Source organism: Adelges cooleyi, unplaced genomic scaffold, assembly GCF_023614345.1.
Source record: "Adelges cooleyi isolate 19-005CV unplaced genomic scaffold, UGA_ACOO_1.1 ACOO_flye_CR_arks_rails_tigmint_CR_PRNA_51, whole genome shotgun sequence".
Classification (NCBI taxonomy): domain Eukaryota; kingdom Metazoa; phylum Arthropoda; class Insecta; order Hemiptera; family Adelgidae; genus Adelges; species Adelges cooleyi.
The window spans coordinates 381743-443803 of NW_026096199.1; the positions used below are offsets into that span (position 1 = coordinate 381743).

The 62061-nt window shown below is 29.2% G+C and overlaps 3 protein-coding genes across 3 annotated transcripts; all 3 read right to left on the bottom strand.

The window, feature by feature from the left end:
* Window positions 1-11520: 11520 nt before the first annotated feature.
* LOC126842326 (uncharacterized) lies at window positions 11521-20780 on the bottom strand. The gene is made up of 7 exons (XM_050579254.1): window positions 20669-20780; window positions 20337-20608; window positions 20156-20272; window positions 19460-19800; window positions 18469-18787; window positions 18053-18239; window positions 11521-11753 (listed from the first exon to the last, which is right to left on the bottom strand). Exons 1-7 carry the CDS (start codon window positions 20778-20780, stop codon window positions 11521-11523), a joined length of 1581 nt encoding a protein of 526 aa, XP_050435211.1.
* A 7340-nt stretch (window positions 20781-28120) lies between these two features.
* LOC126842327 (uncharacterized) lies at window positions 28121-38381 on the bottom strand. Its single transcript, XM_050579255.1, has 9 exons — window positions 38283-38381; window positions 37884-38064; window positions 37756-37820; window positions 36901-37051; window positions 36778-36842; window positions 36109-36142; window positions 35945-36045; window positions 35714-35869; window positions 28121-28342 (listed from the first exon to the last, which is right to left on the bottom strand). The coding sequence occupies exons 1-9, from the start codon at window positions 38352-38354 to the stop codon at window positions 28121-28123; spliced, it is 1047 nt and encodes a 348-aa protein (XP_050435212.1). The 5' UTR covers window positions 38355-38381.
* Window positions 38382-41860: 3479 nt separating this feature from the next.
* LOC126842328 (uncharacterized) lies at window positions 41861-60327 on the bottom strand. The gene is made up of 19 exons (XM_050579256.1): window positions 60320-60327; window positions 49876-50056; window positions 49748-49812; window positions 47507-47651; window positions 47380-47444; window positions 46958-46991; window positions 46802-46902; window positions 46528-46726; window positions 46399-46463; window positions 45617-45749; window positions 45490-45554; window positions 44331-44367; window positions 44167-44267; window positions 43907-44090; window positions 43599-43843; window positions 42887-43034; window positions 42760-42824; window positions 42039-42087; window positions 41861-41976 (listed from the first exon to the last, which is right to left on the bottom strand). Exons 3-19 carry the CDS (start codon window positions 49775-49777, stop codon window positions 41861-41863), a joined length of 1782 nt encoding a protein of 593 aa, XP_050435213.1. The 5' UTR covers window positions 49778-49812; window positions 49876-50056; window positions 60320-60327.
* Window positions 60328-62061: the final 1734 nt, after the last annotated feature.

Sequence of the window (62061 nt, forward strand, 5' to 3'; positions counted from 1 at the left end):
TAGGAACTCTTCTAAACAACTTAATAGTTGATTCCGGCTTTCTTGACAAACGTAGACTGAGTTCTTCACGTAATTTTTTCATGGAATCCTTTTGGAGTTGAGTAAAGTTCAAACTGATACTGATTTGAGATGAAGATAGTTTAAATTTGCATTTGATAACATCAAGCAAATTTGGAGAAAGATTTCCCAGGTCGGAATCCAGCTTATTTTTAATTAGGTTTTCTTCTATAACTGAGGCTATTCTGTTCAAGATTAATATTTCGTATAACTTATACATATGACACAGTAGCGATATTGGTATAAAATTGTTTGGTTAATTTGGTGATTTCCCTGGTTTTAGTAATGCTATCACTTTTGTCTTTAGCTATTATTTTGGGATTTTCGCTGTTCTACGACACTCGTTAAAAAACTTCATCATCCATTCCTGTGTGTTAAGTGTGTCCAAAATGTTTTATTATATTACCATAATGTTTACTTTTCAATATAGAAACTAATATAGTAATAATAACAAAAATTAATAATTTTGTTTTAAATGTCAATAAATTGTATACATCTAACATATACTATGATATAAAAAACTACAAAATCACAAATAGTACTTATAAATCAATGTATTGTGTTCGATTTCTGCAAATCAATTTATCTCAAATCGTAATTCAATAAGTCAATGCCTTGGTTAAAAGGGATGGTCTTTGTTGAAATAATAATTAATATTTTATATACTAGGAAGTACGTTGCAATATAAAAATGTTGTTTATCTTTATCATAAAATACTTAGTAAACAGGAAAATATTATTGAAAAACAAGATTGTTTTGTAAACACTCGTGCAGTTGTGTGCACGTGTACAACTTTGTAGTTTTTACTTAAATAGCATTTGGTTTAATGATTCGGGGCTCATTCAATCTGTAACCTTTTATGCATTAACAAAGATCTACATTTTATATCTGAAAGTACACAACAAATTGCCAAGTGGGATCATTTAGTAATTCTGTACCAAGCAGACAGTAATATTGTCAGGAAAAATGCAAATGAGGCCCAATGATAGAGACCCTATAAAAAAACTACTACAGTGGAATCGGGATATTGTGGGGACGGGGAGGTAATAGGTTTATAGGAATTTTTAAATCTGAAAGTGATAAAATCACTTTCAATAAACGCTTCGATGCAAATCAGTATAGTATTTTCAAGACAGTACAGACCAAACCAAGCAAAGTGTAAGCCAGCAAAGTTAGAAAGTATTAAATTAAGGTGCTGTATTTACAAATAAGCATCAAAACGTTTATTTAAAAGTGATTTTATTCAATTTTATCACTTTTATTTATAATACTTCCTGTAGACCTGTGACCTATCCGTCCCCTCGTTGCTTTGATTCCATTATGCCTATACTCTACTAAAGTAGTCATCTCGTATAAAATTGTGTACCTTAAATCATAAACTATAACAAACTCGGATATATTACTACTACTCGTCGACTATGCAAAAATGATCAAAACTATTAATTTTGGATCATCTGCTATACTTATACATTCTGAATTAAATTACTTTTGTATAATATGGTGCATTTATGATGGAATTGTACTTAATATTATTAAATGTGCTACAATTACATTTACATATAAAAAATATAATTCGCTTCTCAGTTATACTTCATTTAATTATTGGGTGTTTGATATAAACGATTTAAGCATTTATTTTTACCTAAAATATCGCATTGATTACCCGTATTTAAAAAGGCTACTATAAATTAGAAGGATAAGCCGCGCCGTAGCGAAAAAAGTGAAAAAATGTTCTTTAGTTTTAAAATATATAGGATTATATTATAATTATATTTATGTAGAATAATGATATAATATTATAGACATTTCTAAGAGTTACGCTAATGGACTTATAAACTTGATGGGAAAATGTATTGTAAATGGCCTGTTAAATACAGAGCTACTGATTTGATGCTTAAGCAAAAGAATAAAATATAAAATAAAAACCTAAATCATTTATCTCTTAGAAAAGTCCAGTATGTTTAATATACATAAATAGTATTTTGAGAAATTTGAATTACTATCAATACTTACTAAAAGTGTTAACAACTGTCAAGAGATAAGATAACCAATTTGGTTCGGGTTCTATTGCTTTCATTAGCATCAAATCAGTAGCTCTGTATTTAACAGGCCATTTACAATACATTTTCCCATCAAGTTTATAAGTCCATTTACTGGGCACGACAGAATACATATTTTCTTCTTCAAAAAGCCCAACTAGCCACTTAAACAATCAATAAATTAATATGAATGCATGAGTTGCATAAAAATGAATGTATAACTTATATATTTATTTTGTTTTAAACTTATAATATTTACAACGGATCAAAGTTATTATTACCTACTTATTATATTTTGTAGAAAAATATTAGATCATTATAATCACCAACCATGTCTCTCTAATCACTCTTTTTAACATTATGAATAAGATCTCTAATTAGATTGACTAACTTAAGTTTTATAATTAATATTATTATTATTATTATTATTATTGTAGTATTATTGTACTGAAGATGACAACATCGTTGTCGTAACACGTGTACGCAAGAAGTGTATAATTTTTATGGTTTAGGGTTTAAGTAGATTTTATATCTTTACCAATATGTTAATGTTTTATTATTTGTACTTATACGACTTGTATTTATATTTTGTCCTCAATTCTTTCTAAGTCTGATTCCTAATGTAAAAATGTTTGAAATAAAGTTTAAAAAAAATAAGTAGGTAGGTACCTATAATAAAAACGTTGAAACATGCATTGCTAGGGCGTAAGTATTCATAGACAAGTATACTAAGTACTTAGAACTTTTATATTCTTAAATCAATATTACAAATAATAATACCTGTGTTTTTTAAGAATCCATCTTGAATTGTGCGTTCAACAATGACAACAATCCGCGTCCGCGAATAAATTAAATTTACACAGAAACACTACAAAAAACGGTCAATTACTCAACATTGCGACCACAATAGTGTTATAATCGCTAATGTTTTAATTAGAAGACAATATATTTAACCGCGGATAAATGAAATATACACAGAAACACGTTACACAGTACACTCAACTTGACAATACGGCCACAATAGTGTTATACTCGCTGATGGTTTAAATTTTAACACAAGGTAATATTATGGCGGGCGAATTGGTGATAAAACAAAAACTCGCCAGCGCTGTCCGTTATACAGTCTATTGACAATACTATATAGGTTGTTGTGATGTTGTATCAACTACTGTGAGATGTTCTACGGCTAAAATCTATATTTAAAGTCAATAACCATAATTGTTTTTATAGTTAAAATGTATTTATTTATAAACATAACTTATTTCGTGGTTGCAAAGAAGTTTAATTTTGTTTAATAACTTTTGTGACATATCATTAATATAAATATTGAAATATCTATTCAATGTTCCACATTTAATATCGCAGAAACGTTATATAATAAATGTACTCAGATGAACTTCTAAGCAATGTATTAAACACAACACCCTGTGAATGTTAAAAATTATATGTTGTTTGTACATCGCATTTTTATGTGTACATTTATAAAGTGTATTAAATGTACCATAAAGTTATGTAGTGATGTTAACTTTGAGAGCTAAAAAAACAATCGCTGAGATGTGATGTTAATCATTTTGCACACAGGGTCTGTAAAAAAAAATTACGGAAGGTCTTTACTACTATTATTTCTTCAACAATAGCTTACGATTTAAAAGACAATATTGTCACACGTCGAGTTATAAAATCCGTAAATAGTGTGTGTGTCGAAATCAGTAATGACGATACTGTTTGTAATTGTATTTTTATCAAGTAAAAAACAATGTTTTTTCTATTAAAAAGATAAAATAACGGACTATCCGGTTGTATGTGTTGAACGTATTTATTTTATTGGATAATCGCTAAGACGTGCGCGTCATAAAGAGTAAACATGAATAATAATACTATGTTTTATAATTTTGAATATTGTACTATGTTTCCCGCCATTGGAGTTGTTTAGCAGAATGACAGACAAAACGACCGTGGTCGGCTTATCAGTTATCACGTTATCAGCTCAGCTCAAATCGATATCATCATCATTTTTTTTTTTCATTTCGCAGTTTTGAAACGTAGGCCGTGGTTGCGGCTTGCTCGTCAAACGATCGTTAATGTAAATATTTTTTACAAAGAAAAAATATGTACTATACATTTTTTACCTAGTCAATATGTTTCAATTGTTAATTCGATCGTATCGATTAGCCTCGAGTGGCGACGTTGGATAATAGTGGTATTATAGGTTTTCAGTCCCGGTATACCGGCGACTTAAGTGTACTTGGCTAACATACTAGGTATAATGCTGAAAATAAGCTAATGTTGCTATTTCACGTTTAAGCCGGTGCTTGTATGGTGTAAAATTGGTTAACGATTCACACGTTAACAATAATAAAAAAAAAAATTCATCATGACTCGTAAACGTTCAAACGTCTCGTATTAAAATTTAAAAAAAATGTATGATACAAAAAAAAACTACGGTACACGTTTATTGATCCAATCGTTTCATTTGGCAAATTACAATCTGCACCTAACAGGGTGGCCTTATATACGTATAAATTTTATATTAATATATAATATAAATGCTAAGAAAACCAGCATTAAGATTTAGTTGTCGTTAGCCAAGTGTATACAAACTGTTGTACTGTTTGTAATTTTAAACTGAATACTTCACTACACGCTGTTGTTAGAGTATACAATGTTTGAATAAACTTCTCTGATTGTGTTATTTGTCACTTATTCTAAATCTGTTGCGACTTGCGGAACTGATGGTGAAAGTTTAATTTACAGGTTAAAATTATGAACAAGTGTGTTTCATACGTTATGTAGTAACATTGTTTCATTTTTATTATTGATGTGTTGGTACAAACGTAACAAAGATCAGCGTTTAATTTTTATAAGGAGTTCAACTTGTTTACCTGCTATTTTAATAGTCATCATCAGCTTAACCGGCAATTTAAGGCCAACGCTGCCGTCATGATGTGACAGTTTCTTGACGAATACTATTTAAATATTGTTAGAACTGTTGTTATCATGTTACAAGAATGTTAACTAAAAAAAAACACTGTTAACATTATAATATAGCAAACATTTTATTTTATTGACTAAAATGTTTGATTTACAATCTATACACTGTGCACAATCAGTAAATTTGATAAATTGTATACATGACTAGAATGGCGGAGGAGCTAAGATGTCCATTGATGCCACCCAACAAGTTAAGCTAGTTTTTGTTAGTTTGGAGTATTTTCAGGTAAAAGGTCCAGTTACGTTTAAACCTACGAATAGGCTTTTCAGGATGCGTGAGTGTAGATGTGTAGATGTGGTGACATTAAAGGGTTAGAATGGTTATGGAGTTTTAGATGGAATCGTAGGTAAAAGTTGGTTTAGTATATACTTGTATACTGTGTATTATTATTTTAAAAATATAAAAGAATGAATAATAGCACGAGTGGTACCATAAATAAAAACAAAACAAAAGTCCCATCGCATGGCTACACTGATTTAGTTCGTCGTACAGAAACATTTATATTTGAGCGCTCGACGTGGTCTAAATATTTAACACGGCAGTCACCTACCTATTATAGTATACTCGTCTATCCTTTTATGTATAACATGTGTACTATTGTCACACTGTTTATTATACTCTATTCTTGTAATTACTCTGTGTTTGACAATAGTAGTGTGTTTAATCATTTAATTTATTCGTGTTTGTCAAATCACTGTCTATGTCAGTATCCGGTAATGACGTACTGTACGATTAGACAGTGGCAGCTTGTGAACCTAATGAGGGGTGAGGCAGAAATTTTCAAAATGTATGGGAGAACATTTTTTTATAAAAATAACAAACAATAAGACCAGATTAGTTTTATAATGTTTTATTTAAAAATACCTTCTCAGCTCGGCATCTAAGCTAAAGCAATAAAACAAGTAACTCTTTTATATTATGTTTTATAAATTAAATCTATTCTCCTTTCTTTGATTAATGCAAATTTGTCAATTATTTTATCATAAAATTGTCCATCATTTTTGATAAAGTATTAATCAACTCTTTTTCAATTAAAATTGTGGCTAAAGAAGATAATCTTTCTTCTGTCATAGAACTTCTGAGGTAACTTTTGATGCGTTTTAAACATGAACAATTTCTTTCAACAGATACACTAGTAGATGGTATAGTCAAACTCGTAATAATCCAGACTCTTCAAACTCTTTTAGTATTTTCACACATTGTTGAATACTTTGGTTATGAAATTGCTCATCAAAGTAAATAACTGATAATTCATTTTTTAGTTGATCTGTATCAAGTATATCTTTATAAATTAAAGATAAACAATTAAATCCTTCATTAGGAAAAACAGTTTGATAAGATTTAAATTTGGAAGAGTCTACTAGAGATACAAATTTTAGTTTATTTAAGTCTGGGAAACGATCAGTCAATTGACAAATCATATTATCTAATATTTCAAATTGCAACATTTAATACTTATTTAAATTTTCAGCTTCGGATAACTTTTCTGACTGTTTAAGAAAAAGACATTTTTTTTGCTTCATTAAAAAAAAAAGTTGACTTATCATCATTTCTTAAAGTTTTGATTCTATTAACAGCTGAATTGACTTGCTCAATACAATAGGCCACATCTAGATGTTTAAGTTGTAAAATTGAATATAATGTATCAGTTACATTAAATATTTCTTTATATACTATAATAAAAAATGCAAAATCAAATTTTTTTAAGTTATTTATGAAACCTTTAGCTCCATTTATAGATTCCATTCCTGACTTGGAATTATTTCTGATACATTGCGTTACTTCTAATAACTTAACTAAATTTGAAGCAACAAAGTTTTAAATTTTTGATCATGTGCACCAACGAGTCTCATTAGCAACTGTATACGCTTGCTAATTATTGTATCTATAACAAATGTTCGTTTTGGAGACCTTTTAAAAAATACAGATATTCCTAAAAGGGTTGCAAAAAATATTCGAGATTGAGGTACCTACTCAATAACTTCCTTGCTGTATAACTAGATTTAATCGATGTGCACAACAATGAGTAACTAGAGCATTTGGTACTTCGTTTTTAATTTTTTTTTGAAGACCATTAACATGGCCAGCCATATCGCTGGCTCCATTTTCATAACAATAAGCTATCAACTTAGTTCTAAAATCATATGGATCTAATACACTGGTTATTAAATTAAAAAGAGATTCAGAAGTATTGCTACATCTCACATCATGGAAACCTGAAAAACTCTCCTTCAATTCACCAGTTTTTTTTACATATCTTAAAGTAATTGCACATTGAGATTTTTCTACATCTGATATAACAGCAAAAAATTAATATCATTAATTTCAGATTTTATGACATCAATTATGTATTCATAAACACAATGTATAATTTCATTTTGAATTGTTTATGATTGGCCAGTGAAAACATTGCTTATTTTTTCATAATCAGATAATAACCATTATTATATAATCATTTATAATAATCATTTCGTTTAATAAGCAAATTAAACATTTCACGAAAGTTTCCCTGATTAAAAGATAAAGAGTTCTCATTATAACCTCTAAAAGCCAACTCTTGTTTTCCTAATAGTATCACATCTTCAATTATTTGTAACAACACTAATCTGTTTTTGCTAACATTTTCGTTATATATAATTTTGTTTAAACGAGAACCTTCATTTAAAACATCAATAATTGTTTCTTTATTTTTTTCATGTTTTTTTACACTTCTTGATAAGTTTTTTAAATCAAAATAACCATCAGAATACTAAACAATTTTCACTTTACCAAGTAAAATGCAAGGCCAACAATACAACCTCTGTTTATAAAAACTACCACACAACCACTTGTGTGAATCATACCAGGTTTCTTTAAAAGAGAACCCTGTGACGGTTATTTAGAAACTCAAGAGTACAAAACGCTAATGAAATGTCTAGAGGTCAATCAGTATATATTAATTAGGAAAATAATTGATGAGTAATAAATAAGTAAAAATAATTTGTAGAAAATATTTTTGATTATTCGAGTTCGGCAGTGCTTATAAAAACGGTTAAAGAAAATAACTTTTAAGTTTTTAGATCTGGACAGTTTAGATGGCTAACCAAAATTTCATCCTACTAAATGATAATAATTTTCTCGGAAAACACTACATTTTGAAAATTTATATTTACTATTCTTTATGGGTTATATTTTACTATATTTTTCTATAAAACAGAAATTGTGATTTTTTATTATACTTAGGGACAGTGAGAATCTGGTTAATCCACTCATGTAATATTTACTTTAAATATATATATATATATATATATATATATATATGGCTATTAATTATCTATTTATATTTAATTATATGTTCAAAATGTTGTCCATTTGCTGGCAAACAAAATTCCATTCATTAGAGGTTACATTTTTTAATATTTGTTTAGGAGTATTTTGACACACATAAGTTACCCATTATTTATATTATGCAAAATTGAGTTTCATCTCCGTGAATAAAGAAATTATTATTATTATTTTAATTTTGAGTCGTTGTATGATTTCCAATGTTTCATTATAAACTTAATTTTTAACATATCCCCAAAAGTGAAAAATCTAACGGAGTGAGATCAGGCGAACGCGGAGATCATTGGATTTCTGGTCTCCATAAAATTATTTTTTAAAAATCTCCTGCAAAAAATTGTGAACTGGAGCCCCGTCTTATTGCCAAAACATTTTTAGTCGCTTCTCCAGCGGTAAATGTTCCAGTAATACTGGTAAGCTATTTTTTAAAAATTCTAAATATATATTGCCTGATTTTCTTAAAAAAAAAAAAGGCCCTACAAGATAATTGTCAATAATTCCACACCATACATTAATACCCCACCGTACTTAGTTATTAGCTTCAGATATCCAGTTGGGATTAGTAAGACTCCAATAATGGTTATTATGGTGGTTTACGCGACCATTGTTACAAAATTTGGCTTCATCGGTCCATAATATGTTAGGAGAAAAACTCAGGATCATCTTTCATTTTCTCCATCATATTGGCGACAAATTGTATACGATGTCCATAGTCACCATTTTCAAGTTTCTGGTCTGAAGATGACAAAACATGCGTTAAACTTTTAGCTTTAGCTATTTGGTTTATTGATCCATAGGATAGCTCTAATTCTTCTACAGTGAAATAATTATCATACAATTTAAGATTTCATTTTATAATCTTTTTTTAAAGTACCTGATACAGCTCTTAGAGATATGTTAGGGTTTACACTTAGTAAAGCTAATACAGCTGTTTAGTTAGTCATATTAATGACCGTTTTACCTCGGTTCCCAAAGATTTTAAAACACCCTTAAACTTTAAATTTTTGTACAATCGAACAAACATTGAATGGTGTGGACATGGACGATCTATACATAGCTCTGTTTATATAACCTTAAAACTAATATAATATGTATATAAATAATGAATTATTGTTAATACTCGTAATTTTGCTGTGTATTTAATTTAACCTTTGCGGACGTGCAGAGGGGGTGACCAGTCAACAGGGGCACCTGTTTGTACCAACAGCGGCAACAGCAACTACAGTCCATATAATTTTCCCAGCACAATGTCGTAGGGAGCTTCACCCCCCACACCCCTTAAGAACCCAGCAACACGCTGTCAACAATCAAATTTATTATAGTGCATAAAAAGAATCTCTTTTTTTAAACAATATTAATATATATATATATATATACAGTGATTTTTTTATCATGGGCCACTCAAAATCTCATAGGGCTTATTAGAAATTAAAATGTTTTTTTTAATATTGTTTTTATACAATTTCAATTTTTGTATAAACCCCCTTCCAGCATAGTTTTTTTGATAGCAACTTTTGGAAATTTAATGGTAACGCATACATTTCGTTAACTTTATTCGTTGAGAATAATGTATTAAAAATGTTGACTGGTCGACAACCTGATAAACAATAATTATTAAAGCTTATAACACATGGTTACGCGACGAGGACTATTCTTGCGGCCGCGAAGATTCTTATCAATAATTTAAGAAACTCACTGTAACCTACCGCGATCTTGTTTACAGCCATAGTGATATAGTATTAAGCCTTAATATTCAGTTAGTATTTTACAACTTTTATAAGAACCTATGCCAGTGTAAGCTGCTGCAGATTAGCATTGTCCGTCGCTTAACCATTCTATCTATAATCGCGGTATATAACAGGCTTCAGGTAAGTTAGGCCCTCGAGATAATATTTCAATCATGGCATCACTGCACCTTTTCAACTTCCAACTGATAACTATAATATTATGATAAAAAAATAAATATTTTTTCAAATTAATTATTAATAATTATGTATAAAATAATTGCATATGTTTATATTAGATATCAATAGGGAGGGTCCGGGACCCCATGAACCCCCCCCCCCCCGTTACTACGCCACTGGTTGTATAACAATGGAAACCTGTTGCCAAATTGTAAATTATAAAATTTTCATAAGTACACGATAAGTTTTGTGAAATTAAAAAAAAAATTGATTATTAAGTTAAAAACTAAAAATTACCATTGAAATAATTTATAAATATTACTTAATAAATACAAAATTATTTTTTTTTTGTAAAATACGTAATTGTAATAATTAGTACATACAAATTAAAAAATGTAGTGTAAAAATTAATAAACATAAAATAATTTAGTATAATATAGTTTGTTTATTAACTCATCATAAAAATATCACAAAAAAATAAAAATAAAATGTCCCCCTTGATAAATGGGCTCAATTTTAGATAATTACATCATAATATTTTTATCAATTATATACCTACTGATCATATATCTTAGTAGAAGATTGAATCCGTTTTAAATCAGATACAGCAATATTTTTAAAATGGTTGGGCATTTATCCTGAGAGTCAAAGTACGATTTTAAAGCTGAATACATTTCAATAATTCTAGTAACTGCTGGTTGTAAGGATAACCATCTTGTTTTGACACTTCCAAGTACGTTTTTGTATTGAACTGTTATTAGTTTGAAACAACGCACTTACCCCACCTAACCCTACATAATATTTCATCAATTCATATCTTATTTTATGTTAACCAGCTTTTAGTATTTGTAATGTTTACATACACAACATATTCACTTGTTGCGCACTTTATTTTGTACAAAGTACCTAAACAGTGCTTTTGCATGTAAGTAATTTTAATTGATATTTGTACTAAGAGTAAAATGTCACAACGGTCAAATCACGTTTTTACAGAACCGTGTAATTATATAATATCAACTAGATAAGTGGAATTTAGAAAATATGTAAAAGAGAGAAAAAAGGATTTGGGTAAAAAGCTGAAGAATTAATAAACCGTCAGCAAAGTACAAAGATATCATATATAGTTTATATGTACAGTTTTTTTAAGCATTTTAATCAAATATAATGTTGTTAAATTTTGATAATAACTGCCATAACACTTAAGAACTTAAGCATTTTTTTCCGGCTCTGTCGTGTCGTCATCTGCATGTTCTGTTTTTTTGTTAGTGACTTCAGATGAACTAGGCTGAGCTGAAGCAGTCGGGTCGTCGGGTATATTCGATGCGATTTCATTCAACTTGTTTCCTATCCACTTTACTTTTTGATTTTTGTCGCTTAAAATTTGTTCTTGTACCATATAAATGTACACCAAGAATAACCATGTTAACTCGAAAAAAAACGCTAGATAAAAATATTAAAACATTTAAATACCGCTTTTTATGTGATGTTGGTAAAAAACAACATTATAACGATAAATGTTCATAATATGTATCGCTATATCAGGTACAGCGTTAGAGATCTCAGGTAATTTCTATAAATTACTTTAGTGCATAATCAAAAAACGACTACATACCGAAAAACTTTTCTACGAACACAAGGCATCTGATATAATACCAATCTGAACTGTAAAAACACAAATGGTATTTAAACTATAAATTCAAAGTAGGGCAAACTAAACTTATTGATCTTACTCGGACGAGTGGAATATCAAATTCACGAAATCAAATAAGCACCCAAAGCAGGATATTACCAATCCGTATTGCATTAGTTCGGGTTTTTCCTAAAAAAAACTTTTTTTAAAGTCTATGACACAAAAGAAAAATTATCAATATCATTTTTAATGAAACAAAGGAACAACAAGTGTAGGACACACTAATAGCTGTGTCCTACCTAAGTGTGTCCGAGTGAGACAAGTGCCTCAACATACAAATATAATACATAGGGTGGTAATTCAATATAGACGAGACACTCATTTCCTCTTTAAAATAATGCAATTTTATCATTTTCAACTTTGAAAACATTTTTGTTTTTGTTATTACGGTTTTAAAAGTTGATCGCGCTCTTGAAAAACGATGAGAAAGTTTAATATTTTCTAATATTGTACAATAATATAAACTAAAGTATTTTTTCAAAAAGCAAAACTCTAAGATTGCAATTGTATAATGAGAAAATTAGTGTCTTATCCTTATTTAAATACCTTGTTTAATAGTTCTACACGTAAATAAATTAACATATGATACCAAAATCTCAATTTATCTCACCGATGATATCGTTGCGATTATAATGGAGGCACCAGCGTAATTTAGTTGATTGACTAGATCAAAAAACGTTAACACCTAGTGGTCATAAAACCGTGTTAATAGAATATAGTACATATTTTTATCAATGCAACATGACAACAATTATAGGTGCCCCCTAAATTGATGGCGGAAATTTGACCATAGAACAAAATTGATAACGACAATTGATCATACTGATGAGTTAGCAGTCATGAAAAATACAACCGGTAGGCATACCTATTATTATCCTAAAATGTAAAACATTAGCTTCACAGTATTTAAATAAAATATTAATGTCGTATGCTATCAATGTTGCCATGCTATAAAATATCATATTGAAATGAAAATTCTGAAGCTGCAGAGCTTAGTCGAATGTATATTATAATATTGTGAACTCACCAGACAAATTCCTGTGAATAAGTAAGTATACCTATAAACCGCTAAAAACTTGACGTCGAATTCGAGTGCTATCATACTATGTGTAATATTTTTTTAATTGTAATTTATACAGTCAAACACGTCTAATCTACTTAAACAGTGTAAATCAAAGTTGAAATAACAAAAACTAGTTTATAAGCGAACAAAATTGTAATTAAAATTTACTTTGGGAAGAACGCAATTATATTATAAAATGGCGTGTAGCCATAGCAATCAGTTTTTTTTTTTTGGTCAACAACATATTTGTATATTTAAGGTAAAGATTTTAATTTTTAATTAATGAAAAAAAAAATTGTATAATTTGAATAAATTGAAGAATGAATTTAATTGAAATGCTGGTAGTTGGTCGCGAGTTGACGCTGCCATTTCTGCAAGCAGATTCACTCGGGCCTCGCAACGGGCTGGCAACGCCCCGATGTCGAACCAATCCGACCTAAAAAAACCAAAATTAAAAAAGGACCTATAAAAGCGACAAACAATACATACATAGCAAAAAAAAACTAAAATACATACAGATCTATCCATAAAATATCTAATAAAACCTCACCAATAAAACTTTTAAAATTGTATAACAATTGGAAAATTCGAATCCATAAAAACTCATTTATCAAACAAAAACAATCCCATAAAATATAATTCCATTTAAAAACGCGAATTACCTAAGAGTTCTATAAAAATGAAATATCCCATAAAATATAATCAATGTTACTCTTAAAAATCCCATAAATAGCCTTCTGAACCATAAAAATCCCATTAAAATGAAATCCCTTGATAAGATTATACTCACTTCACGTGCGGGACATAATAGGAGATCGGACCTTGAGTCCCGAGAATATACACGCAATAATGTCGCGGTTGTATGGGGTCGCCGTAAATTTGAGAGGGCGTCAAATTTGTAAAAACGCCGACAGCCGCAGGCGTAAATCGAACCATTCCTACATTGTGTCGGTGGCAGCGCTGCTTCCGGCCAGTTGAAACGACCGGGGCAGGAAATATTTCCTTTACACGGACACCGTACAGCCACCTTGGCTCGCCGAAAACCAAATACCTTAATACTATCTTCGTGTCGTGTATCAGCGGCAATAGCTAAAGATAACCGATTATAAAAAAAAAAAAAACATCGACATAATAATATAAATGAACAAAACAAAATACTCAAGGAACGATGAAAACGCCCATCTAGCAGCTCATCCACAGCCGTGGAGAGTTTTAAAAGGTGCGCCCGAAATACATTTTGGACGTAATATGGTCATTCTTTCGAAGTGACTACCAGCAGCTCCTGCTGCAGGCAAAACTGCAACATTCTTCTGCCGTAGGTTGGGATGAGAAAAAAAACGTCACTAGCATTTTTACCGCTTACCACCACCTCCAACCTTGCCGCTGGCCCAGTGATGGCATCCTCGAGGAATGCATCCATCGTATCGATAAACCCGGTGTTGGTGAGTTGCGGCCCAATCCCTAAATCAAGTACGAGTTGCAGCCCGGGTTTATGAGAGGGACGTATGAGTTGCGTGCCGAGTTTATGAGAGAGACGTATGAGTTGCGGCCACATAATAATTACCATTTTATATCAGCCTATTAGGGTTATCTAGGAGACAACACGGGGAGGTTGGCTGAGTTGTCTACCAAAAATGTGTTTTTTTGACAAGTTTGGTTATGTTTTTTGTCGATGGGCGGTTCCGTCGTTGTCATTTTATATTTTTTTTATATTATTGAGTTGTAATTCCTCAAGGCTATTCGGCAAAGGGGGATGCACAGATAAACGAGCACGGTGAATATTATGCCTAATTAATGACAAATCATTAATTGTTAAAGTTGTTATATCCCCTTGTTTTAATTCTGTGCGAATAAGTTTTGGTAATAGGTTTACAAGAAATGTCTTTCATAGCTTTTCTTTTTACAGAATTACTCAAAATTTGCCTATTTAGAATTTTTGCATCCGATTTACTATGATTATGATAAGTGTTACTTTCAACTATAATATTTACAGAAGATAATTTTAAAAAACACTTACAACTCTTCACACAGCAAGGCCACCGTTGTACATTATCTTTAAGTGCTTTATGGAAACGAAATTTGTAGCCTTCGTAAACAATAAGTGGCTTCGATTTTTCACTGTTAACAAATTCCATGATCACACGTGAAGGTACAATAAGAACACAAAAAGGCACGACAAGCTTTGTAGCCGACTACAGACTGACAGTTTAAATATAAAATATAATATGATCTGAACTATCAAGCAATAATTTGGAATATCCGTATTTTCTTTTTTGACATTTTATTTTACTACATACCGGTACTTTAAGAATAATTGTGAACATACAGGGTAATTTTTTCATACACTTTTATGTTTTTAACTCCTACATTAATTTTTTTTTGTGTCCACTTTTAAAAATTAAAACGTAACGTATATATTTCTCCATCTGTCCTAACTTTGACACTCTAATAACTTCAAAAGTAACGAGATCACATAATATAAAAACAATGCGAAAAATAAAAATAAAATCCTAAAGGCAATAAGATATTGAGTGGGTCTCTTTAAAAAAATCATCCTGTAAATCTTAATTGGCAATAAAGGTATCAAGATAAAAAAGGTTACACGGGTCGCAACTCATAAGTCCACTGAAAACTGCCGGGCCGCAATTCACCGGTCTCCGACATTGTAAACAACATCTCGGGCCGCAACTCACCTACAGCCGATAAACCGTGTCTTATCGTCTACCGACCTATTCTTATCCGCACCAAGAACGGCCCAAACAAACACGGATGACTGACAGCCGGCCTTGTCTCACCATATGTATTGCCGGGTTGTAACCTTGGATATACATACAATTCAGCAAAAAATTCTAAGACAAGCAAAAAAAAATCCCAATTTGGGAAATATAAATACTAAATATAGTCCTAAAAATTATAATAAAAATCCACCAAAACTAAAAAAACATCGCATATAATCGTAATCTATTACTTTAAAAGGAAATAATACACTAAAAATCTTATTAAATCCAAACCCATAAAAAATATTTAAATATCCACTAATAAGATATATATCCCATAAAACATAATACAATTCAGCTAATAAAAACCAATAGACAAATGTAACAATTAAAAAACTAAAATACAAAATATTTTTTTAAAATTAAATCCCACATGATCCACCATTATAGGTTCTATAAAGTGCATACACTAAAAAAAAAATGGCCATAAAAACATATCGCATATAACCAGGTTCCTAATTAAATAACACCAAAAACTAAAATATTTACCTTTAGTTCGTTATCTGGATACTGTCGGCGGTAAGTAGCCGTTGTCAAAACTCCTGAGGCCCGGATAGAAGCGGACGCGCCGCCAATTTTCCTGAATCTTCCGATTTCTTAAACATAATACCGCGGTTGCGGCTCGACATCTCAAGTACGATACCCAAATGGCATTGTGCTAACAATACCGACGGATCGTATACAAAGGTATACTTGGACAAGAAATCGATGGCCGCAGAATCTGCTATCTGCAGCCATAGGCGATGTAGAACCTAAAGTACAAAATATAACGTTAGAACCTGATCGTAAAAAACACTACATGAAATAACACCTAAAACCCACAAAAAAATATTTATAAAGCCTGAAATGCTTAACCGACCGAAAAAGACTACACTTACTCTTACGGCTATCCCCGTACATCCCTTTCAGCATTTTAAAATTTGCTAATTAAAAAAAATACATTTAGACTGACCAATTTAATATTACTGTTGTTTATAAAGCAACAATTTTTTATAAACAGTTGTTATTGTTATATTATAATAGGTACCTCCAAACTAGTCATTGTACCCTTCTTCCAATTTTCACCTGTTTTTCAGTAATCTTTAACTAACACACCATTCCCCTTATTTAAATTTGAGTCTCTTTTACCCGGTTTTTTATTTGGGTTACTTGATTATTAATATCTAGTTTGTTGGTTTTTGGTATTAATAAATCAAATATTGGTCGTGTCGAATGACCTAACTTCAGTTGAAGTAAAACATTTTTAAAAAATTGTTTTACGATTTTTACACCTCACTCGGTAAATCCGTTTGAAGCAGGGTGGTACGGTACTTCTGTTAAATGCCTAATACTAAGTTTTTTATAGTATGCCTGAAATTCAACACCGCAAAAACATTTTGCGCCATCGCTTGTTATTGTTCTCGGGATTCCGAAACGTGGAATTAACTTAGACATTTTTGTAATGACGGTTTCTGCTGTCATCGCATTTACTTTTAGCCACTTTGTTGTTGCTTCTACAATAATTAAAAATGTTTTATTTTGATATGCGCCTAAAAAATCTATATGTATCCTAGTCTATTGCTTTTGGGGCGTTATGACTGATTTGGATGGATTTGGTTTAGCATTTAAACATTCGTTGCAGTTGCGTGCGATATCTTCAAATTCTTTATCCAACGAGGGCCACCAAAAATACGACCTTGCTAAGCTTTTCATACTCGACGTGCATACATGGCTAGAATAAAGTTCCGCTAAAATAGAATTTCTAAATTTTTTTTCTAGAATTTATAAAAAAATATTAGTTTATAGTTTTAATTAGAACGGCAGTCGGCAATCCGTAAAAGAACGAAGTGCGTGCCGTGTTCCGTTCTACTATAACGCGCGCCGTCACCGCACTCGTATGGGCGTGGCTATAAGCTGCCCCCGCCGCCTGACCGAGACGGAAAATAACGCCTTCTCTTGAGCGTTTGTTTTGTTACAATTTTGCTGTGACGCCCTCTTAACTTATTAACTCAATAGCACCTAATAAATACTAAATAGTTAAAACATTTATAATTTCGATGCAATATATTTTATATAATAACATAAAAGATTTTTTAATTTTCTAATGTAACCAATAGGTGTTCTTTTTTTTTCAACTTATATTGGGGTACACCCAATCTTTTGACTTGACTTCCCGGTATTAAGGACAAATATTTGCGAGCCGCTTGTGCAGAAGTATACTTGCTATTACCTCCAGTTAAAGTGACACCAGGTACTAAAGACATCTGACGGTCTAAAGGCATTGTAGCTAACTGTCTAAACATATACATAGCTTTCATTTTCATGTCCAAGTTTGGCATAAAGCTTACAATTTCAGCTTGACGTTTTTCATTTGGATTAAGTCTTTCGACTTCTAATTCGGAAATAACTGACTTCATCTTGAAAAAAAAATTGCATTTATTTTTATTACCTCGGCAAGAGGCGAATCTAGAACAAAAGTTATAGGTATGTAAGAATTTTGCTTCCCTACTCTGCCTCCAACCAGGCACCAAAACCTTACATTTGTGTAATAGATATATTTTTTTAGGCGTTTTTATTTAATCCCTTTAAGGGATACTTGAATTTGCTCTAAATCCGCCACTGAACTAAGGCTATTCTATAGTTTACCTTTTCTAAAAATAGCGGCACTCCAGGATCGTAGAGTTTTTTAGAAATATCAATAGCTATGTTTAACTTTTTATAACATTCGTATATGTGACCTAACCGGCATTCAGCGAGCACCATCCATACTAGCGAGTTAATAGTCCACGTGGAACTATTGATATATTCTGCTAATTCATAACAATGTTTGGCTATATTACGACATTCTTTCAGGTAATTAGTGCCCATTCGCATATAACATCTCACTAGCTCGAAATAGTAATACAAGTGTTCTACGTCGGATTTTGATTTTTTGATACGTATCAATAGTTGCTGTTTTGTAACACTAATATTACAATAAAGATAAAAATTACATACAATTTATGCTGTACACAATTGGATACTACTACGGGATACTATTTATGAAAATATTGGTTTGTAAACAGTTGGATTGAGTTGTCATTATTGAAATTAGAACATATAGGAGGAAAAACCCAACAAATATTTGAAATATTATTTTGACTAAAAGTGATAAAATGACTTTCGAGTAAACGCTTCCATGAATATCTGTAGATGGTTTGACTGACTACAGAATAAATAGGTACTAAATTTAACTTAAAATTATTATTCTGACTTTAAATCCAAAAATCACTCAAGGGTTACTGATATTAGTTCTACGTAAAATATAAATAACTGACAGCTGATCGAGTTAAATCTTTTGAACTTTTATTGGCTTTATAAAGTACTTTTAGTGTATGATTATTGGTCTATAGACTAAATCAGTTCGACTGTTTAAAAATTATCACGGATCCATAAAAAAAAAAGAATTAAAAAAAATACAAGTATAAAACTAACATAAATTCAGTTCAGCATTGTGGGTGAAGTATGTAAAATAAGTGGAGGTTCGATATTTAAATAATTATGTCAGTAGTGATTTAATTTTAATTATTAAAAAAAACGATTTCTAGACTTTCGATGGGCTATACGTTTTAAAATTAAAGTTATATTTAAAATATACTTAGGTTTTGGATCATGATGTCCCATAAATGATTCTTCATATGTAATGGAATTAGAATGATTTGTACTACCCAACATAGTAAGTATTCTTTGGTGGTTTTCTTCTTCACTCCATCCCCGCATGTCTTTATACATTAAGTAATACGCTACGCCGAAAGCCTTATATATCAAAGACATAACACTCTGGCTGGAGTCAGAGTTACAATGAATTTTCTCAAGATAGCTATTTAATAAATCAACTTTTTGTTTCGCCTCTTTAAATTGGCGCTCAATTATTAATTGGAGAACGTCGTTCAAATATTTCGCAATTTGTAAGTTTTGCATGTCTTTTTTTACTTTATAATGATTGTGTTGTACATTTAATCGTTTATTATTAACTTTTGGTGTTAGACACTTGTGAATGTAGACGGCTTTTTGAGAATATAGTTGGTCCTTTAAAAAAAAACTGTTATAGAAGTTTATTTTTAAATAATAAACAATAGTTAAATACTTTAGTTTTGTCCAATGCATCGACTACAGATTTCATATTATTGCGAATTTGAACTTCATTATCATAAAATGGGCTTGTGGGGTGAAAAGTTGTTAATTGTTCGGCAAAATATTCTCGTTCTTTGGCTAAGTGCCGTAAGTAAAACGACCTATCCATTTTAGATACAATTGCATTCTTTAATTTATTAATTGCATTTTTTTCATGTACGCTATTTAAATCATTTAGCATAAATTGTTCAGTTAGTTCTAGTGATGCTTTGCCTAAACAGCTAATTTTGTATTTATCAATGCCTATATTTGTCGATTCATTCATTTTTTCAAAAGCCTAAGTAGAAAAAATACAGGTAAGTACGTATTTCACAGTTAAGGGAAAACATGTATTAATATACTTTTATAACTCCAAATGTAAAAACAGGAGGTTGTTTCCGTTTTTTAATTCCATTAAAATATGTCATTAAACTTTTTTCGTATTCTCCAAAAATGAAACACAGGTTGGCTTCGTTTTCTATAATGTCAAGAGTATTCGAAAAATTGTTTTTAGCGTACAATTGGTTTTCATTTGCTGAATGCAAGTCAAACATGCGCTGTTGACATTTGCTGAGTAATATTCGCGAATCAATTTCGTCCGAATTAACCAAAATTCGCTCAAAAAAAGTAGCAGCTAAAAGCACAAATTTTTAAACCGGTTTACCGAGTCTACATTTTAGAAACCAAGGTATACCTTTTTCATAGTTTCGTTTTTGAATCTCCCTTTTCCCTTGCGATTTTGTTACCATCAATTCATTTAACCATAATTTTGGGCCATTGTCACCAGTATCTAGATTTACTTCCATACTTTTAATTTTAAGTTTTTACGTCTAAATTATATAAAACTTTTTTAAAATTGTAATAAATACACGTTGGTGTATTTAATGTTTAAACACTGTTTGCTGGTTGTTTTAATTTAACATAGCAACCGTTACATTTGATATACCTAATATGCCAGTAAATAATAATAGCTCATTCAATTAAATTTACACAAATATTGACCGGTGTAAGTAATAAATATGTTTTGAGGAAGTTATGCGCCAATCGTATGGTAGCGGTTTTTATTGATTTAAACATTAATCCATTGATTCACATTTTGAATTACCTTAATCGACAAAAGAATTTTAATATTTTTGTCTTTTTAATTTAAGTATTGATAATGGTTTTGCAGACTACATAAACATCACATAATATATCTTTGTTGGATAAACGTATTGGTACCTCGTACTTACCTATTCTAGTAAGAATCCATATCTAACTCAGTTTTGTAAAAAAATGGCAATAATACGTTTTGAATAGAAACACCTCAGTTAAAATTCAAAATTTAAATAATTTTAATTTAACATTTTTAATATAAAAATTTCGTTACCGGTATTATCATACCGACGGTGTTTTGTAGAAAGGGCGTAACCCACATTTTCAAAATTGTTCACAGGAGAGTAAAAACATTGCAGAAAATACAGTTTTAATCGAAGTGTTCTCAAAATTACATTTTTGGAAAATAAAAAAAATTAAGAAAATAATTTTTATATTAATAAAGTTAATATAAACATAGAGTATCATTGTAACTGTCACTTAAAAAAAGGTATACGTGGGTTACGTCCTTATTGCGTTTTTAATTTACAAGCGCCTTTTTTATTTCAGTGATCGTTTGTGGCTTACGCCCTTATTGTGATTTTAATTTCCCAGCGCCTTTTTGATTTTAGAATTTTTTTGTGGTTTCAGCCCTTCTTGTATTTTATATTTCCAATCGCCCTTTTTATTTAAGTAGGTAGATTTTTTTAAATTTATTTGATTTCATAAGTATTTGATTTCATTTTGGTATTGTATAAACCTGTTATGAAGAGTAATTAGATAATTTAAATAATTGAAATTATAATTTATTATACTCAGACTTATAAAACTTTTATTATAAGAGATCAACATCAATAAAATATAAAATGAATAGGTAAATAAAAAATCTTTCACTGTATAACAAATTATTAGTAATGTATACATAACATTAATGGTGTGTAGGAACTCTCCTTTTGAGTTGTATATAATTACTTGATAATTAAAATATAACAATATTATATTTAAATAAAAGTCTATAGACAATGTTGCTTCATTAAAAAAAGTTCATCATCAATAAGTAAACAAAAAAATATATTAACAGAAATAAATATTTAAAATTGAATAAAATATAGATTCAATGTTGTCATTACACAAAAAAAAATGGAAATCTTAAGTTTAAAAACTACTTAAAATCATTTAAAATATAAGCTTTTTCATAAAATAAATTGCATAGAACCTACCTAATATAATAAGAATATTAATGTAACAATTTAAATTTTTTTAAATAGGTAGTATAATAAATACTAGTATAGTTATAATTGAGATCATGTTTTACTAGTGTTGTTAATTGTTATTAATCATCCTCATCAGTTTCAGATAACTGATAAACTGTTGTACTTTTAAAAGGAAGACTTAAGTATTCTTCATGAAAATTTCTGGAATAGTTTTTTTTTCACATAATTTTCTTAAATCTTTGTACTTGGGTGCTGAAATGGGAAGTTTTGATGTATATAGTTGTTTAAGTTTTAAAATATTAATTAATACTGAAGTTGAAGATCTCAATCTATTCTGATTATTAATGTTCACAGTTAGAAGCTCTAAATCATTGTCTTCGTTAAGTTTAAATGTATAAGCTATTTTAAAAACATCCAAGTGTTGTTTGGAAAACTCAACTCTTCTTATTGACTTGAACCTAACATTTTCATTATTGGCATCTTTCAATTTGAGTTTCTGAAACATTGCACTTGATATAGGACTCCAGTCCAAAAAATCAGAGTGTTAATAATTATAGTGTTATAATGACCTGCATTTATTCTGGAATTTCTTATAATAGTAGACCATTCAGATGGAACCCAGATAGTCTTTTTTTTTTATATTTTTGTCTATGCATGCATGCACAGAATCCACTGGCATGTATGTATGACCAGGTAATAAATAATTGATGGTTAAACACTTTATATTTGTTGAACTGGAAAGAAAATAATGCAACATTGACAACATGAAATGATTTTTATTTTGACCAGGGCAACTATCACAATAAAGAGCTATTTCTTGGATCAGACCTTTATCATCAATACTTTTTAAATAATCATATAAAATAGAACAAATGTCATTAGCCCCTCGCTTACCGTCAACTTCCGACCATAAGTAACAGTGACCAGCTTTGGTTTTACTTTCATAAATGCTTAAATTATAGTAAGCCAGTTTCCTCGAGTAAAATAACAACATGCTGTTGCCCCATGGGTGTATTTAGCACCCTTTGCAAATCAAAAGAACAACAAAGAAATCCATTTTGGCCACTTCTCTCCTGGTCTCTCATAAACATTTTATTTGTATACTCCGTTTTTTCTATATGCAATTGATAATTTTTTTTATCATCTTCACTTTCATTTTGAATGCTATTCTTAAATGACTCACAGAATGTACACTTGTCCTTTTTTGGAACATGAATACCAATATTGTATTCTGTGTTCCACCTCTTTTTAAAAACACCACTAGTAACAGGTAAAACATTATTCAATTTACAATCTTTTTTATAAACCTTGTATACATTTTCTAAACTTTGGAAATCATTTGTTATATATTTTTTATTGCTTGAACTTCTACAGTAATGTGATGGAACGGCTGGCAACTTTTCTATAAATTTATCAACATATTCCATTTGGTTATGAGGAGTTTAATTTTTTGACGGTTGTCTACCTCTATTATCAGATTTAGCAGAAAGTAAGTCAGACTTGTTATCCCGAGTGTACCTAAGCAGCTTTTCAGATATATTCAACGTGTTCAGTATAAATTGTCTACAAACTTTTACTTGCACATTGTCATTAACAATAGAGTAACTATAAGTGCATGAACGATTATTGACATGGGAGACATAATTCCTTTTGACATCTTGCATAATAATACAACTTAGTAGATAATCTCTTTTTCTATTGTGATCCAATTCATTCGAATATATATTAAAAATTACCGACCTTTCCTCCTCAGTTATGATGGAACACTTATTTAAACAAGGATTTGGTTTCATTTCCTTTTGTGCAACTAACTCAAAAGTGTTATCTTGCTTTATTTTCTTATAACATTTCCCTTCCTCTCGGTTTAATTTATTAAAAACACGATCATCTTTCTTTCTCTTTTTTTCCCAAAAACTTCCACTTCCAGACTTTGTTCATTATCATTAAATAAAACGTTTTCATTTATTGTGGTATTAGTTATAATATTAATATTGTCATAATTGACTATATTAGAATCAGTGTTATTATTATTAGTAAGAGAAACTGGCAAAACAATTTCTACTTCCACCCTTTCTTAATTCAGGAGTTAAAACATTATATTCATTAGATAATATAATATAATTAAAATCATTATTATCATTATTTCCTAAACTAGATTCAAAAGAAACTGGCACATCAATATAGTTGCAAAGTATCAGTCAAATTATTATTAGTATTAAAATTAATATTATCATCATTATAATTTACAATATTATTGTCATCAAGCATAACAAACTGATTAATGTTTTCAATATCTAAAATAATATCAAAAACGTCATTGTTTTCATTTAAAATGACACTGTTATTGTTAGAGGCATTCACTTTTATAATATTAATTGAATCACTACTAATTGTACTTGCAATTGTTTGTGAGAGGATTCTTCTACTCCTTAAATTACTCATTTTTTTTTATTATTATTAAATAAAACTAATGACTAAATATTTACGGACAGATGTTGTAATTGAGAACATTAAGGAAAAATAAACAATAAGAACGATCAACGCTAGAGTAGATACCATTATCATTATTATTATTTTACCGCGAAAATTGCTAACCACAAACTTTCTAACATAGTTTATTTATTATGATGAACTGACGTTTAGATCTTATTAACCTCAACACATTATTATGTTGATAATAATAATATTACCACGTTTATTGTGTAAAATATGCCGAACATACATTTGGTACAAAATGTATAGTGTTAAATATGTGGCATACGCCCTTTCTACGTTTTAAAAATTAAAATTGTTTTTGTGTGAAATGGGCGTCTGTGTGTACTATAATTGTAATAGTGAAATACTGAGTCTATGTTCATGAACGCCCTTTTTACAGATTATGCTCCCAATTTTTCTGAAAATGTTGATACCAAAAAGTCGATTTTAGATTTTTGGTGGATTACGCCCTTTCTACAAAACACCGTCGATATTGTTATTTTTTCTTGATATTATTTCTTCCATGACACATACCTAACCACTCTCTCTTTCTTTATGGGTCCATCCGTCCATGATTTGGTGTAACGCATATTTAGCTGTTGATAACGCGGCTTTCGTTTATCCATTATCACGACTATTGACCTGATCGGCTGTCATTATTCTACGAAGCACGAACTGATTTCTGTAGTTATTTAATAATTTTTTCCCTTCGTGAGTCGTGACTCGTGTTGTCATTTGTGTGTAGACGACGAGGTTATTCGATTTTGCCATTTACCGTATTGTACGGTTGAATCGATGCGTGTGTTATTTAGCGAGCTGATCGCGGTTGTTGTAATACTAAAGACGTACATTGGCGAATGGGTCATTTGTGTTTTTAAAATGTCGATGGCCGATGAGCCATTTGAATGTTTTTCGTGCAAAATTAAATGTTAAGCGAACGGCTAACACGTTTTCGATAAACGGTCTTTGCACGCTAATTGTACATACAGCCATGAGTTTTTCATTAAGAGACCGACTAACGACCGAGTCGAGTCTTACGGCCGATCACACAATTTTGTTTCTATCTTTTGATAATGTATTTATATTAAATCGTATTTACAACTACCGGAGTATAAATTATTCGTTTTCTAGTACCTAATTTAAAAGTGTCGGAAGTTACACAGGTGCTGCCAACCGACTTGCTCTGTGTTCGACGAGTCTAATATGTGTTACTTGGTACAATTTGTGTTATATTTTATTTTTAATAAGTCGAAGGAACAGTTTCAAATTCATTGTTAAAACAGACTAGTTCACATAATAAAAAAAAAAAATTACACGTCCGACTGTTATGTATATGGCTGTACTATATTTGAGCTGGTAGCAAAGTGACCGTACATATGCTTCAACCTGGTACCGGTCGAGTTGTGGCTTACAGCTGTAAAGACACCTATATCGTAAATCATCTATTAATGCTTAGCCAATCGATGAAAACAATAAAAAAACTACTATTTTAGATTTGGTACAAAGATGCCTGGTTGATATTGTAAAACATCAATTATTTTTATAATAAGTCGTGATCAATAGTCAAAAAATCAGTCTCCTGGCGATTTGGCCAATGTTTTCTGCTGTCTGCTGATAATATTTTACCTATAAAAAAAAAAAGTACATAGTGTAATTCATTTAAACATATTTTTCTCTAATAGATGAGCGGCAGTGTTGCCAGAATTTGAAAATGGCATAACCGTACCGGACGATCATAATTACCGTATTCCTAATGATGTTACCGTATGCTGATTGTTTTGTTAGACTCGGGCCTCGCTATATTTCTAAGAAGAACAACTATACAAGGAATTTAAAAGCCTGGTGTAGTAGGGCGATTTTAAATTATATCCCCGCAGCGGGACAAAAAAATCAGTTGGCCAATAAATGTAATCAATTATACATTGTTATCTAATGGTATAAACTTTTATTTATGTCAACCCGATGTCTCTAACCTACTTTTGATGTACGCTGTGTTATCATTATTATAATTCTGTTCAAGGATCGAGGCTCACAAATTGTAGATTTCATAATAAGAAATGCAATAGTTGTCTGACCAGGTAGTGCTTAGTAGATATAACAATTACACAATAAAAAACATTATACTTTTGAGTTTATAAATCAAACAGTTTAGGTTTTCAATATATATGTATGAAAATATTAAATGTAAAAATAAAAATATGTTAAACAAAAAATCTTACATTTGCCTGACTAGGTAGTGCTTAGTAGGTATAACAATTACACAATAAAAAACATACTTTTGAGATTATTAATCAAATAGATCAGTTTTCAATATATATGTATGAAAATATTAAATATATGAATAAAAATAAAAATATATTAAACAAAATGTTAGCAAAAAATCTAATATTTGCCTGTCTAAAAATATTAGAAAAACTATTAACATTGATACACAAAAGTTGTTGTTTACATTTAACATACATTTAATATTACATTTTATTTATAAAAATTAGTCCTCAATCAGAAATTCTTGATATTCGTCAGTCCAATTGGTGGGTATAAGTTAACGGATGTCATCCGGCTTATCATGTCTTTAGTAGGCTGGAATGTAATACAATTTCCATTGTTTTTTTTTAAACATTCGCTTGCTATAACTGTAGCTGAAACTGTACTTGTTATAAGCTTGTTACGTGATTTGGTTTTAACAGAATTGATCTTGCTAAAGACCCTTTCACACGAATCATTTGAATGTGGAAAGCATAATGCTGACAGTGCAAAATTTGCTAGTTCTTAAAACGTTCCACAATCTAATTCTTTAATGTTAGTCCAAAATTTATCGAGTTCTTTTTTTTAGTTATATCTATAGAAAATTAATGTAATGTTAAGGTTACAATAAATGTTTTCTCTCTCTATGGTACTTCTTATTGGAGGTACTAAATATTGTGCTTTGACACATTGGGTAACGAACTCAAAAAAATTTTGCATTACTCTGGTTTTTGTTTCATTTAATTTTTTTCATTTGTCCCCGAAACAAAATTAAAACGTTGAGTTAGTAGGCGACTATTTTCCTCAAAATGGAAGGGATCCATAGTTAAACACGTCCCTTTTTCGATATTTACAATTACGACAATCCAATGTTTGCCAACATTTCAAGGCATAATAATGACACTGTTGTTGTTATTCACAGTAATTATTTCGTTTCTCTTTTCTCCATTAATCTCGTTACTTTTATTACATAGCAAGACAAGCGTATTTGTATTTGCTATCAGTATCGCATAGGTCGCCAAACAGATATCAATAACGAAATTCGACACAAGTTTGTCCACTCAACGTGTCGAATTCCCGGAACTAAAACTATATTTTCCGACAACGTAACTTTTAGTAGCAGCCTAAGTAATTTTCCGCTAATGCAACAAGTCTTTCGGTAAACCGTTGAGATATAGTTCTTTTTCGGGAATCTCGTCAGTAACTACCGATCGATTATAAGGAGTTCCTGTTGTCACCGACGCTGACTTTTTATCAATTTTAAATGATTGATCATTTTCATCCAATAATGACGGAAAACTATTTTGTTCCTCGTTTTCAGCTACGTTTACAACTATACCTAAAGTGACCAGATCAAAATTCTATAAAAGCGGGACAAGTATTCAAAAGGAACTAGAGGAAGTGGGGTATCCCTCCTCATAAAATAGTACTCGTAGGATTTAATCTCCCTTAATAATTGGTTTTGGGTACACTTTTATTTCTTCATGCTAAAATTAGATAAAAATCAAAATTTAAATCAATTTTTCATTGAACATAAAATATTTATTTTATTAATATCTTAATAAAATTAAGTATATTATATACTTAACAAAAAAATTATAAAAACAAAATGTAACTTTAAAAAACAAGTAATAAATATTATAACAAGTAAACTTATAATTATAATCAAAGTAGGATAAAAACCAAATTTAAATATACTTAACACAAATTTATAAAATATTTAATACAGATAAAAAAATTATTAATACTTAGTATTTATCATTTGATGCAATAGATTTGAACAATAAAGGAGATTTTTTATCAGTTGTAACCATAGATAAATAAAGAAATTTTTATAGGTCTATGGTTGTAACCACTTGGGTTTCATTTCTAAAACCGTGGTTACCTATAGCCGATTGAGAGTCCAGATCATAACGTGATAAAAACCAATGTCTAGGTCTCTATGATAATAAGTGATATCACAGTATAGATTATAGAAACTGTACAAAATAAACTGATGTGATCTGATGGAACACAAAATATACACACCATAAATGAAAATAAGAAAAAAATAACTATTGTTTGAAATCGGGACAAAAGCGGGACGTTGATTAAAAGTCGGTACATTTTACTGTCCCGATTTGATCACCATATTTAGCGGGACACCTGCTTGAATATCGGTACTGTCCCGCCAAAATCGGGACGCCTGGTCACACTAACTATACCTATTATCTTTATTCAACGTAGCAGTAGCGCTATCGAGCTTAAGACTTTCTAACTGGAATGGGCGGAAAAATTTGGATTGTAAATGTCTCTGTTGTGTTCCTTTTTTCCCCATTGTTCGACGGCGTCCATATGAGTTTCGTCGACTGATTCTCCTTTGAGTCTTTTAAAACTTTTATTTATCTGTCCGTTGTTAACATTATGCAGTTTATTACCCAATTTGTTATCTGGACGTGTCAACCTTTTTCCCCTTATTTTTAAATTTACTTGTTTACACACGGTTTCTACGTGCTCTCGCAAAGCGTGTACAAATCTTCTGCATTTCTCTCTAGAATGAAGCAACATATTATGTTTTACTGTTTCAAACAAGATTCTACTGTCGCATTCGTACTTCTACAACGTCGTTAAGTTTGTAATTAACAACAGGAGCCCATAAACGGTATACACTTTTCTAGGAAATCTTGTACATAGATCTTATCAAAATAAACGTTTTTTTCCAACCCGTTCTCGGATTTTTCGGCCGAATATCGGTTTCAACCATGGTAAATAAGTTAAGAAACCTATTATACATCTTCGACTTTTTCGTTTCAGACTGGTATAATATTTGGTTTACATCATCTCTAAAACCTTCATCCCCATCTTTTTTTTCCTCTTTAAATTCTAGGTATTTAGTTTTACAATCGTTTTGCAAACAACTTAGAGCGAAATTTACCTCTTTAGTTTTAAAAGGCGACAACAATACGGTAGCAAATAATTTAAACCATAGTTCCATATCAATAATACTTGTGATGTTGAATACTAGACATATCCAATTAATTACTGCGTTAGTTCGTTCCTTCCTATTCACTCGTGTGTCATTACCACTCGTTTGAAAATTACCGTGAACATGATCAACTATTATCTTTGTATAATGGTTGGAGCACACATTTATAATTGTAATCCTGGGACCACTAAGTCCTACGTTTTCATACAATATGTTGTAACACCAATTCAGGTAATCAAATATAGACGTAAAACCAATTAAGCCAATGCAAAGCGCGTGCATTTGGGCATAGCTAAAGTCTGTCACTATATTGGTGAATATAGGCCAACTAGATTTGTTTTTCAACGCAAAAGCCTTAAAAGCACACAGCCACTGTGAAATAGCACAAACGTCGGGCGGTGGCCTTTTTGACGTTTTGGCCATTTAGGAGATGTGTTTCCTCTGGGCTGGCGGCGGCAGCGGAATATTATTTAAGTACTTAAGTAAAATACATTACTTAGGGAGGTGAAGTCCCTGGGTCGTTTTAATTGATGGCGTCGGCAGCAGCGGAATTTGCCCCTTCAGCAGAGGCAGGAGGTTTTTTTTTATTACCCCCGTCCTGCCCCTTCTTCTTGGGGCATTCCGCTGCCCGGTAGCCCCGGGCGGTGCACAGATTACAACCTGAAGTATATTATAAGGTTAGTTGAGGTTATACATAATATGAGAAAATCGTTTAACCGATATAGTAACAACTTACGCCCTCGAAATGCCTTTTGGTCACCGGTGCCGCCGCCGCCCCTTCTTCTGCCACGACCTGCCCTTCCGCCGCCACCGCCACGCCGACCTTCGTAGGTGTGAAAAATGAAATTTACCATCTGTCAACATAAAAATAATATTGAATTATGTATTGTAATGATAAATCCAAAAAACTTTTAAGCGACAGTGTGGATCCGGCTTATAAAATAGGGGGCAATGTAATATCTTTACAGTCATATAAAAAAGGAACAAATTAATAATTCATAATTAAAATATTTTAAAAATGTTCGTCTACATATTTTTTATGGAGTTACATCAGATGAGTCACTGTATTATTAATATTCATAACAATTATTCGCGTTGCCCAAAATATAAATAATAAAATTTTTTTTTTTTAAAAAGCTGAGAAAATTTTACAAAATGTGTGCAAGCTTCAAATTTTGTACTCTCCAAAAAAGCTTAAAAATTAGGGGAAAATTTGAAAAAATAACCAAAGTAATGAAATTAGTTCAAATAATTACGTGTGAAATTAATTTTCAGTTTCATAATAAATTATATTATGTAAAATTAGTGTAAGTCTTTTAGAATAATATTATGCTACATAGTTATTAATAATACGAGCTGAACAGAATTTAACATTTGTTCTCACCGCTATTTGAAACTTATTTTATCGAAAGACTAATGCAAAGTATGTATTTTAGATAACTTACTTTTTGGAGCCGTCCAATTTTTTGCACCTTTTAAACACTACTAAAAGAAGAAACCACTTGAGTCCGTTACTAACTTAACCAAACTTTCACCACCGGTGACCAAACCGGCTTTTTATCGCAATTTAATAATAAGGTTTCCACAATATTATCTAGTCGTTTAGTGAACTACATTAATTATGTTATAACTTATTTAGTTATATCAAAATGTAGCTACAGCTTATTATTACTACAATATTATCGGGATTAAAAGCGGGCGGGTGTTAACATCAGTTTTATATTACAGGCAATATTAATTAAAAAAAGGGGGTTTTAATGAATTTCGACCATATCAATTTGTTTTTTTTATTACTTTTTTAATTTACTTAAAAAGACAAGGAAATGAATACTAAAATTTGTATAAATTTGAGAAATTAAAATAGGATTTAAACATAATTTTAATTGACATTAATAATCGATTCTACAATTAGTATGACATAACAACAACTACAAAATAATATATTTTAGCTTCGATGCAAAGCGAGAAGGTATTGGTTTTATTCTGATGTGGGGTTTTTTTTTCGGTGTATACACTGTAACTTTTTTAATACTAGACCAATTCCTTCGAATAGCAACTCTATAAATCACAAATTTTGTCTAGTTTGTACTTTGGGGTGGTAAAAGTTGAAAAAGTTTAAGTCTTCACAGACGAAAGTTGAAAAAACAAAAAAAAAAACCGTACGAGTTTTTAAGTTAGAACTTTTACTGGCTATAGCATCGAGAAAAAGAGTCGGATCGAGTTGAAATGTACAAGAAATATTTATTTGGTATGCCCGCGCACGTCAGAATTGTCAAATTCAAAATATACCCATTTCCCGCCCCCCTAGGGGTGGGGTACAAGTTTTTTTGTTTTTCGGGGTTTTTAGCCGTAATTTTAAAACTTTTGGGTTGAAAATTTGCCAGTTGTTGGAACTCATATGTATCCATAACATATTAAGCGGGTGAAAAATTCGGCACTACAGTTTTTTTTATTGCCGGAAAACCGTGTTTTCGAACATTGCGTATATTTTAACAAAAACACCTAAAATCTTTAAAAAAAATTGATCAAATCATTAAAACAATTTTATTTATATCTATGCAGAATGATACTATTAGGTTTTGTGCTCAAGCTAAAAACTCGGTGTACCAGATGTGAGAAAAGAACAGACACTAAAAACTATCAGTTGGTAACGTCTATCCGTGTTAGGTTAGGTTAGCGCCCTTTGGTCGTTATCATAATATTGTGTTTATTACATGATATCACAGACGACTAAATCGTGTAACTGATTATAGTGGACACTTGATTTATTGGGAAAAAAACCTATCCGTGTACTTATTAAGACACTTAATGATTTTGATACGACAAAACCACTGTCGTTATCTCGTTATTTTATAGCCTGCGTTATATAACCTTACCGAAGGTTAACTATGAGTATTTAATGTCCAACTACCTGCAAATAATGAAGAGGACTGTTGTTTTTTGGATTCAGATTAAGTGTTGGTTTTTATGCAGTATACCGCCTCAAAATGTTTTTTTTATTACACAATTTTTTTAAAGGAAAACTAATGTTTTGTATATTGTTATATTGTTATTCATTTAAAGAGATTCACGCTTGATTGTTTAAATTGTCTAATATTAGATAATCTGCTTCGTGCTAATTTTATTTTTTTAGTTTATCAACTTGTAGCTCTAATTTTGTAAAAAATATTTCATTATTTTATTACTATGTACTATTACTATTAAGATAAATTTTAATAATAATTAAGTCATAAATGATAATACTTTATTTTATGACTAGATCAAATCTCGTGAACATTTAACATCATGATACTGCTCCTATGCTATTATTAAAAAAACACAATTTTTAAATTCTCCATAAAAGGTTATTGTTAAATAACAGGCAACAGCCGACTGCTAGTGGCTATACACGTTAGTAATATTTAACTAATAAGTAATAAATGTAGGTAAAATTTATTGTTTTCTCCATCACAGTACCAGTATACGATTTATTTAAATTTAAATTTAAGAAAATCGATTTTTCTTTAGAAAATAACAAGAAATTAATATACAGGATGAGGCAGTAAAACGGCGATTTTCTAATGTATTTAAATGGTAAAAACCCGTTTCACTATCCCACCCTTTACATTTTAAGGATCTATGAAAAGGTTTTTTTAGTTGCATTTTATTTTGTACATTGTCAATCTAGTAAAATAGAAGTATAATATAGCTTTGAAATAATATAATCTGTGAAGTATAAATAGTTTGTTTGAGATTGCTTTAATGGAAGTATATAATACATAAGTATTAATTTTATTGAGAACAAGCGATTATAATTTAAACTATGGAGTACAAACGATTGAAACATGAACCGTCGACCATTCCAACAAACTATAACAAGACATTGTATATGTGTTATTTGGTCCACTAAGTTATTGCAAAAAAAAAAAAAAACCAGTACAGTGGGGTCGGGGCATTAGTGGGGACGGAGCATAGTTGGGTCGGGGCATATTGGGGACGGGGAGGTCACAGGTTTACAGGAATTTTTAAATCTGAAAGTGATAAAATCACTTTCGAAAAAACGCTTCGATGCAAATCGGTAGTTAGTATTTTCAAGCCAGTACAGTCCAAACCAAGCACAGTATAAACCAGCAAAGTTAGAAAGTTTTAAATGAAGGTTCTGTATTTACAAATGAGCATCAAAGCGTTTATTTGAAAGCGATTTTATTCAATTTTATCACTTTTATTTATAATAATTCTTGTAGACCTGTGACCACTCCGTTTCCTCATTGCTTTGATTACATTATGCCAATACTCTACTGTACTAGTCCTCTCGGATAAAATCGCTTTCAAATAAACGCTTTGATGCTCATTTGTAAATACAGAACCTTCATTTAAAATTTTCTAACTTTGCTGGTTTATACTGTGTTTGGTTTGGACTGTACTGGCTTGAAAATACTAACTACCGATTTGCATCGAAGCGTTTTTTCGAAAGTGATTTTATCACTTTCAGATTTAAAAATTCCTGTAAACCTGTGACCTCCCCGTCCCCAATATGCCCCGACCCAACTATGCTCCGTCCCCACTAATGCCCCGACCCCACTGTACTGGTTTTTCTTATTTTGTTATTATAAGATGTATTTGTTATTTAAGCGCTGATATAGGTTGAATCAAGCCTAAGATAAATTAAAAATATTGACTTTAGCATTTTAGAAATTCGATTGCGGCCACCGTGTCACACTTGTCAAGAGATAAGATAAATATCATCTGTATACTTTTCGTTGCACGGGCTTTGTTTTCTTAATATTTCTATTTTAAAACCAGATTTTGGAAAAATTTTGGACACAATATACGGTTACCGTTTTCAATTATTACCCTTAGTTTGAGCGGAAAATACAAAGTTATTATTACTTTAAAAACGTTTTTTGATGGAGCTAAAATAACTGCTTTTGGAGTAAGCCAATGGCTTACCACATAAAAGTTAGAAAAAGAATGAACAAAGTAATAAACTTTATTAAACAATGGCACTTTGAACAATATATATTAAAATACATTTTACATTACTTTAGATGAAAAGTTTTTACAAAAAAAAAAATATAAAATTTCAAAATCATAAATATACCTTATTTGTTTGTAATAAAATTGTTTTTGTTTGATATAAAGTACGCTCTCCGGGAAAATGTAATTTCCCACCAAATCGACGAGCCCATCCAAAATTCTAAATAACTTATATTAAAATATATAATGTAATATTATATTACTTAATTTATTATGTAATATTATTTATACTGTATTACGTACTAAGTTTATATTGCTTATATTTGTTTTAAATTTATAATAAAAAAATGTATATTTGATTATTTATTCATAGAACAATTTATTAAGACATTGGGTAGCGCATTATATAATTAAACATTTAATTTTACATTTATTTGCAAACAACGTAAAATAACTATTCATAAATTTCAAAAATAAATATACTGAGCGGGCATACAACTATTTTTATGGATAGCTCTGTAGATTCAAAGCTCTTATTTTAAAACATTTAATAATAAAAAAAATAAGATTACTAAAGGAAAATATTGAACTAACGCTAGATAGCGTGTGCACATCTCTTTATTTAAAACACTACACAACCGTAAAACAATAATATAACATAGCAAGTTTTGTGTACTTATCCAATCCAATACTTGAAGTCAATTACAGGTAATTATAAAAAGTTAATCGTGTATCCAACAAATACTGCGCGACAACCGGTGTTATTTGCATTGTTAACAACTAAAACGCGTTCTTGTAAACTCAGTCGCACCATCGCATTGCGAATGGTGAGAAATACGTGGAACTCTTCGTATAATAATTTCTGTAATTGCATTTCGGAGATTAAACCATCATTGTCGCTTTTGTATTGGTTAAAAATCTTCTTCCATTTATTTGGTGACATGTTATTTAGATTTGGATTTATATTCTAGAATTATATGTAAAGTAAATTTTCAATCATTTGTATCTATTCAAAATGTTATGTTTTTCAATGGACAATTACAATTATGTGTCGATACTCGAGATTAGGTATGGAACACGAAAAATTATCTTTGGCCATCCAATGTTCGCTTATATATTGAAGGAAATCAACATTAGGGTCGCCTGGAAAAATGTAAATGTTAATCAATAAAAATGACGACTACAACGTTGATTTCAACTATTTACCGTTAGATTTGTAATCCTTGTGTATACGTGTCATCTAGAAGTTTTAACAAACATGTTATTCTATTATATGTTATAGTACAAAATGCGTATTCATTATTCGATATGATTAAATGCACACGTAAATCAACTCTTGTGCAACATACTTAAATATTAAAATATTTTAGTACTAAATATATAAATGAAATATTAAAAGTACAATTTCATACCAGAAAAGAAAACTTGATGGCAGATATAGTTAAAACATTTTCGGAAAGTTATTTATTCATGAATAATTACAGAGAATGAATTTTGAAATTTTGCTTTTTTTATCTTAGAAGAATATGATTAACAATTTCAGTCCCCCGTGCCATTTGAATGGCAAAACAAAATAAATGTCGTTCTAAAATTACATTTAAAAAACTTAAAAAATATAAATGTTTGCTCTAGAGACAAAAGAAAATACGGTAATTTTGATAAAAAAATGTTATAAAAATATTTAAATACTAAAACAAAAAAAAATTTTTTTTTAATTATAATTTTTTTATCTAAGATAAAGATGTTAAAATAATATTTTTAATGAGTATTACTGCTAAATTTCCGAAGACAAAATTTTAATGTCATCTTTCCACCTGGTGTTATGATCTATCGTATTAATAAAGTAAAAATATTATTAGAAACAAAAATACCAACCCGTAGCGAAGCCGTCAACATGTTTATTATTTTGAGGTACTCCTTCGATTCAATTGGTAATGTATCTAAAAACATTTTGTAGATAATTAAAAATGAAATTTAATAAATAGTCAAGTAATTTACAACGATTATGGACGACCACTTTGAGTACTTCTAAAACTTCTCTCTTGTATAAGAACAGTTCTGTAAAATAACTCGCTATTTTTTCGACGAAAACTTCTCTAGACAGATTATAGTTTTCAATAGAATTTTCATCCTCCTTTCTGTCTTCTCGCTAAAAATTTTTTTTTGTTTTTACCGCCCTCCCAACTTAGTTTTTTTGATAGAACATGTTTAAACTTAAATGGTAATGTTTTTAAGTTAGGATGGGGGGCAGTGCAGTGGGAAAGGCGTGCAGATAAATATAATACTACACTCCACCTTTTCTCCTGCCCTAAACTTGAAACTTCAATACCTTCTAAAACAGTTATTCGAAACTAGTTATCGACCAGGTAACATTTTTAGTGCTTTATTGTTAACTTAAAAAGTTAATAAAATTTATATGTAACTATTTAAGTTTTAAAAGTTGCTATCAAAAAAACTGCTTTAGGAGGGGGTAAAAACATAAATATTGTGAAAAACTGAAATCACATTGTATAACAACAATAAAAAAAGAGATATTAAGTGGTTCATAACACATAAATCTAACACATAAAGTTAGATATTAAAACTTTCAGTAACAACCAAAATAAATATCAAGTTCTATGGGGTTGAGTTAAATTCGACAGAAAGCATCATAACTTACAAAATCCTAGAATTTTAAGTTAATTACTTTCTTCATAAAATGTTATAAGCATATTTTCAAAATCATCATAATTTCTAAAGTTGGTAGATCTTAGGTATTTTACAATTTTACACAGTAATAATATAATAATTGTAAAAACAGCAAATTTTAATAAATAGATCAGCCTATACAGTAACAAAAAAAACTGTACAAACCAGTGACAAAATAATTATTATCGGTCTCATTTTTTTCACCTGTTTCAATCCTATTTCATAGTTTTCTGAAAATAATTAAGGCACTTGTTGAATGAATATTTCTTAGAATATGGCTTATTTTTTATTACTCTTTAAATTAATTAAATATGTGTATTCATTTGCTTGGCGAATGGTGAGAAATACTTGGAACTCTTCATATAATAATTTCTGTAATTCCGTTGCGGAGATTGAACCTACTTTCAGGCTGTCATATTGGTTAAATATCTGCTTCCATTTCGTAGTTGAGGTATACAGAAATGGATTTGAAATCTAGAATAATATATACAGTTGATTATCTGGAAATCATTTTATTAAGAAAGAGAAATTGCACTACAAACTTAAATTTTCATTCAAATTATTCGAATAACAATTTGCACCACTCTGCTTAGCATGTTATTCGTACAATATATTTTTATGGCAACAGGATTTTATGTTATTTATGTTTACTGTAAGCGTTTAATTAATATTTCTGAATTTTCGATACATACCTTCCAATAAGGACCATCATCCGCTTTAAAACCCACGACACACAAAAGTAGTATAATATTTTTTGAAAACATAATTTAAAATATATACGTGGCTTGTGCTACGAGACCAGCTAGTAAATGAAAATGGTTTTTTGCTATTTTGTTATTGTATCTTTATTGTTAACTTATTTAAACATTAAAACAGTGTTTTCGCACCATGTTTTATGTTTGTGACCTAGTTTTAAGTGTATACAACTGCATATTTTGTAAAATTGCTTTTGATATTAAAGTTAAAAAATAGTAGTTTTTTCAGGTAAATTTTAAAGTTGTAATAGATCAATTGATTTAATATGAGGTTTGATTATAATCGTTTTAAGTTATTAACATAATATATGACGAAAAGGTTAAATATAGTAATAAATTGTATCCATCAAAGAAAAATGGAATAAATAAAAAAGGTTTAAACAAATATTTCATCTCACGAATTAAATTTTATTAAATCTTTAGCATTTTTACAAATTAATCATTATTTTTCTTTTATCCTAGAAGGATAATATGTTCAAATAATATGATAAAATATTATTGTTGCATAAGTAAAAGTAATACTAAAATTACAGCTCTTAACTCTTAAAATTTTTTAGATTTCATAGTACTTCGTCGATTTTATGTAAATAATTTTGCTGTTAATATTTTGTAGATAATTAAAAAACAAAATTCAATACGTTATTATGACAAACAAAACGGTATGACATGATTGTTTAGCTTGACTGGGGGGCATGTACATCCATTCACGTATATAGATGCTATTAAGTTTTGATACTAGAGTATCATTTTTAGGCTTTAATTCAATTTTTTTTGGTTGATGAAAATTGAAAACTGATATCAATAGTTAGGACGGGAAGGTAAGTGCGGGTGGGAAACGCACACAGATACAAATAGTACGATGTGAAGTGAACTCCACCTTTCCTCCCGCCTTGAACTTGAGACTTCAGTAACTTTAAAAATAGTTATCGAAAACTAGTTATTGACCAGTTAAAATTTTTAGTAGGTACATTATTCTCAATTTACAAATTTCAATATTTGCGATACTATTTATTTTTCAAAAGTTGTTATCGAAAAAACCAAGTTGGGAGGGGGATAAAAAAAAATTGTGAATAAATGAGATCCCATTGCATATAACACTATAAAAAGGAAAAAGGAAATTTCTTATTAAACCCCGAGAAATATTGAGCGGTTAACGATAAGTTGATCACCTTGCATAATGACATAACAGGATGATATTAATAATGTTATATCACCCTCTTAGTAATTAAAATACATGCAATACCATTGTAAGCTTAATCATTAATATAATATGCATTTAATTTGCGTCATACATTTTTTTTGCAGCTTATTTTTTTGAACTATTTCTGTAATCTTATTTTCCATCTTATCGAAAACAAGTTGTTATTCACAAAAACTGTTGTTATGTATGTAAATTTATGATCAACGACTGTAGGTATCATACATTATTAAGTTTTAACATTATACATTACAAAAACTACCATCACAGAAATTTGAAGTTTGTAATACCTATAAGAACTTACCATTTGTTTACTTTACAATAGTCGCTGTGAAAAACACATTTTTATCTGCGCGCATTACTCTACCACACTCCACCTCCCATCCTACCTTTTAACCTTAAGTAACTTATAAATTAATTATCCAAATCTGGTTATCGACCAGTCAACATTTTCAGCAAATTGTTCTTAACAAAATGGCTATCCTAATGTTTTTTTTTTTTTTTTTAATATAACGAAAAAAAAATAAAAACATTATTTAAAAATGTAAAATAGTTAAGTAGAATAAAAAATGTTCTGCTTATAACGCAATTGTGTATAGCAATTAGATTAGGTTACATGTTGGTTAGATCATATTTTTGCAAACCAATTCACTCACGTATAGCAAACTAGTACGCTCAGTGTGTAATTCCTCTATTTTTTTTTTTGGCTTTTTCTCAGTATAATAAAATGTTCGAATACAAAATAAATGTATATTTTATAGGTCCATTTAAGACATACATTCGGTCTATTGTATCTTAATCAAAATGTTTACACCTGCTTATTTTGAAATTAAGTAAATACATTTTTCAAAAAACTTACTAGTGGATAAGTTAAGCAATCGTTGTTCATTAATCGATAAGTTACATTGTAATATTATTGGGCTCGATGATCCCGGACCAAATTCCGGCAAAATATACTTTGAAACGTGGAAAATGTGTCCAAGGCACAAAGCAGCCGACTCCGAGTAGTCGGTAATTTATTTCCAGGATTTTCGGTATAAAAAAACCATAAAATGAAGGGCACTTATGTGGGTGCGTGCAGCACCGTTGTGTCACCTTAACGATATTATGTAGGTACTCTTATTTTTTTTTCGTAATAATATTTCACCTCACACTGAACAAGGGTAGGGCCAAAAATTTAGATCTATACCTAATCATGATAGTTTTGTGTACTCTTCCGTCCTAACCCTCCACTCCATCACATCCCCCCCCCTCATCCCCAAATGGCCTTTTGTGTTTGTCATCCAGGTTTCGGGCAATCGGCACTAATTCGTTCTGTGTTCACGATTATTACAGTAAACACCAACTTCGGGGGATACGTACTTTGTCAAATATTCATCCCGTATCGGCCCCAAAGGCGTCCCGAGTTAAGAGTTACAGCCGTAGTTGGCCGGCCAATCCTTTCCCGGTTCTATTGTTTTTGTCTGTACTTGTGTTTTGTTTTAATTTTTTCATTTCCACCGGTAAGTAATAATGTAGTTTCGAACAAAACACACATCTGTATGCGCAGTCAAGGCCCCCAAACAATTTGCTTACACTCGAAACTATGTCAAATTTATTTTGCAAGTCGTTTTCTTTGAAATTTTGCAAGAAGTTTTCTTTGACCAAACAATTCGATGTCATCGTTTGTGTCAAATATATCTTGTTATTGCCGACGGGAATTTATTTTTACCAAAAAACGATGATGTAATATTTATAACAATTTTTTTATAATATTCATCTTAATGAATATAAAAACGAGATGAAAGTAGATGAACGTAGATGGTAGATTTTTCTTTTCAGTTGTAATCCTTAACGATTAATTCTCATCAATATTTTTTTACCTGCCGCCAACGATTTGAAGCCCTACGACCAAGGTCTGTTGTTGTAATAATAATAACGATATTTTATTATACCTAACATATATATCGGACCTACTTGAGTTAGGATAGGACTTATTTTTAACCGTCAAAATAAAATGAAAAAATTATAAAATTTATAAACAAATATTTTATCACACGAATTATATTTATTAAATCTATAGCCATTTTACAAATTAATTAAACAATCTATTGAATATTACAAACGTATATCTCTATTGAAATATGTGTATATATTTTTTATAACAATGTATGTAATGTAATATTCTAGTGCATACAGTATTCTTTAATATTAATTTTAAAGAAATATATTGAAATATCTAAAAAAAATTAAATATGTCTTTGGTTTGCAAAAAACAAAAAAATAATATACTAAAACTTAACATAACATCAGTATCTATTACAAAATAATATATTTTTCAAAGGCAAATTACACTCTTAAGTTGATTTTGTAGTTGAAATGCGAAAGAACCAGGTATCTCTCTGTACAGCCTACTGCGACGTATCCATGTGGGAAAACTAACCAACGCTTCGTCTGGAAAAATGTAAAAGTTAATCAATAAAAATGACGACTACAATGGTGTTCTGAAGTCTTACATTTATTTATACCGTCCTTATAGGAATAATCAATGTATATATGTGCCATCTAGAAGTTTAAACAAATACGTTATTTCATTATATATTATAACACAAAATGCGTATTCATTTTCGATATGATGATATTCATACGTATATCTACTCTTGTACAACATACTTAAATATTAAAATATTTTACTAATAAATAAACAAATAAAATTAAAAATATTAAAAGTACAATTCGATACGAGAACGAAAAACTTGACGTCAGATATAGGTAAAACATTTTCTGAAAGATGTTTATTCGTCGACAATTACAGAGAATAATATTGGAAAAATTACGTTTTTTTTTATCTTAAAAGAACATGTTTAACGTTTACAGTTCTTCGTTCCATTTGAACGGCATAACAAAATAAATATTGTCCTAAAATTACATTAAAACTATTTCTTTGTGTAGTAGATATACATATACATATGTATAATGTGAAAACATAATATACTGAATACTGTAGAACTTATAAGTTTGCTCTAAAGACAAAATACAAAACAATAATTTCAAAAGATTTCCGAAAAAAAAATGTTTTTCAAAATTCAAATATTCAAGTACGAAAATAAAATTTTAATTATAATTTTAATGAACATTGTTGCTAATTTTTCGAGGACAAAATATCACCTCTCCACCTGGTATCATGATCAATCGTACTCGTAAAGTAAAAATAGTACTAGAAATATATCTACCAACCCGTTGCGAAGCCGGCAACATTTTTACTATTTCGTGGTACTCCGTCAACGCAATTGGCAATTTTTCTATAAACAGTTTGTAGATAATTAAAAATCAAAATTCAATAAATAGTTAAGTTTTTTATTACCATCATGGCCGACTACTTTGAGTACTTCTAAAACTTCTTTCTTGTCAAGGAACACCGCCGGAAACTTTTCACTCATTATGTTCACGAAATCATCAGTCAAAATTTGGTTATTTTTAATAAAACTTTCATTCTTCTCTTCAATTTTTCTCTAAAAAAATTTGAGAAGCGCATATTGTATAATAATTTTTAATATCTTTTTTTGGTAAGGCAAAGGTGCAAAAGTGTATTATACGGAATGATTCATTAATAATAGTACACAACAATTTTGTAGTTTTTATCATTATAAGACACATTAGTCATTGTTTTTTTACATTTTTAGGCCTCACTCAAACCTGTACTCTTCCTTGTAACCTATTAAATGTTGTAACTTAAATGGTGACTAACATACCTAGTTAACATTTTAATTGGAAATGATTTGCTAAGATTTTTTTTCTGATTTAATAATAAAAAATAATGTATAAAAAAAATTGCGATTTGTTCGACTTATAATTTGGTTGAAGTTTCTATAGGGTTTATTTTAAATATTTGTATGGTATCAAACTTTATAAACATTTTTTCAATATCATTAAAATTTCTAAAGTTGGTAGATCTTATGAAAACATTTTAAAACTTTGATATTTTATAATTTTACGTAGTAATAAAATAACCACAAAGCCTGCAAAATTTAATAAATGGATCAGCCTAAACACTACCAAAAAAAAACTGAACAAACCTGTGACAAAATACATATTATCGGTTCCATTTTTTCGACATAATCAAATCCTATTTCATAGTTTATTTTCCCGTTTAATATTGGTCCCTTTTTTTCGACATGTTCCAATCCTATTTCATGGTTTATTTTCTCGTTTATTATCGGTTCTATTTTTCCCCCATGTTCCATTCCTATTTCTTGGTTTAATTTTACGTTTAATATCGGTTCCGTTTTTTTCCCATGTTCCAATTCTATTTTATGGTTTTCTGAAAATAATAATGGCACTTGTTGAATGCATTTTTCTTAGAATATGGTTATTTTTATATTACCCTGTAAATTAATTAAATATGTATATTCCTCTGCTTGGCGAATGGTGATAAATACTTTGAACTTTTCGTATAAGAGTTTCTGTAATTCCGTTGCGGAGATAGAACCAACATTGTCGCTGTCGTATTGGTCAAAAATCTTCTTCCAATCATTTGTTGATAAGTTATTCAGATTTGGATTTATATTCTAGAATAAAATGTACTGTTAATTTTTAGTCATTGGCATCTATCCAAAAAGTTTTATATTTTTAATAGTCAATTACACTCATTAGTGGCTTGTCGAGATTAGTTATAAGAGACGCAGATTCATCTCTGGCTAGCCAATGTTTTCGTATATATTGAAGAATATCAATGTCAGGGTCGTCTGGAAAAATTTAAATGTTAATCAATAAAAATTATGGACTACGATGGTGTTTTAAGTATTTACCGTTAGTTAAACAAAAATACTTGTGTATACGAGCCATCTAGAAGTTTTAAAAAATACGTTATATTATTATATGTTATAACACAAAATGCGTTTTCATTATTTAATATGATTAAATTCATACGTGAATCTACTCTTGTGCTAAATACTTAAATATTAAACTATTTTATTACTAAATATAATCAAATAATAAAAGAACATTTGGATACCAGATTGAAAATCTTGACTTCAGATATAGGAAAAACTTATTCTGGAAAATATGTTATTATGCCCCATTATGGATACATAATGGGGCGGTAGACTGCATAAAACGAAATAACAAAAAATGACGGTGGTTTTGCCGTGTTAGAACGGTTAAGTGTCTTAATAAGTAGACGGATTGGTTTTCCCCCAATAAATCGTGTATTTACTGTAATAGATACACGATTTAGTCGTCTGTGATATCATGTAACAAACCCAATATTATAATATCGACCTTTTGGGTGCGACTAAACATTAATAAACGGTATTTACGAAATCTGCGAAAAAATCAGTTTTCCGCATTAAAAAAAAAACTGTAGTGCCGAGTTTTTTCTTCGTTTTATATATTATAGACACATACGAGTTCTAACTAGTGACACATTTTCAACATAAGGGTCTTAAAATTACAGCTAAAAACCAAAAAATTATGCACCCACACTAGGGGGCTGGGAAATGGATATAACTTAAATTTGATATAATTGACGTGTGCGGGCGTAAGAAATAAATTTCTACTTTATCCGACTCTTTTTCTCGAAATTATAGCCAGTCTAACTTAAAGAGTCGTATGTTTTTTCAACTTTTACCCCCCAATATACCAACTAGATGAAATTTGTGATTATAGAGTTGCTACTCAATGGAATTGGTCTCTTATTAAACAAATTACAGTGTTTACAGACACAATACAAAGCCTACGTCAATTTTGCCATGGCATCGAAGCTAAAATTGATTAAAATATTTAAGTATAAAAATAAAAAATAAAGTTTTAAAAATTATAATTTTTTATCGAAGACGAACATGTTTAAATAATATTTTTAATGAATATTGTTGCTAATTTTTCGAGGACAAACTATGAATATCATCTTGGTGTTATAATCAATCGTACTAATAAAGTAAAAATAATATTAGAATTATAACTACGAACCCGTAGCGAAGCCGTCAACATTTTTATTATTTCGTGATACTCTGTCCATTCAATTAGTGATTTTTCTATAAACAGTTTTTAGGTAAATAAAAAACAAAGCTCAATAAATAGCTAAGTTTTTTACTACCGTCATGACCGCCAATTTTTAGTACTTCTAAAACTTCTTTCTTGTCTAAGAACATTTCCGTAAAATAACTCGCTATTTTGTCCACGAAAACTTCTCTTGATATTTTATTATTTTCATTCCCTTCAGGGTCTCTCTAAAAAAATATATATAAGAAGTGTATACTATTTTAATTTAATAATGATTTAATAAAAATTCTTTTGGTAAGGCTTAGATGTAAATATTTTTGTAAAGGTAAATTAAGGTTTATTAAGGAAAATAGTTTTTGTAGGTTTTTTTTATGTGTGACGTTGTAGTTATTGTTCTTTTCATTTATGAATTATTCTTAAATATGTTCTGGTAATCTATCAAATGTTGAAACTTAAATGGTGATGTTTATACTTAGTTAATAATTTTTCTGATGAATAATTAGTTTTGGAGAGATATTTTAGAAAAAGGTGTTAAAAAAAATACTACTTGTTTAACTTATAATTTGATTGTATGATTTATGATATTCAATATCTAGCACATACAGTTAGATATCAAACTTCCAGTTATAACCAAAACAAATACTAAAGTCTATGGGGTTGCGATAAATTCGACTGGAAGTATAAAACTAAGAAAACTCTAGTGTGCTAAGTATGAGACCACCGTTCTACATGTTAAGCTACTCCCATCATAAATTGTTATTAAATATTTTCATTATTATTAAAATTACTAAAGGTGGTAGATCTGAAAAATAACCGCAAAAACTGTAAAATTTAATAAATAGATATCCTCTACAGTAACATAAAAACTGAACAAACCTGCGACAAAACAAATAGTATCGGTCTCATTTTTTTCAACTGTTTCAACCTTATATTATTGCTTTCTGGAAATAATTAAGGAACTTGTGGAATGAATATTTCGTAGAATATGTTTTTTTTTGTTCTTACCCTCAGATTTAGGGGTCTGGGATATAAGTGCCCTTATATATTTCCTTGCATTGCGAATGGTGATAAATACTTGGAACACTTCGTAAAATAATTTCTGTAATTCCGTTTCGGAGATTAAACCATTATTGTCGCTGTCGTATTGGTTAAAAATCGTCTTCCAATAATTTGTTGATAAGTTATTCAGATTTGGATTTATATTCTAGAATAAGATGTACAGTTCATTTTCAATCATTAGTATCTATTTAGAATGTTATATTTTTCAATGGTCAATTACAATCATGCGTCGATTCTCGAGCTTAGGTATGATATACGCAGACTCATCGCTGAACAGCCAATGTTTACGTATATAGTGAAGAAAATTAACATTAGGGTCGCCTGGAAAATGTTAATGATTAAATTGACCACTACAACGTTGTTTTTAACTATTTACCGTTAGTTTTGTAATCCTTGTGTATACGTGCCATCTAGAAGTTTTAACAAACATGTTATTCTATTATATGTTATAACACCAAATGCGTATTCATTAATCGATAGGATTAAATTCATACGTGAATTTACTTTTGTACAACATACTCAAATATTAAAATATTCAAGTACTAATCAAATAAATGAAATATTAAAAGTACAATTTGATACCAGAATGGAAAACTTGTCGGCAGATATAGGAAAAACATTTCTTAGAAGTTATTTTTTCACCGATAAGTACATAGAATAAAATTAGAAAAATTACGTTTGATTACTAGTATAACTGCTAATTTCCCGAGGACAACATTTTAATATCATCTTTCCACCTGGTGTTATGACCAATCATACTCGTAAAGTAAAAATATTATTAGAGTTAAAACTACCAACCCTTAGCGAAGCCGTCAACATTTTTATTATTTTGCGGTACTCCTTCGATTCAATAGGTAATTTTTCTACAAACAATTTTTAAATAATTAAAAAATAAAATTTAATACATAGTCAAGTAGTTTACTACCATTATGGCCAACAACTTTGAGTACTTCTAAAACTTCTTTCTTGTCTAAGAACATTTCTGTAAAATAACTCGCTATTTTGTCCACGAAAACTTCTCTCGACAGATTATAATTTTTAATAGAGATTTCATTCTCTTCAGTATTTCTCTAAAAAAAAATTTAAGAAGCATATATTATTTCAATTTAATAATGACTTTTTTCGTAAGGTTTAGAATATTTTTGTATAGGTAAGTAATTAAGGACAATAAACATCAATTTTGTAGTTTTATCTTTGTGCAACATAGTAACACGAATAATAGTTATTGTTTTTTACAAATGTAAATCATACTCAAACCTGTAATTTTCCTGGTAATCTATCAATTGTTAAAACTTAAATGGTGACTTATTTATCTAGTCAATATTTTTTCTGACCAAAGATTAGTTTTGGATAGACATTTAAAGAAACCGGTACAGTGGGGTCGGGGCATAGTGGCGAAGCACAATGGTGGGGACACAGGTCTACAGGATTTTTTAAATTTGAGTGTGGTTAAATAACTTTCGAAAAAACGCTTCGATGCAAATCGGTAGTTAGTATTTTCAAGCCAGTACAGTCCAAACTAGTATAAACCAGCAAAGTTAGAAAGTTTTAAATTAAGGTTCTGTGTTTACAAATAAGCATTAAAGCGTTTATTTGAAAGTCATTTTATTCACTTTTATAACTTTGATTCAAAACAATCCCTGTAGACCTGTGATCTCTCCGTCGCCTCGTTGCTTTGATTCCATTATGCCTTTATTCTACTGTACTAGGCCTCTCGGATAAAATCATACAAACGGAACGTACACTTGCAGGCCGTGTCACACTTTTCATATAAATGTTCACTTAAAAATTACACGAACATAATAAAAAAACGATTATCAACAAACAATATTCTTATAGTTTTCACTTTTGCAAAAATAAAGTCTATTATTTTTGTGTTAAACTTTTATCAGTTATCAATTCATGAATGTCATAATATTATCTACACACCTTATTTACAATATGTTCACGATTAAAGATTACTCGGTCAGGCGAATTGATAATTAGAACAACTATTGTATAATGAACTCATGTTATTATTTCTCACGAAATGGCTGCCAATTTAGAGTTACTTAAATCAAATTTAGTCAATCCGCAAAACGCAGAGTTCTGTTATAATCTACTTTATATCAACTGTAACCTAATAATCAAGTTATGTTGATAGATTGGTTTTTATTAAATAATACAAATTTATAATGTAATCCTCAAACTACGTCATAAACGTTTTCCTCTGCATACATGTTACAACCAGAATAAAAACAAGCGTTTTTGTAGACAAGATTTAAAAATAATATATAAAACAAACAGACAATGTTCTGTATCAACTGATATCATTGCATAGGAGATAAAAGCGTACAACAACATGGCGTTCGTGTACACGATGATACCAACAGAACAAAAATAACACTATTTTTTTTATTTCTCACACCTGGTACACTTCGTTTGGACGTATGCGGGAATACCAAATAAATAAATATTCCATCCGACTCTTTTTCTCGAAATTATTGCCAGTATAAGTTCTAACTTAAAAACTCTTACGGTATTTTTTTAGTTTTTTCAAATTTCAATTGTAAAGAAGTAAATTTTTTGAACTCTTACCCCCCAAAGTACCAACTAGATGAATCTTGTAATTTATAGATTGGCTACTCGAAGGAATTGGTCCAGTATTAAAAAAGTTATAGTGTATACAGTTAAAAAAAAACCCACATCAGGGTAAAACCAATACCTTCGCAGCTCTGCATCGAAACTAAAAAGTGTTAAAAAAAATTAAGATTTGTTTAACTTATAACTTGGGTTGAATTTCTATAATGTTTATTTGAAATGTTTATATGGTTTATAGTACAAAATATCTAACACATAAAGTTAGATATTAAAACTTTCAGTAACAACCAAAACAAATATCAAGTTCTATGGGGTTGAGGAAAATTCGACTAAATGCATCCAAACTTGCAAAATTCTAGAGTGCTAAGTATAATCAACCTTTAAACATTTTAAGCTAATTATTACTCTCATCATAAAATGTTATAAGCATATTTTGCTTTATCATTACAATTTCTAAAGTTGGTAGATCTTCTAGACATTTTTAAAACTTATTTTATAATATTACACAATGGTATAATAACTGCATAAACTGAAACATTAAATAAAAAGATCAGCCTCTACAGTAACAAAAATAAACTAAACAAACCTGTGACAAAATAACAATTATCGGTCTCATATTTTTCACCTGTTTCAATCCTATTTCATAGTTTTCTGAAAATAGTTAAGGCACTTGTTGAATGATTATTTCTTAGCATATGGTTTATTTTTTATTACTCTTTAAATTAATTAAATATGTATATTCATTTGCTTGGCGAATGGTGAGAAATACTTGGAACTTTTTGTACAATAATTTCTGTAATTCCGTTGCGCAGATTGAACCTACTTTCAGGCTGTCGTATTGGTTAAATATTTGCTGCCAGTCCGTATTTAAGTTATACAGATGTGGATTTATATTCTAGAATAATATATACAGTTAAGTTTCTGGGAATCATTTTATTAAGAAAGGGAAATAAGTTATGTTGAAAAGTTAAAAGATTTAAAATTGTATGAAGAAAAGAAAACATAACTTTTTGCACTAAAAACTTAAATTTAAACTTAGGGTTGACTCAAAACATCTAGTTTATGCTAAATACAAACGTTAAAAAAATTTAAGAAAAGCATAAAGTGTTTATTTTTTATATTTATAACAAATCGAATGATATAATATTTTCAGATTTTGATGTGTTTATTTGGTGCTTTTATGCATTTAATAACCATTCTAATAATCAAAAAATCGAATTTCAAAAATAATTATTCGAAAAAATTGTAATTCCAATTAATCGAATAACAGTTTGCACCACTCTGCTTACAATGTTCTTTATACAATATTCATTATAATTTATATCAGAAATATGTTACCGTTTATATATTTTTACGGCAATAGAATTATATGTTATTTAAGACATGTTTACTGTAACCGTTTGATTAATATTAATGAATTTTTGATACATACCACCCAAGTGGGACCATCATCCGCTTTAAAAGCCACGACACACAAAAGTAGTATAATATTTTTTGAAAACATAATTTAAAATATATACGTGGCTTGTGTTACGAGACCAGCTAGTAAATGAAAATATTTTTTTGCTATTTTGTTATTGTAACTTTATTGCGATCTTATTTCAACATTAGGACAATGTTTTCGCACCAAGTTTTTATGACTTGGTTTTAAGTACATACAACTGTATATTTTATAAAATATTGGTGCACGATAAAATACAAAATACATATAAAAATGAATATCGAACCGTATCGCTCCGAAGGTCTGGCCTGTAAAATAATAATAAATCAGCATAGTTTCGCATTTGTTTAATTTGCGTACAAAATCACGGCAACGCAGTGCACACGAGTCGTTACCGTTATTATGTATTATGCAAAATAGTTAACGAGCATTGTTTATAATAATAATAATATTATAGTGTCGGCGAGGCGGTGTTCTGTGATCATAACTATTATTATTATCTTATAACTTGGCATCGGTTAAAATCACTATCACCACCGAGGCTAGGCTTGTCTGTATTTGGAGAGAACCCGGCGAAACCGACCGGAAAACTAACGACTTGATCCGTGTTTACATATAAAAAAATATGTTTTTGACTTTCAAAAAAAAAAAAATTCTTAAAACTTTACAAATTATTGGTATTGCTTCTTGAGTGTTATATTATACTAATATAATGTCGACTAGATTGTAGAGTGTCAAGGAAAAAAAATGAATATTATCATCTTTTCACCCGGTAGTATGATCAATCATGCTGATAAAGCAAATATGATATTGAAACAATAACTACTAACATGATTTGAAGCCTCCAACATTTTTAGTATTTAGTAGTACTCCGTCGATTCAATTGGTAATACTATTGTAAGCAATTTGTAGATAACTAGGAAACGAATATCAATAAATAGTTAAGTTTACTACCAACTCTTCCAACCCCATTTTATCACTTTCTAAAAATAATTAAGGCTTTTGAAAACTGAATATTTTATAAAACATTATTTCATTATTATAACTATTATTACTATTACTATAAAGTGTGTACAACTGTATATTTTATAAAATAATTACTTTTGATATCAAAGTTGAAAAATAGTAGATTTTCAGGTAAATTATAAAGTCATAATAGATATATTGCTTTAGAATTAGGTTTGATTATAAACTTTTTAAGTTATAAACAAAATATAAAGCGAAAAGGTAAATAATAGAAATAATTTGTATCCAACAAAGTTTAATGGAAAAATTAGAAAAAGGAAAAACAAATATTTCATCACACGAATTATATTTAATAAATCTATAGCAATTTTACAAATTACCTAAACAATCTATTGATTATTAACAACCGTTTATCTATATTGAAATGTATATATATTTGTATATAAAAATATATGTAATGTAATATTCTAGTGCATACAGTATTATTTCATATTATTATTTTAAGAAATATATTGTAGTACATAAAAAAAATTTAAATATGATTTTGGCTTGCAATAAACAAAAAAAAACAAAATATACTAAATAATTAACAAATCAATAGTATCTATTAAAAATGTTATATTTTTCAATGGCAAATTACACTGTTAAGAAGATTGTGGAGTTTAAATGCGTATGAACCAGGTATCTCTCTGTACAGCCTACTGCTACGTATCCATGTGGAAAAACTAACCAACGCTTCGTCTGGAAAAATGTAAATGTTAATCAATAAAAATGACGACTACAATAATGTTCTGAAGTCTTACATTTATTTATACCGCCATTGAGGGAATAATCTTGGTATATAAGTGCCATCTAGAAGTTTAAACAAACAAGTTATTCTATTATATATTATAACACAAAATCCGTATTCATTATTCGAAATGATTAAATTCATACGTGTATATACTATTGTGCAAAATACTTAAATATTAAAATATTTTAGTACTAAATAAATAAACAAAATATTAAAAGTACAATTCGACAAGAGAACGAAAAACTTGACGGCAGATATAGGTAAAACATTTTCTGAAAGATGTTTATTCATCGACAATTACAGAGAATAATATTGGAAAAATCACGTTTTTATTTATCTTAAAAGAATATGTTTAACATTTACAGTTCCCCGTTCCATTTGAACTACATAACCAAATTAATATTGTTCTAAAATTACATTAAAACTATTTTTTTGTGTAGTAGATATATATATACATATGTATAATGTGAAAACATAATATACAGAATACTGTATAACTTATAAGTTTGCTCAAAAGACAAAATACAAAACAATAATTTCGAAAGATTTCCGAAAAGTACGAAAATAAAATTTTAATTATATTTTTAATGAGTATTATTGCTAATTTTTCGATGACAAAATTTTAATATCATCTCTCCACCTGGTATTATGAGCAATCGTACTAATAAAGTAAAAATAATATTAGAATTATATCTACGTACCCCTAGCGAAGCCGTCAACATTTTTATTATTTCGTGATACTCTGTCCATTCAATTGGTGATTTTTCTATAAACAGTTTGTAAATAATTAAAAATCAAATTTCAATAAATAGTTAGGTTTTTTACTACCGTCATGGCCGACAACTTTGAGTACTTCTAAAACTTCATTCTTGTCACAGAACATCACCGGAAACTTTTCCCTCATTATGTTTACAAAGTCTTCAGTCAAAATTTTGTTATATTTAATAAATCTTTCATTCTCTTCACTTTTTCTCTAAAAAATTTGAGAAGCGCATATTGTTTAATAATGTATAATAAAATTCTTTTTTTGGTAAGGAATAGATGCCAAATTGTATTGTACCGAAGGATTCATTAATAATAGTAGATACACAATAATTTTGTAGTTTTTATCATTATAAGACACATTAGTCATTGTTTTTTTACAATTTTAGACCACACTCAAACATGTACTCTTCCTTGTAACCTATCAATTGTTGAAACATATATGGTGACTTACATACCTAGTTAACATTTTAATTGGGAATAATTTGCTAAAATTTTTTTTCTGATTTATAATGAATTTTGCAAAGTCATTTTAAAAAAAGGGTTCAAAAAAATTGCGGTTTGTTTAACTTATAATTTGGTTAAAGTTTTTATAGGGTTTATTTGAAATATTTGTAGGGTATAAAATGTTATAAACATTTTTTTATTATTATTAAAATTTCTTGTTCTAAAGTTGGTAGATCTACTGGGAAATTTTAAAAATTTGGTATTATTTAATATTACGCAGTAATAAAATAACCGAAAATTCTAATAATTAGATTAGCCTAAGCATTAACAAGAAAAACTGAGCAAACCTGTGACAAAATATATATTATCGGTTCCATTTTTTCGACATGCTCCAATAATATTTCATAGTTTATTTTCTCGTTTGTTATCGAATATATTTTATCCCTATGTTCCAATTCTATTTAATAATTTTATGAAAATAATAATGGCACATGTTGAACACATTTTTCTTAGACTATGGTTATTTTTTTATTACCCTGTAAATAAATTAAATATGTATATTCCTCTGCTTGGCAAATGGTGATAAATACTTTGAAATGTTCATATAATAATTTCTGTAATTCCATTGCGGAGATAGAACCAACATTGTCGCTGTCGTATTGGGCAAAAATCTTCTTCCAATCATTTGTTGATAAGTTATTCAGATTTGGATTTATATTCTAGAATAATATATACAGTTAATTTTCAATCTTTGGTATCGATCCAAAAAGGTTATATTATTTAATAGCCAATTACACTTAAGAGTGGATTGTCGAGATTAGTTATAAGAGACGCAGATTCATCTCTGGCTAGCCAATGTTTACGTATATATTGAAGAAAATCAATTTTAGGGTCGTCTGGAAAAATGTAAATGTTAATGAATAAAAATGACCGCTACAATGTTGTTTTTTACTATTTACCGTTAAATAAACAAAACTTCTTGTGTATACGTGCCATCTAGAAGTTTTAACAAACACGTTTTTGTATTATATGTTATAACACAAATTTCTATTTAAAATTACATTAAAACTCTTTATTTGTATAGTACATATAGATACATATATACGTAAAAACATTAATAGAACTCTTTAAAACTTATAAGTTTGCTCCTGAGACCAAATTTTAAACAATACTTTCGAAACATTTCTGATAAAAAAATGTTAAAAAAAAAAACTGTAGTGCCGAATTTTTTCTTCGTTTTATATATTATAGACACACACGAGTTCCAACTAGTGACAAATTTTCAACTTAAAGGTCTTAAAATTACAGCTAAAAATAAAAAAAACATGCACCCACCCTAGGGGGTTGGGAAATGGATATAACTTAAATTTGATATAATTGACGTGTGCGGGCGTAAGAAATAAATTTCTACTTTATCCGACTCTTTTTCTCGAAATTATAGCCAGTTAATTATAGCCAGTCTAACTTAAAGAGTCGTATGTTTTTTCAACTTTTACCCCCCAATATACCAACTAGATGAAATTTGTGATTATAGAGTTGCTACTCAATGGAATTGGTCTAGTATTAAAAAAATTATAGTGTTTACAGACACAATATAAAGCCTACGTTAATTTTGCCATGGCATCGAATCTTAAATTGATTAAAATATTTAACTATAAAAATAAAAAATTAAGTTTTAAAAATTATAATTTTTTATCGAAGACGAACGTGTTTAAATAATATTTTTAATGAATATTGTTGCTAATTTTTCGAGGACAAACTATGAATATCATCTTGGTGTTATAATCAATCGTACTATTATAGTAAAAATAATATTAGAATTATAACTACCGACCTGTAGCGAAGCTGTCAACATTTTTATTATTTCGTGGTACTCCGTCAATTTAATTGGTAAATTTTCTATAATCAATTTGTAGATAATTAAAATACAAGTTTCAATAAATAGTAAAGTTATATACTACCGTCATGGCCGAAAACTTTGAGTACTTCTAAAACTTCTTTCTTGTCTAAGAACATTTCCGAAAAAAAACTTGCTATAACGTCCAAGAAAACTTCTGTCGACATGTCATTATTTCCAATCTCCTCTTCTCTCTAAAAAAAAATATAAGAAGCGTATAATATTTTAATTTAATAATGATTCTTTTGGTAAGGCTTAAATGTAAGTATTTTTGTAAAGGTTAATTAATTAAGGATAATAGTTTTTGTACGTTTTTTCTTTGTGGGACGTTGTAGTTATTGTTTTTTTTTACAATTGTAAATCAAATTCAAATCTGTACTTTTCCTGGTAATATATCAATTGTTGAAACTTAAATAGTAACCTACGGGTCGCTGCAAATTACAGCCCTAATATATTTTATATATTGCGGTAAATTGCGGCCTGAGTTTATTTTATACAATTGCGGCCTAGGTATATTGTGTGAACATACACGGAAAAAAAAAACATAGTTGTAAATTTTTAGTGAAATCAACTATACAGTTAGTTGGGCCAACTATTTATTTAGTCATTTCAACTAGAAATGTATTGTGTCTCTAGATTAACCATAATTTTAGTTGGACCAACTATGTATTTTTTTCCGTGTAATTGAATTGAATTGTAAGTTATTTTTTTTGCACTCTATAACAAAATAAAAAGCATTGTGTAGTCTTTGAAGGTAGTAAAATATAAACTAGAGGAACGTAAGACTGATTTTTTAATTCAGAATGGAAAATTTTAGATGGCCTAGTGAACATATCGTCAACTATGACTGTTTCTAACTGCACCCCGTTTCTATCGTACGGCAGGTCACCGAATAATAGGCATTCAATCCCTCCTATAAAAACAAAATATCCTAGGTTTACAGGACGTTGCCAAATTCAAATTTTGGATTTACTCAAAAAATGAAGAAAAATCACGATGTAGTAAATTTAACTTAAGTCACCCGAATGATATTAAAATCCCGAGAGGCAGTTTACGTATTTATAAAATAAATCCAGGCCATATCAACATATACAGTTAGATATTTAAACAATCAGTCACAACTAAAACAAATATCAAGTTCTAAGAGATTTAGGTAAACTCGACTGCACACATCAAAACTAAGAAAATTCTAGAGTTTTAAGTATAATCAACCTTTAAACATTTAAAGCTAATTACTCCAATCATAATATATTATAAACAGTATAGACATTGTTAGCATTTTTGTATTATACAGTGCTATTTAACTCTACTGTAACAAAAAAGACTGAACAAACCTGTGACAAAACAAATATTATCGGTCTCATTTTTTTCAATAGGCTCAGTCCGATATTACGGCTTTCTGAAAATAATTAGGGCACTTGTTGAATGAATATTTCATAGAATATGGATTTTTTGTTCTTACCCTCAGGTATAGGGGTATCGGATATAAGTGCCCCTATATATTTCCTTGCAATGCGAATAGTGAGAAATACGTGGAACACTTCGTATAATAACTTCTGTAATTGCGTTTCGGAGATTAAACCATCATTGTCGCTTTTGTATTGGTTAAAAATCTTCTTCCATTTATTTGGTGACATGTTATTTAGATTTGGATTTATATTCTAGAATTATATGTAAAGTAAATTTTCAATCATTTGTATCTATTCAAAATGTTATATTTTTAAATGGCCAATTACAATTATGTGCCGATACTCGAGATTAGGTATGGAACACGAATAATTATCTTTGGCCATCCAATGTTCACTTATATATTGAAGGAAATCAACATTAGGGTCGCCTGGAAAAATGTAAATGTTAATCAATAAAAATGACGACTACAACGTTGATTTCAACTATTTACCGTTAGTTTTGAAATTATTGTGTATACGAGTCATCTAGAAGTTTTAACAAACACGTTATTCTATTATATGTTATAACATAAAATGTGTATTTATTATTCGATATGATTAAATGCATACGTGAATCAACTCTTGTACAACATACTTAAATATTAATATATTTTAGTACTAAATAAATAAATGATATATTAAAAGTACAATTCGATACGAAAATGAAAAACTTGACGGCAGATATAGTTAAAACATTTTCTGAAAGTTTTATATTCATCAATAATTATAGAGAACGAAATATGATATTTTGCTTTTTTATCTTAGAAGAATATGATTAACAATTTCAGTCTCCCGTGCCATTTGAATGGCAAAACAAAACAAATGTCGTTTTAAAATTACATTTAAATACTTTAAAACTTATAAGTTTGCTCTAGAGACAAAATAAAAAACGATAAAAATTTCAAAAAATTTCTGATAAAAAAATGTTATAAAAAAAGTACTAAAAGAAAATTTTTTTTTTTTTAATTATATTTTTTTTATCTAAGATAAACATGTTTAAATAATATTTTTAATGAGTATTACTGCTAATTTTCTGAGGACAGAGTTTTAATATCATCTTTCCACCTGGTATTATGATCAATCATACTAATAAAGTAAAAATATTATTAGAATTAAAACTACCAACCCGTAGCGAAGCCGTCAACATGTTTATAATTTTGAGGTACTCCTTCGATTTAATTGGTAATTTATCTAAAAACAGATTGTAGATAATTTAAAAATAAAATTTAATACATAGTCAAGTAGTTTACTACCATTATGGCCGACAACTTTGAGCACTTCTAAAACTTCTTTCTTGTCTAAAAACAGTTCTGTAAAAAAACTCGCTATTTTTTCGACGAAAACTTCTCTCGACAGATAATAGTTTACAATAGAATTATCATCCTCCTTTCTGGTTTCTCTCTTAAAAAATGATGACAAGCATAAAGTATGATTCTTTTATCATGAACCACTCAATATCTCATAGGGTTAATAAGAAATTACATTTTTTTTTTTCATGTTGTTGTTATTCAATGTGATGTCAATTTTTCACATTTTTTTTTGTTTTACCGCCGTTCCAAATTAGTTTTTTTGATAGCAACTTTTTAAACTTAAATGGTAATGTTTTAAATTAAGGTTGGGGGGCAGTGCAGTAGGGAAAGGCGTGCAGATAAATATAATGCTACGCTCCACCTTTCCTTCTGCCCTAAACTTGAAACTTCAATAACTTCAAAGACAGTTATCCGAAACTGGTTATCGACCAGTCAAAATCTTTAGTACATTATTCTCAACTTAAAAAGTCAACAAAATGTATATGTTACCATTTAAGTTTTAAAAATAGCTATTAAAAAACTGCTTTAGGAGGGGGTAAAAACAAAAAAAATTTTGAAAAATTTAGATCACATTGTATAACAACAATAAGTAGAACCTATAAGATATTAGTGGTTCATAATAAAGGAATCACCCTGTTTATTGTTTCAATTTAAAATGACTTTTTTTGGTATGGCTTAGATGCAAATATTTTTGTAAAGGATAATTCATTAAGGATAGTAAACCTTAAGCTATTGTTTTCTACAATTTAAAACCACACTTAAATCTGTACTTTTCCTGGTAATCTATCGACAGTTGAAACTTAAATGGTGACTGGTTAACATTTTTTCTGATTAATAATTATTTATGGAAAGATTTTTTTAAGAAAGTGTTCATTAACCATTCGTCAACTTAAAATTTGGTTTGACTTTCTATAATGTTTATTTTAAATATTTGTATGGTTTATGGTACAAAATATCCAACATATATAGTTGGATATCAAAACTTTCAGTGACAATCAAACCAAATATCAAGTTCAATGAGGTTGAGATAAATTCGACTGAAAGCATCATAACTTACAAAATCCTAGAATTTTAAGTTAATTACCTTCATAATAAAATGTTATAAGCATATTTTCAAAATCATCATAATTTCTAAAGTTGGTAGATCTTAGGTATTTTACAATTTTACACAGTAATAATATAATAATTGTAAAAACAGCAAATTTTAATAAATAGATCAGCCTATACAGTAACAAAAAAAACTGTACAAACCAGTGACAAAATAATTATTATCGGTCTCATTTTTTTCACCTGTTTCAATCCTATTTCATAGTTTTCTGAAAATAATTAAGGCACTTGTTGAATGAATATTTCTTAGCATATGGCTTATTTTTTATTACTCTTTAAATTAATTAAATATGTATATTCATTTGCTTGGCGAATGGTGAGAAATACTTGGAACTCTTCATATAATAATTTCTGTAATTCCGTTGCGGAGATTAAACCTACTTTCAGGCTGTCATATTTGTCATATATTTTCTTCCAATCCGTATTTGAGTTGTACAGAAATGGATTTCTACTCTAGAATTATATGTAAAGTTAATTTTCTGGGAATCATTTTATTAAGAAAGGGAAATAAGTTATGTTGAAAAGTTAAAAGATTTAAAATTGTATGAAGAAAAGAAAACATAACTTTTTGCACTAAAAACTTAAATTTAAACTTAGGGTTACCTCAAAACATCTAGTTTATGCTAAATACAAACGTTAAAAAAATTTAAGAAAAGCATAAAGTGTTTATTTTTTATATTTATAACAAATCGAATGATATATTTTCAGATTTTGATGTGTTTATTTGGTGCTTTTAATCATTTAATAACCATTCTAATAATCAAAAAATCGAATTTCAAAATTAATTATTCGAAAAAATTGTAATTCCAATTAATCGAATAACAATTTGCACCACTCTGCTTACAATGTTCTTTATACAATAATCATTATAATTTATATCAGAAAAAAGTTACCGTTTATATATTTTTACGGCAATAGAATTTTATGTTATTTAAGACATGTTTACAGTAAGCGTTTGATTAATATTTTTGAATTTTTGATACATACCACCCAAGTGGGACCATCATCCGCTTTAAAACTTACGACACACAAAAGTAATATAATATTTTTTGAAAACATAATTAAAAATATATACGTGGCTTTTGTTCGAGACCAGCTAGTAAATGAAAATGTTTTTTTGCTATTTTGTTATTGTATCTTTATTGTTAACTTATTTAAACATTAAAACAGTGTTTTCGCACCATGTTTTATGTTTGTGACCTAGTTTTAAGTGTATACAACTGCATATTTTATAAAATTCCTTTTGGTATTAAAGTTAAAAATAAGTAGATTTTTCAAGTAAATTATAAAGTCGTAATAGATCTATTGATTTAATATTAGGTTGGATTATAAACTTTTAAGTTATTAACATAATATCATACAAAAGAGTAAATTATAGGACTAATTTGTATCCATCAAAGTAAAATGGAAAAAATTAATGGTTTAAACAAACATATCATCACACGAACTAAATCTTTTTCATTTTTACAATTTAATCATTAATTTTTTTTTATCCTAGAAGGATATGTTTAAATAACATGATAAAATATTATTGTTGCTTAAGTAAAAGTAATACTAAAATTACAGCTCTTTACTCTTAAAAATTCTTAGTTTCCATAGTACTTCGTCGATTTTATATGCATTCAACTTGCGTCATACATTTTTTTAGCCTATTTTTTTAACTATTTCTATAAATTTATTTTCCATCTTATCAAAAACAAGTTGTTTTTCACAAAAACGGTTGTTATATACATTAGTGACCAACAACTGTACAAAAACTACCTACTACTTACTACTGTACTAAATCTTTAAAATTAATATATATAATTATTATAGATACATCGAGATTCTATCGCGTAAGAAATAAAATAGGTCAAACATGTAAATACAAAAACAGCTGCAAAACAAAATATGCTAAGAAAAACACCTTTTTTTTGTAAAATACTGAGATTCATATAATATTCAAAGTTTGTGATACCTATAACAACTTACCATTTGCTTACATTACAATAATCGCTGTGAAAAACAGGCAATGGGAGGTAGAGTGCGGTAGAGTAAGCGCGTAGAGCTATTTTTATCTGCACTCATTACTCTACCACACTCCACCTCCCATCCTACCCTTTAACCTTAAGTAACTTAAAAATTAATTATCCAAATCTGGCTATCGACCAGTAAAAATTTTCAGCAAATTATTCTTAATAAAATGGCTATCCTGAACTTTTTTTTAAAAAATGTTACAAAAAAAATAAAAACATGTGTCTTAAAATTTGGTTGATTGTTGGATAGAGTGATGCTTAATCTGCTATCATAAAAAAAACTGTTAAGATTGCCGGTTTTGCGGCCTGTCTGATAATAATTCATAAGTCACCGACGTCCATGGTTAGGTTGTAATAAAAATGACTTGAACGTTTTCCCATCGCCGAGTTTTTTTTTTTTCTCAATAATTACTATAGATTATTTGCCTCTCTTTTTGCAATTAATTAACAAACCATCGTCTGCACCGAACTAGGATATTTTTTTAATCACTTTGCGACCCTTTCGACACGGCTTTCTACCGGAATGTTACTCTCATTACTTTGCCACTCTCAATGTGGTTGGCCGTGACTCTATTTAATTGTTCACTTTACCTACACGCGTGTGCACCAGGTGATTTATTAAATTAAAATACATTTCTTGAAAAATAAATCCACCAGAAAAATGATCACCGAGAAAAAAGATTCATGTCTTTTTTTTTAAGAGCTTAGTAGTAA

What these genes read in the sequence shown, in the direction of transcription:
- LOC126842326 (XM_050579254.1), bottom strand. Translation starts at nt 20,780, where the DNA reads ATGGAAGTAAATCTAGATACTGGTGACAATGGCCCAAAATTATGGTTA. An exon ending in CATCATGATCCAAAACCTAA is followed by an intron (nt 18,788 to 19,459) that starts GTATATTTTAAA and finishes TTGTAATATTAG; the next exon opens with TGTTACAAAACAGCAACTAT. An exon ending in TGCCGCTATTTTTAGAAAAG is followed by an intron (nt 18,240 to 18,468) that starts GTAAACTATAGA and finishes TTTTTTTTCAAG; the next exon opens with ATGAAGTCAGTTATTTCCGA.
- LOC126842327 (XM_050579255.1), bottom strand. Translation starts at nt 38,354, where the DNA reads ATGTTTTCAAAAAATATTATACTACTTTTGTGTGTCGTGGGTTTTAAA. An exon ending in ATATTTAATTAATTTAAAGA is followed by an intron (nt 37,821 to 37,883) that starts GTAATAAAAAAT and finishes AATTATTTTCAG; the next exon opens with AAAACTATGAAATAGGATTG. An exon ending in TGTTGACGGCTTCGCTACGG is followed by an intron (nt 36,143 to 36,777) that starts GTTGGTATTTTT and finishes TAAAACTTCTAG; the next exon opens with ATGACACGTATACACAAGGA.
- LOC126842328 (XM_050579256.1), bottom strand. Translation starts at nt 49,777, where the DNA reads ATGAGACCGATAATTGTTATTTTGTCACAG. An exon ending in CAAAGTTGTTGGCCATAATG is followed by an intron (nt 47,445 to 47,506) that starts GTAGTAAACTAC and finishes AATTGTTTGTAG; the next exon opens with AAAAATTACCTATTGAATCG. An exon ending in CAAAGTAGTCGGCCATGATG is followed by an intron (nt 42,825 to 42,886) that starts GTAATAAAAAAC and finishes AACTGTTTATAG; the next exon opens with AAAAATTGCCAATTGCGTTG.